Genomic DNA, 72089 nt, shown 5'->3' with positions numbered 1-72089 from the left:
GTTGTTGGTTCTCTGGATGTGGTCCAGTTCTGTGGTAAAATTAGGCTTTTCTTGGTCTGCTCTTGTTCTTGAAGACTTGAATGGTAATTTTTGGCCATTTTGAATTTAGTGGGCAAAAGTAGCATTTTCTGAAGGGTGGGTAGGAAGGCAGTTTACTTGGTATAAAATTTGGTTTTGTTAAGAGAATATTTAAATTGAATTGTTTTTCCAGCAGAATATAAAAGCCTTGCCTTTATTTTAACATTTTTGGAGTTGGAAATTTGCTTTATAGCTCATGCTGGTCTTACTTGTTTGATTCTCCACTTCAGCCCTGGGTCCTAGTTATGTACCATCATGCCCAGCTTATTTTGACAACCCTGCCCCTTTTTCTTTTGTAGTGCTGGGAATCAGACTCATGGTTTCACTCACCATAGGCAAGTGCTTTCCCTCTCACTGAGTCATATCCTCAGTCCTAATTTTATTAGTTAACATTTTTATTTTTGATTCTTTTTTTTTTTTGAGGCAGGATTTTATAACTTAAACTCTTCATCCTCCTGACTTTACCTCCCAAATACTTGCTTGTTTGTTTAAGGCACAGGGACAGTCCCATTGGGCTGTTTCAGGTCAATCACTTGCCAGACTCCTGGATGGAGTACTATATTATTTGAACTTAAGTAGACTAGCCCTTTTTTATTTTATTTTTGAGACAGGGTTTCTCTGTAGCTTTTGGTTTCTGTCCTGGAACTAGCTCTTATAGACCAGGCTGGCCTCGAACTCAGAGATCCGCCTGCCTCCGTCTGCCTTCCGAGTGCTGGGGTTAAAGGCATGCGCCACCACTGCCCGGCAGTAGACTAGCTTTTATGCTGTATATTTCATTGTTCTTAGCAACAGCTTGTCATTGCTCTTCAGTGGTCATTCTAGAGGCTTTGCTGAGCTCTAGTAGTTTATAGTCTTAAGTGTGTTTTAAAATTTTGTGGTTAGTTTTTCTTTTAAAGTCTCAGGGGATGGGGTGAGAAAAATGGTGTCCTGACTGATTGTGATGGGATATGCATATAATACCAGAGTTTGATTTGAGGCAGGGGGATCATGGATTCAAAGACCAACCTTAGCTATACTGGGAGAGACATTGTCTTAAAAAGAGATATGACTTCAATTGATGTTGCTTAAGCCAAATTGGAGTTTTGCAGTGTGTGCCTGCTTGTTTACTTCTTTACTGTTGAATTTGAGGACCAGAGGAGTCCGTGGGGTGTTTTATCTCTCTTCACCTTACTTTCTGAGATAAGGTCTCTTGGTGAACCTGAATCACACCATTTTGGCTAGCCAGTAAGCTTCTAGGATACTCTTATCTCTGCCTGCAATGGTGGGCTTACAGTGACTGTGTCTGGCTCTCATATAGGTTCCAGGGATTTAAACTCCAGTCTTACTTTTACAGAAAATGCTCTTAACCATATATTCAGTTGAGCAATTGTGATTTAGTGCTTTGGTGAGTAAATAGATATGAAGTGTGGATGAATAACTGAAATTGCTGCTTCAGTATATACAAATGTAAGTGCCATGAAGGTCTGTGTGGGAATCTTCATCAATCTTGGATAGATGAGGTTGTTGGGACATTGCTATTCAGTTATGTCTAGATGTGTACCTATTTTACCCCTAAAGCAATTATAGTGTAACTATATTGATACATTTCAAAATTTTAAAACAAAAAGGTTTTGTGAAAAAATTCTGAAGTTTGGTCTTATAAAGATGGTATATATGTGCAGCGTGTATAAAATGCATATGAATATTAAAGCATCTAAAAGCATCTAGCAATGTTTATGTGCCAGATGGTTTTCTAGATACTATATGTGCTAATTCATTTGCTCTTTATATTCGGTGTGTCATCTTTATTTTATCTAAAAGCTAGCTGGTGCCACCTTGAAAGCCTGACCAGTAAATGAAAGAGGTGGCAGAAACTGGATTTCATCCATCAGTTCCTGTGTATTGGCACTCAAAAGTACTCATTAAAATTACAATTTAAGGATTTGCTGTAGATGTATTGATATTTATGTTTTAGTTGGTTTAAATAGCACAAATATAATTTGTTAGTGTAAGCACAGTATCATTTTAAATGACTCACTAGGTAATATGTTAAAACAGAAAACTGTAGTTTGAATTGACCATATTCTTCATCTTTTTTTTTTTTTTTTAATTATGAATACAATGTTCTGTCTGCATGTATACCTGCAGGGCAGAAGAGGGCACCAGATCTCATTATGGATGGTTATGAGCCACCATGTGGTTGCTGGGAATTAAACTCAGGACCTCTGGAAGAACAGTCAGTGCTCTTAGCCGCTGAGCCATCTCTTTCCAGGCGTGCCCCCCCCCCCGCCCCGCGCGCATCTTTTTTTTTAAATTAAGTTTATTTTATGCATGTCAGAAGATAGCTGGCAGGAGTTGATTCTCCCACTTTGTGGGTCCTGGGGATTAAACTTGAGTCTTTAGGCTTGGTGACAAATCATCTGCTCTGTAACTTTTTGTGTTCTTGGAGAAGGCATCACTGAAGTCACCATCCTCAGCCTGTGTGCTGAGGTCACCATACTTAGTCTCCAGATAGGGGTTACTTCTCTGCTTGCTTTTTTCAGTATGTGGGATCACAGCCAGGGCAAGTCCCTAGCCCCTGAGATACAGTCTTAAATGCAGATTGAAGATGAAGTTGTTCCTCTTAGTGGCTATCATTGGTCTTTAAATGGAGTGATTACTTGTAACTAGTGGACAGTGTCTTTAAAGAATTAAAGGATCGTAAAAAAGATGGGTATGGTGGCTTACACTTTGAGTCTCAGCACATGGGAGATAAAGGCAGGAAGATCAGCCAAGACCATCCTTGGTCATGTACTGAGTTCAAGGCCAGCCTGGGCTACCTGAGACCCTGCCTCATAAAATCAAGTTAAAAGGGAGGTCAAAAAATTTGCCTTGGATTCTGAATATGATTTAGTTTAATTAACATACACACGCCCTCAAACAAAAAGTCCCAGACAGAACACTAAGCCAGATAAGCCAGAAGAAATTTGTCTTAACACCTAGGACATAGCTTGCTTTAATTGAAATATTCTTTTGGGGACCCAGCAGTATGGCTCATTGGATAAAAGTGCTTGCTATTAAAGCTGATGACTTTGGTTTGCAGCTCCAGAACCTACATGCTTGAAAGAACTGATTCTCAAAAGTTGTGCTTGGACTATACAACTGCAAACACCTTTTTCCCCTAATAAGTTTAGCTGGGCATGTGGTGCACAACTTAAGTCCCAGCAGAGGGTGGCAGAGACAGGCAGATCTCTGACATCTAAGTTGGCCTTGTCTACCTACATATCTGGTTCCATACTGGTCAGGGCTGTACCATGTGACCATATTTCAGAAAGAAATGTTCTTTTTTTTTTTTCTTTTTTTTTTTTTTTGGTTTTTCGAGACAGGGTTTCTCTGTGGTTTTGGAGCCTGTCCTGGAACTAGCTCTGTAGACCAGGCTGGTCTCGAACTCACAGAGATCCACCTGCCTCTGCCTCCCAAGTGCTGGGATTAAAGGCGTGCGCCACCACCGCCCGGCTTTTTTTTCTTTTTTAATTAGAAAGAAATGTTCTTTTGTTAATGCTTCATGTGGTGGTACATTCATTCATCTGGTACTTGGGAAGTTATAAATGTACTTGTTTTTCAATAGTGAAAAGGAAGATGATGATAATGAAAAGAGAGAAGATCCAGGAGATAACTGGGAAGAAGGTGGAGGTGGTAGTGGAGTAGAAAAATCTTCAGGTCCCTGGAATAAAACAGCTCCAGTACAAGCACCTCCTGCTCCAGTAATAGGTAATCCTGTTTTCCTTCTGAAAGGCTAATTTAATGTGGTATATGTTCCTGTTGTGGGGTGGGGTGGGAACCTTACCATTCCTGGGAGAGGGGGATCTGGATGTATATGTTCCTAATAAGACCCAAATGGAAGGACTGTAAAAATTACACCACATAAGTTTTGTTCAGCAGACTGTCAAGCTAGGTAGTTCACCTGATCAGCAAGCATTCGACCTCTAAAGTACATCCTCGGTGCTACTCTTAGGAAGGTCTTGAAACCTGAATTATCAGCAGGAATTTATTTTATGAAGAGAATAAAAGGTCTTTGAAACTAAAAAAAAAATCTTAAGGATCACTGGGCGGTGGTGGTGGCGCAGGCCTTGAATTCCAGCACTGGGGAGGCAGAGGCAGGTGGATCTCTTGAGTTCGAGGCCAGCCTAGGGTACATACAGTAGAATGAGTTCCAGACAGCCAGGACTGTTTGACAGGGAAACCCTGTGTTGTAAAAAAAAAAAAAAAAAAAAAAAAAAAATTCCTAGGGATATATTTGTGTGTTGTGCCTGAGTGTGTGCATGTTTGTACAGGTGCTTGTGAATGGGCAGAAGCTTGTTGTCATTGTCCACTCAATTTGTTGAGGTTAGGGCCTCCCAAGGAACCAGGAATTCAAACCAATTGCAGTTAGCCTAGCTAGCCAGCTTGTTTTTTGTGATCCTATTTCTACCTCTATGAGGGATTATAGGTGACTGCTGTGCCTGCCTAGCTTTTATATGGGTCTGATCTCTGGGCCTTATTTGCTCAACAAACATAACCACTGAGCCATCTCTGTAGCCTGAAGTTGTTGCTTATTTTTGATGTGCTAGAAATTGAACTAAGGGCCTTACACATGCTAAACGTATTACTGAACTGCATTTCCAGCTGGCAAATCTTCGGCATTATTTTTTATTTTGAAACACCTTTTTATGTGTAGCTCATGTGGCCTTGAGTCCTTGGTATAGCAGTGATGACCTCAAGTCACAGCCACTACCTCCCCCTTTCCTGGGATTACACAGGAGTAAGCTTTCCTGACAACTTTTCTAATTTAAAATGTTTTTAAATTGTTTTGATTCCTTGAGAATGTCATAGAATATGTTTTGGTAATATCCTAACTCCTCAAGAGACCTTCCAACCACTTGCTTTTTGGCACAGGTTCTCACTATGCAGCCTTAGATTGTTTGTGCACGCGTGAGTGTTGTGTGTGTTGTGTATTCATGTGGGTGTGGCCGTTGAGGCCAGAGGCTGACTTCTTGTCTCTTCCTATGTCACTCTACACTTCACATTTTGATTCAAGTTCTCACTGAGTCTAGAGCGCACTAAAGACTATACTAGCTGGCCAGCTCTCCCCGGGATCTTGTTTTTCTGTCACCACTCACCCAAGCCTGCGCTGATTACAGGCAGCACATGCTGTCGCCGAGCCTGTTTCTTTCCATAGGCTTGGATTATACCAGAAGGAAAGCTTACGTCCTTATTTACTGAGTATCAACACTGCACTTGGGATAGGCATATGTTGCTACCATGTTATTTTCACGAGTTCTGGTTGGTGTAAATTTTAACTTCTCAATGCTTTTATGGCAAGCGCTTTACATCTGAACCATCCCCCCAGCCTCTGAGTGCTGAAGTTAAATACCATGATAGTGATGCTTGATTTTTCTCTCTTGAAATTGATAATCTTTCAGGCCACTCCAGGACTGTACCAGACACACAGCTTTTATAGATGCATTGTTCTTATGCTTTGGGGCTGGTATCTTTCCTCTTTGTGTCAGGTTTCTGAAGCAATTTCTGTGACGACCAGATGGTAAATAATGTGGAGGAGAGGACCTGGTGGTGTCTGCTGCTGTGGCATGGAAGCTGATATGGACATAACAGTGATGGGTGTAGCCTTGTTCCAGTTGTTGGGCCAGATATAGCTTGTTTGCTAACTCTTAGTTTTATGTGTTTGTTTTTTTCTTTTTTCTGATTTTTATTATTTCTGTGGTGAGTTCGTGGAGCTGAATCTAGCCACCAGGTTTATACACAGAGAGTGTCTTTACCTGCCAAGCCATCTCGCTGGCCTCCAGTTCTTTTCAAGTCTGCTTAATCACTGAAACCCTCTGTAAACCTATAAAAATGCAGCTCCTTTGGAACTGGAGAGATAGCTCATTAGTTATGTGTTCTACTGCTTTACTGAAGAACCAGAACTCCTATCCGGGGCTCACAAACACCTTCAAGGAATCCAGCTCTTCTGTCCAATACGGAGGTCTCTGCACACACACAGACACACATTTTTCTTGTTTTTGTTTTTTGTTTTGGTCTTTTCTAGAACATGCTGCCCAGTAGACTTTTGGGAGGTGATGGAAAGGTGCAGTGGTATAGTGGCCACTAGTCACATGTGACTGAGAAACTGAAACCTAGATTTCATTTTACTCATCTAAAATAACTACATGTGTTGCTTTGAATCCCCACACTCAGAACACAGGCAAACAGAGTCTTTCAGTTGAGGCAGCCAGGGCTACAAAGTGGAGACTGTTTGAAAAACAAATGAGTGAGCAAACAGGCCAGCTTTGCACTGTGTGCAGATAACTCCGCTAGAGTTTAAATGGCCAGAATCCACTGTTAAAGAGAACTAATTCCTAAAACTTGTCTTCTGATTGCCGCACCTGAATACTTGGGGATGTCAGCCCACAATTACACCACCCACAGACACAAAAAATTTTTTATTTTAAAGCCTCATGTGCCTAATGTGCTGGAACATAATTTAAGGTTTGATTTGGTTTCTCTTTGAGTTGCTCAGGCTGGCTTTGAACTCTAATCCTTTCTCAGCCTCCCAAGTACTGATGTTGTGAGCATGTTCCACTACTCCCAAAAATTTGTTTATCCTAAGTGCAATTTAGATTCTCATTAAAGCATGTAAACTTTCCCTTCTAAGCCTATAGAAAACAGTCTTTTAAACTATAAAGACATTGTGTTTCAGCTAGTAGCTGACACAGGAATGTTTATTGTGTTTTCATGGGGTAGGCTAGCAAATTTCTGAAAAGAAAGTTTTTGAAAAGTGAAAAATAACACTGCTTGAAACCATATCAAGGATCAGTTGGAATACAGAAAAATAAGCCTTCGTAAAAGATTTTAAGCTGTTCGGGGCCTTTTCCTGTTTTCTGATCGAACAGAAAAATTGAACATCCAGTGATCTTAGAGAATGAAATAAAGATAAGGATTGCCTATTTTTTAAATCATCTTTAGAAATTAAAATACTACATGTGCATCTTATTAAATAAATTCTTTAGGTAAGACAACTTGTATAGACTACCTTCTGAGTAAAGAAAGTGAATACCACATTTACTGATAGAAACACCAGGAACTCTGGTGTTGTATTCCAAAAGGTAATCTCTTTGAGGACTCCTCATTTCCCCTCCCTCAAGCTTGTAACCTCACTCAGAATGCATGTATGGCATGTTAGATTTATTCTCAGGGAAGTTAGAGCGCTCGCTGCCTTAGAGATGAGCAGCTTTCTACTTTGAGTTGTTTTTCACAGAACTTTGCTTTTGTTGTCCTGTCCAAATCCCTTCTGAATCAGTGTTTGCTTCTCTCATAATTGTTTTTTTTTTTTAAATATTTATTTATTTATTATGTATACAATATTCTGTCTGTATGTATGCCTGCAGGCCAGAAGAGGGCACCAGACCCCATTATAGATGGTTGTCAGCCACCATGTGGTTGCTGGGAATTGAACTCAGGACCTTTGGAAGAGCAGGCAATGCTCTTAACCGCTGAGCCATCTCTCCAGCCCCCTTCTCTCATAATTGTTAAATGATCAGGAGTGTGAGAAGATGTTATTAGAAGGCCACACATTTGAATAAATGCCTTATCTATTAGTTACAGAAACCTCGGAGCCGGCAATGCCTAGTGGTGTATATAGGCCTCCTGGGGCCAGGCTAACCACAACAAGAAAAACGCCTCAAGGACCACCAGAAATATACAGTGACACACAGTTCCCATCCCTGCAGTCCACTGCCAAGCACGTAGAGAGCCGGAAGTAAGTATGTGAGGTTATGAGTAGGTTCTCTGACCAGGCACTTGGGAACCAGCTGGGACTTGGGTACCCAAGAGGGAAGGAAGACAGAGGGTGTGGGAAGAGTCCTTGGAAAGAGCAAGAAAAAGGATGCTAAAGACGGGCTTTGCTGTCTGCTTTGTTTCTGTCACAGCTGCATTTAGTTAGTTCTTATAAGTACATTATTACTGGCTTGTCCCTTTTAAATATGGAAGCTAGAAATGTAAAAGCATTTATCATTGCATTCCCAATAAATGGGAGTAGAAGACAGATGTTGGCATTTATAAATCTAATACTAAAAATGATCTTATTTCAGCAGGTACTTAAAATGAATGCTACCTGAAGTTAAATGACCACATATGGCACATCTACATCTTATTTAGGGACATGAATTTTCAAAAGTAAATAAAATGGGAAGAAATGTAAATGGCATCAGATGGAAAATTTTTTTGGGTGGCTTTAAAGTAAATCCCAGCCTTTTCGCCTAATTGAGAGCACAGCTGGCTTGAATTTAGACCTCCAGTCGGACTTGCTTCTCTGCTCTGTCCTCAAATGTGTGGGGGGACTGAGAGGGCAGTGACTTGCCACACACCTTTCTTTACCTGATCTAATCAGATCACTCCCCCAAAGCAAAGGGGAGGAGAAATCGTTGAATGATGAGAACATTACTTGACTGAGTAAACAGGCACCCTTAAGCATAAAGATGTATTATCTACTAACTGCTAAAACTTAGAAGTGAGTCTTAGGAGAAATGTCGTTACACAGCTTCTTTCCACTTGTCTTCAAGTTGGTCCCAAAATAGTCTGTTCAGAAGATGGGACCTCAGAGCTTCAGTACAGTATTACATGTTTTCTGTTCAATTGAAGCCTTAAAGTGGTTTGATATGGATCTTGTATTTCCTTCCTGTCCAGGATGATTCTTAGGTTTGTTTTTTTCTTTTTTTTTTTTTTTAATTCAAGGAAGAATACTTTCAAAATTCCCCAGTGAAGAAGAAATATTTACTGATTACATTTCTTTTCCCTTAGGGATAAAGAAATGGAGAAGAGCTTTGAAGTAGTAAAACACAAAAATAGAGGTAGGGAGGAGGTTTCAAAAAACCAGGCCCTTAAACTTCAGCTAGACAACCAGTATGCTGTGCTTGAAAATCAGAAGTACAGCCACACACAGTACAGTTAAGCAATGGTTTTTGCTAAGCCTCCCAAGATAACTAGACCACAGCTAACCACCACGAACAGCCATTCAGCGTCTCATATCTGGATCTACAGTGACTGATTGATGAAGACCTTGATTCCAGTGACTGTCCCTGTTGCACTATGGAAGATCAAGAGTCACAACTGATCTTGATGTGTGTTGGATTTAGGGGTGTTTTCATTGTCTTAAATATTTGTGAATTAGATTCAGCTGTGTTTCCATAGTTGCTCTGCATATAAAACCAAACCTGCAGCCAGTGGTCATTTCAAACATCTTTATGTTCAGATACTGAGCCTTCGCAAGGTTGACTACCTCAGATTTGCTGCACTTAATTGTGGATTTCATGTGGATCACAACTTCTGCATAAGTTACAGCTATTAGTATCAGTGTGAACCTTGAAACCAACTCTACTGGATTCCTTTCGGGAAGCCTTCAGAAGTCAGCCATCTGGGTTCTGATCTGCTGTAAAAGATGAAGAGTTAAGTGACCTTAAATAACCTGTTCTGTGCCCACTCTAAGGAACACTCTGTAGGCTGTGGCTACATTAGACTTCTTGGAACAAGCCGCTGTCAGAACTGTTGTGTTTGGATCATCTGTGTGGGGCTATGATTTATAATTTAAGTTTTTAGTTGTAGTATGAGGTGGCTATAGATTCAATTCAACCAAACTTGGATCCACCAAATGGGGAAAGGGTGGGGGATAGTCTTGTTTCTTTGAATACCTTTTTATTCAGATAGTGCTTGTTACGTTCCACATTAAGGCCTTGCTTTGACTTGGAGTAAGTTCTTGGACAGCGTATTGTGTGGTAAAATAACCTGAATGAGGCATTGGAATTGTGAAATGACCTGTGAATTTGCCAATCCCTAGGTGGAACCAGATAGCCTTTCTTTGATACAAAGGGCAGCGGATGCCAGAGGCTCCACTCCGGTGCTGCTCAATCCTCCTCTAATCAGGTTTAAATTGAACTGCTGTGGACAGAGTGGTGTCTGCTCAGGTGGGGAGGGGTTCACTGGCCTGTCTTAACATTTCAAAGCAACAGGTGCAAAACCTCACCAACACCCTGAAGTTTCATGAATCTTGCATGGTGTCTGATAAAAAAAAATCTTGTGTGTGCCCCAAATTTGAAGATATTGGCTATTTTGTAGATACATTCCTTGTTCTAGACAGCTCTGTTGTTCACCTAGGGAATATTTTGTGATGTTCACTTGGAAAGGCAGGGGAATTGCCAGTGATGTATCACTTCTGTTCTCAGTAATGAGATGTAACTGCAGTAGTACTTGGCCCTTCAAGAGGGCACTGCTGTATTCCTTTCCATCTAATGGAGTAGCGTGGCGGTTACCTACTTCCGTGTCCCCAGAAATGCTTCAGTACAAATACTCTTTATCAGTAACTAAGTACATGATGTCAGTGCCTGAGTTCCTCTAATGAATCCCTTTGCAAAATGCAGTTCAGACTTGTTCAGTACTGACAGGAGTGAAAACAGGTAACGGAGGAAGCTCTCCCAGCTTGAGACTGTGTCTTGTAGTTTGGTGAATGAATGCAGCAGTTAGTGTGGGAAGCAGGAGGTGTTGGCCAGTGTTTGCTGACCCAAACTGCATGCCATTCTGGGCAGTAATGTTGGCATGATCTGAGCCAGCCAGGAGGAAGTTGGGTGATTAGACATTTGAGATCTTCATTGAACTGGAGACTTATTTGGGCACTAGAAACCTTAAAAAGTAATCTCACACCTTGAGACACCTACTTACCTTAAAGTAGGCTCCCCCATCCCCAAGCCCCATTCTGTTTGGGGTTAAGGTTTGAGAATTGAACGAAGACAGATGTGAAGAGGTTCATTTAATGGCATACTGTACTGGAACACTGAAGACCTGCAGCAGATGTAAATTCCAAGTCTTGTTATAATTTTTTTAAGATTGTGAAATTATCGAAATGCACACGAATCAAGTTTTAATACACTGTCTGGGTGGATGAGGCTGTCCATTGCACCATTTCTTTCTTTGGGTTCTCAGGCATGGTTCGACAGTGTAAGAACTCTGTAACATTAACATTGAATAAAAAGAAAATCTATGAGTGGTAGACGTGATGTTTTCTGTTGACACTCCTTAGCTTAAACTCTGAGAATGGAGAGCAGTGTCGGGGTCACTTCTCGGGATGACGACTGCACTCTGTCAGGAGTGCACTAGTTTGCCGACTTCTATAGGAGCTAAATGGGGTGAGAATGGATGCAAGCCTGAAACACTCCTAATGGAAAGATGTTGACTCATTCTCTAGCGGCTTCAGTAGAGCTGAACTTTGTTATGGCAAGGGGGATCTAAAGCCTTTTATCCTGTACACTGCGAGTTTTCATGCCAAAGCCCCCACCTTTTTTCGGGGGTGGGGTGGGGGCAGAAGATGGAGTGTTTGGGAGCCAAGGGACATTTTTTTTTAATATTTATTTATTATGTATACAATATTCTGTCTGTATGTCTGCAGGCCAGAAGACATCAAACCTCATTACAGATGGTTGTGAGCCACCATGTGGTTGCTGGGAATTGAACTCAGGACCTTTGGAAGAGCAGGCAATGCTCTTAACCACTGAGCCATTTCTCCAGCCTGCCAAGGGACATTTTCTTTAGAATGTGATTCTCTTTCCATAGTTGGTTCCCAGGGCTTGAACTCAGTTGTCAGGCTGGAAGCAGGGCTTTCTACCAACTCCAGAATCTGCTGGGGATTGGAATCAGATCCCTGAACTACTTATACAAAAGTTTAAACAATTCTTTTTCATAAACTGTTTTCTGTGGTATTGGAGGAGGCCAAAGAAGTTACTGGATTCCCTAGAACAGATGGTTGTTAGCTTTTCCATATGGGTTTGGGGAACTCAACCAGGTCCAGAGCAGCCAGTGCTCACTTTTGATGCTCTGTTTCTCCAGTCTTACCATATCTTTCAAGGCAGCAGCAGTTTTAAATTTAAATTATAGTCCTAAATATCTTAGTTGAGGTATATTTGAAGTCATTTTTGGTAATGGAATCTATATATTTACTTGGTACTGGATTGTGACTTTTTAAAGAAATTATTCTTATATGCCTGTGTGCTTATATGCCGCTTGTGTACAGGTTCCTGTGGAGACCAGAAGGTGTTAGAGCTGGAGTTGCAGGCATGAGTCTCCCTTTGCAGGTGCTGGGAACTGAAATCTTGTCCTTGACAAGAACATCAAGTGCTGTTCACCACAGATGTCTCCAGTTCTGAGACTTTTCTTCCTTAAATGCTGCTCCAAACATGCCAGACAAAGTACTCTCGGGCTACACAACATTCTCAGCCCTTTTTATCTTTTAATAGTGTTTATAGCTGAGGTGGGCTTTCCTGCCTTAAGCCTTGTGAGGGTAGCTAGGATTTATATGTATCAGGTCAGGCCTTAACTTTTTTACAGACAGGGTCTGATGAATACATACTCCCCTTCAAGCTTGCTCAGTAGCCAAGGCTGGCCTTGAGGTCTTAATCTTGTATATATTACCTTAGTATAAAGACTCAACTCTGTAATCTCAACTGTTGACTTACAGGGTAAAGTTCTGTGGCCAGTCTAATCTACATAGCATGTTGCAAACTAGCCAGGGGTATATAAGAAGACTATCCCCAGTGATCTTGGTCTTCCCAAAGGCATGTGCCCACCACAGCTCTTTATTCCCAAACTTTTCAACACCAAAAAGAAATGCCCTCCCTACAAGTTGTCATTTTCCTGCCTCAATTGCTCACTGCCGTAGGCAATCTAGGGTTTTCCCTTCTGAGCATTCCAATGAATAAGGCTATTTAATAGATGGTCTTTTGCGATTGGCATTTTACTAATGTGCTTTTGAGGCCCATGAATGTCCTTTCAGTCTCCTTGATAAGCAAGCCAGTTGTATGAATTTAACATGTATGTTCCTTAGTGGGCATTTGGCTTGTTCGCATTCTGCTTCATTGTTGCTGTGAATTGCCATGTTCAAGTTTTAGTGTCAGCATGCTCTTTTTTTCTTTTTTTGGTGTATACCTAAAAATAAAATTACTAGGTTCACATGGAAACCCCAGAACTATGGAACCATTTTTAAATGGCTGTTCATTCCTGCCAGCAGTGTGTGAGGGTTCTGCTTCTCACCCCTATTGTTTTGGAACGTGTTTCTAACTCTCCTGGGCAGCATGAAATATCTCTCTCCTTAGTGGCTTTTACATCGCCTGTATTGCCCTTGCAATTTTTACAAGGTGCCTTGTCTGTTTAAATTGGGCTATTATTGAGTTCTATATATTCTACCTTATGAGATGTGATTTACAAAATGCTTTGTCTCATCTTTTATTGTGGTTTTAAGACTGGCTTCATACTTGCTGTAGCTGATGACCCTGAGCCTTCTGATCCTGTTACAGGCCTGAGTCACCACGCCTGGTTTTATGCAGTGCTGCAGACTGAACCTAGGCTTCCTGTCTGCAAGAACTCTATCAACTAAAATACATCCTCAGCTGTTTTTTAAATACATAATCTGTGTGAGCATATGGAAGCCAGAGAAGGGTGGGATGGTCAGGTGTCTTCTATCACTCTCCACCTTGTTTTTAAGATTTCTTTTTTAAAAATATTTACTGTGGGTGTCACATGTGAGGTCTAAAGACAACTTGGAGTTAATTCTGTTATGTAGAGTCTGGAGAATCAAATATTGTCAAGGCTTTATCTGCAGAACCTGGCCATTTCCCTGCCCCTCCTCCCGTATTTTTCAGAATTTTTTCATTTTATTAAAAAAATACCAATCCAAATTCCCACTCCCTCCCCTCTCCCTCCACAGACCCTCCCATCCCATCCCCCTCCAATCCTAAGGGAAGGCAATGCACACTGCCCTATGGAAAGTCCAAGGCCCTCCCTACTACATCTAGGTTGAGCAAGGTTTACATCCAAAGAGAATAGGACCCCAAGAAGCCGGTATCTGCAGTAGAGACACATCCCAGTGTCACTATCAGTGGCCCTCAGTCTGCCCCAGCTGTCAACCACCTTCTGAGGGGCTTGTTTGTTCCCATGCTCATTCCCTCCCAGTCCAGGTGGAATTGGTGAGCTACCATTAGCTTAGGCAAACTGTCTCAGTGGATGAGCTCCTCATGGTCTTCAATTCCTTGCTCATACTCTCACTCCTTCCACTCTTCAACTGGATTTTGAGAGCTCAGTCCAGTGCTCCGATGTGGGTCATTGCCTGTTTCCATCTGTTCTCGGACGAAGGTTCTATGGTGATATTTAAGATAATCAGTCTGACTGGGACTACAAGCTAAGGCCAGTTCAGACACCCTCTCCTGTATTGCTTAGGGTCTTAGCTGGGGTCATCTTAGGATTCCTGGGCATTTTTCTAGAGCCAGGTCTCTTGCTGTTTTTCATTTATTTTTAATGTATATATTGTTTTGCCTTTGTATTTGGGTGCTGCCTGGTCCCCCTGGAAGCAAGAGGAAATTGGAGCTCCTGGGACTAAAGATGACTGTAGGCACTATGTAGGTGCTGAGCAGCGTGTTTAACTTATACTCTCTCCACCTTAGGTTTTCAGATAAGGTCTCAAAATGAATAACTGCCTAGATTCTGGAACCCTACACCTGAAGATCCAAACTCAGGTCTTTATGGTGGCTTAGCAAGTACTTTATGCACTGAGCCAAGCCATGCATCTCCCTAGGTTTTGATATTTTGAAGCATATATTTTGTTACCTTTTAGATTTAGTTATATGTTGTTGGAGAGGAGGCTGCTTGTTTATTCCCGGCTGCTCAGCGCCGAAACTGTATTAAATCACTGCCACTGTTTGGCCCACTAGCTCTAGCTTCTTATTGACATTAACCCATTTCTATTAATCTATATATCACCACATGACAGTGGCTTACGGGCTAAAGTTCCCAGTGCCTGTCTCCAGCAGCTCCATGACTTCTGACTCCACCCTTCTTTCTCCCAGCATACAGCCTAGTTTTCCTCGTCTAGTTCTGTTCTTCCCTGCCATAGGCTCAAAACAGTTCTTTATTCATTAAGCAATAAAAGCAATACATAGAAGAACCTCCCACACCGGTATATGTCTGGCTGGTGCCCCATGGAGCCCAGAGATCAGATGCTTCTGAAGTTGAAGCCATAGGCAATTGTGAGCCACCTGATAAGGTTGGTGGGCAGTTCTCCAGAAGAGATACATATATGCTCTTAACCTAACCTCTGACATCCCTCTTGCTAGATGTGGAACTCTGCAGCCTAGGCTGGACTCAAACTCACTGACCTTCCGGCCCCATTCTGAATGCTAGGATTACAGGTGTAAGCCATCACACCCAGCACATACTTTTTTTTTTTTAATGAAGTTCGATATATTGCTAGGATTGAGATAAAAGAACATTGGCTGAGTATAAATCCCAACATGCAGAGTTGGGTTAGACAGGGCTACATAGTTAAGACCCTGTCTCAAAACAAATTTATGTTTTTTTCTTAACCACAAATGTAATTAGCAATTCAGTTCTTAAAGTTTGGCAATCTCTTATTGCTTCAGCAGAGCTACATGAACAGATAATACCAGTGTGAGTTGAGTTGCTGTTTTTTATTTTTTTATGTTTTGGTGCTCACATTTGGCAAGCATGGAAATTTATATATATACATTTACATATATACACATTTATGTTTAAAGCCCCAGCTTCATTAAACCCCATGCTTAGGCTGTTAAAAATAGGTAAAATGGCAAGAATATATATATATAAAAGAAATCAGGGAAAATATGAAATAACCCCAATTGGTAACTTTTGTTGCTTTTATGAACTAAGACATTTTGAAACAAAATCTATCTCCTTGTTAAACTATTACAGCTTCAGATATTTACAAGAAAAACAATTATGCATTCTGTGGCCTGACAAACTAGTGAAGTTCCTTTTTATTACAACAGTCAATATTCGGTGATTCAAATTCAGCTGTTAAAAGCATCAAGTTCCCAGGATCATTATGTTTTGAAGCAAAGTCCTTCAGATGTATGTCTTCAACTACACAAACCCATCACAACAATGTTCATGCTGTAACAAATTTTTCTCATTTTGTGTTGCTGGGGATTAAACCTAAGGCCTCATGCATTCTAGGCAAGAACACTACCACCAGCCTATAACCGTTCCTAAGACTAGAGAACATTCACTGATGGCTAAAGTAGCGCGCTAGTGCACTCGAGGTCGTTTGATGACGTTCTCTGCAGGAGTTCTCCTCTTCTGGGATAGTCCTGGCCCACATTCTTTATTTTGGAGTAAAGCAGCTTCTGAGAGACGGTAATTACCTGCACAAGGAGGTGATTCCTAGGATGGGAAGAAAAAATTTCCACATTTCAAATTTGTAGGCAATGAAGCAACAGATTTTATTCCTTTGCTTTTTTATTACAAAAAGAAAAAAAAAAAACCACAACCCCTCCCCCCCAAAAAACAAACAAACAAACAAAAAAAGGCATTCCCAGTTTCAAGGTTTGCCTGTCCCTGGTGGAATAAAGCTCAGGTGATGTGTGGTTATCTTAATGGTTTCAAGTTAAAATATGGATTGACGGGGGTGTGTGTCCTATACCCCCAGATAGGTGTTTCCACCTCCATTTACAGAAAAAAAGTGTAAAGGACTTAATGAGAAGCACTGTCACATAACTAGCTGGTAACATGGACAGCATTAAAGCCTTTTTAACCTGACTCCAAACCCCTGCATCTTTCACCAGAAAATTCCAAACCCTTCCACCACAATCTTTTTAAAAACAAAACAGGGGCTGGAGAGATGGCTCAGAGGTTAAGAGCGTTGCCTGCTCTTCCAAAGGTCCTGAGTTCAATTCCCAGCAACCATATGGTAGCTCACAACCATCTGTTATGAGATCTGGTGCCCTCTTCTGGTCTGCAGGCAGACATGCAGGTAGAGTACTGAGAATACTGTATGCATAATAAATAAATACATCTTAAAAAAAAAATAAAACCAAAAAGTCTCTGTAGGCCAAACTGTCTTGGAATGCATTTTGTGTCCCAGAATGTTTCAGATTTGCAGTGGTCCTCCTGTTTGGATGCTCAGATGGAAGGCCTGAACCATCACACTAATACCATTTTTTGAGAAGGTCACTTACTGACCTGGAACTGAGTCTGTGTCCACCTTCCCAGTACTAAGATTACAAGCACGAGCCACTATATTTGCCTTTTTGGATTCTGGGAACTGAACTCAAATCCTTGAGACGGCTACAAGTCAAATGACTGTAAAACCAAATGGAGGGGCAGAGTAGCACCAAATTTCTTCTAGAAAAGGCCCATAATGAATACCATGTAATCCTAGTACTAGGAGGCAGAAGCAGGATGCCCTGCAAATTTATGGCCAGCCTGATCACATAACTTAAATGTATACTTAGTCTATAACCCAGGACTTGCACTACTACCCATTGGAAAAGTACACCCTACAGGGACCCGTACATATTCAGTGGTTTCATCAACAACCAGAAGGAAAGTTAATCCAGGTGCTCTATTCAGACAGATGTTATGTAATAAAGAGGGATAAGCTACCAACATCACTTGGACCATGGACACTATGCCACATGAAGCCTGCCACCAAACAGTAAATGTTCTCTAGTGGCAGGTAGATGAAGCTCTCAAACAGGTTAAGATTAATATATTCTGGGGACAAATAAAACAAGCGTAGCTCTGTGGGGGCTGGGATAGTTTATTGAAAAGGGTCTAAGGATGCTCTCTGGTATGGTCATGGTCTTGATACTGACTGCAAGGTCATCTATCGGGAAACTGACTCATAAAATGGAACTGTGATCTACAAATTTCACTGTACAATAGCTCTTCTAAGAGAACAGTAAATACTGGATCAAAGTTAATGATATACATGCTAAGTAAGGAAATGCATGCTATGATTTATGTGAATGCATAAAAAAATGGGAAAAAGGAACTGATAAAGCAGATTATTAAAATGTTAACTGTGCAAATAAATGTTAACTTTATTTAACTTTAGACCTAGGAAGCAAGTAAACGGCTTAAAATTCACTCATTTGGGGCTGGAGAAATGGCTTAGCAGTTAAGAGCACATAGTATTCTTGCAGACCCCTGAGTTTGGTTCTCAGCACCCACATTGGGCAGCTCACAGCTGCCTATAAACTCCAGCTCTGGGAGATTAAACTCTCTTGTGAACTGTGTGGATATCTGCACAGATAATACACGTGTACACACACACACACACACACACGTTAAAAAAACCTTAAAAATATTTAATTTTATCATTAAAAGCAAACTGTACTAGCAGATTCTTTTCATTCATAAAACTAAACAGATGGCATATGAACAGATGATGTCTCAAGAGGGCAGGGTGGGTCTCAGTTACTGCTGGGAACCAAGTTTGAGTCCCACAACAGCCATTTCTCTTACCCCTGAGCTATCTCTCTAGTCCCTCTACTTGCTTTATTTACAGTTTTTTAAAAATGTGTGTGAGTGTTTCATTTGCATGCATGTCTGTGCTAGACCAGAGGGAGGAGCATTAGGTCTCCTGGAACTGGAGTTACAGATGGTTAGGAGCTGCCACGTGGGTGCTGGGAACCAAACCCGGATCCTCTGTAACAGCAGCCAGTGCTCTAACCACTGAGCCTTCATTTTAGCTTTGCTTTTCTGCTTTCTTTATAATAAGCCAAATATTTTAAAGGACTTGTAAAACTTTTTAAAGCTACTCAGATTTCTATAAACCTGTCATATTTAAATTTTATGCTAATAATGTTTAGAGATGTCAAATACAGAAATTAAACTAAAACTGAAAGGGTCGACAAGAGAACATACTATTAATTAGTAGCAAGGTTTGATGTGTGGCTATTTATCTACAGATATAAGCCTATTTCTGGAAATAAGCAAGTGTGGGGCCAACAAAATGACTTGGTCAAGTACAGGCACTTGTCATCAGCCTGATGACCTGAGTTTAATCCTCTGAACACACATGGTAGAAGAGAAGCAATTCCTACACGTTATCTTCATATTGGCACACATGTGCCACCCCCCAACACAAATAAAACAATAATGATAAGAAATGGAAGTGAGAAGAGAATGAGACAAACCAGCATGAGATAATCGGCGATGTACTCTGTTTTCAAGCAGGCCATGTTCTGGGCAGCAGCCTCCTCTATGAAAACTCTGCTCTCATCAGGTTTCAGTTTATTGAAGTCACAAAAAAGATGTGTAGCCTCATTAAATAAAGGTACGGGATGACCAGGTAACACCTAATGAAAACGAGAAGTATCTCAATCCCCTCCTGCTGCACAGTGGTTCAGCTGTGTAGTATGCACTCAAGAACAGCCTCCAACTGCCTTCCCCACAAAAAGCAGAGGGAATGGAGACACCACAGAAACCTTGCTGGACATGTTCTGTGCAAACCTGCCCCCAGAACAGCAGGAAACTACTCCAGGACAAACCTCTGCTCCTCCTGCCTGAAGAAGACGCTTAAACCCAGCTTCTCGGGGCCGATCAACACATAAAATAACCTTCCAGCCACTAAATGCTCCCTATTTAGAAAAAAAAAAAAAGTACATGCAATTTTAATATACTAAACATTGAAAATTTAAAGGTAATTCATACATTTATTTTTACTTGTTTAATGTCCATAAGTAACTTTTTGTCAGGTTTTTTTTTTAAAAAAAAAACAAAAAAACAAAACGTGTATGGGTATTTTATCTACACACACTCACACCATATCACTTGCATGCAGAGGCTGCAGAGGCCAGAAGAGGGTGTTGGATTCTCTGACTAGATTTCTCAGACACACACACACACACAGCCGATCACTCACCCCTGTCCTCCACAGTCTATCACTTGCATACAGAGCTGGTAGAGGCCAGAAGAGGGTGTCGGATCCTCTGGATTTACAGATGATTGTGAGCCACCTTGCAAATGCTGGGAAGCAAACCTGAGTCCTCCGGAAAAACAGCAAGTGCTCTTACTCCAGTCATCTCTCTAGCCCATTAGCTTTTTTTTTTTTTACCCATACAGCTCAGGCTAATTTTCAGTCCCAATGTATTGAGGCTGGCTCTGAATTGATTCTTCTGTCCCCCAAGTGCTAGGATTACAGGAGTACCATACAATGGACTGAAATGTAATTAAAACAAAAACCACCTCAAATCGTTTGCAATTAGTCAACAAACAAACGAAGCAAACCAAAAATTCTCAAAAGAAATCCAAATGAAAGGCTAGAGAGATGATTTAGTGGTTAAACTGTTCTTGCAGAGGACCAGGGTTTGATTCCCAGCACCCACACAGGCAGCTCACAACAGCCTGTAACTAAGTCCATGGTGTCTGATATTCTTCTGATCTCCTCATACACATAAATAAAGAAAATATATGTGGACAATAAATACTTGAAAAATTGTTTGAGTTTTAGCCATCAGGAAAATAAAAATCAAACTAAGTTGAGATTACATTTCACCCTAGCCAAAATAGCTACCATCAGAAAATAACAAGAAATGCAAGCAAAGACGGTGGGGGGAGGAGGAATCCCATATATTGCTTAATGCTGTCATATAATATATAGTACATATAGTGGAGTATTACTTAGCCATAAAAAAGAATGGAATCATGTCATCCACTGGGAAATGGATAGAACTGGAGATCATTGTTTGAGTAAGCCAGACCAAGAAGGACAAATAATATGTTTTCTCTGTATGTGGAACCAAAATTTTAAAAATTGAAGGTTAAGGAAATAATATTCTTACTCAAAGGATACAGACTTTGGGTCTCAGACTCCTTTGGGAGAAATCTGTGGACTCAGTTTAGGATTATTCCAGATGCTACACCCTGAAGAGACAAATTACATTTAGAAGACCCATATCTCACTGTGCAACATAATAAATACTCTTGTTTTTTGAGACAGGATCTCTGTACAGAGCCCAGGAACTCACAGACATCCTCCTGCCTCTGTCTCCCAAGTGCTGGAATTAAAAGCATGTGGCACCTGCACAGCTACAACACAAATTTTAGCTCAACATAGAATGCACAACAAAATATCAATTAAGGAATAAAAGATAATTAGAATTACTTGGTCAAGCATATTCTTCAAAACAAAAGTCCTAACACTGAATCCTATTTGTAGTATCTATATAGTCATCACGTAAGTATATATGTCCGTACCTCAACAATGCCTAATTCTTGTCTTTGTTGGATTCTTTTCCTCCACCTCATTGCTGCAAGTGCCAGTTTTTGCTGGTGTTCAGTGACATCAGTGAGAGCATCAAGTATGGAGCTACTGCCCCATTCATAGTCTTCTTCCTAGAAAATCAGGCCAGTGAACTTCTGGTTCCTCTAACAGAGAACACTGTGCTCTGTACAGGTTTCTGGCTCTAAGAAGCCTTCGGTCTATTAAGATCAAAGCTGGATGTTCAATTGTTACATATAGAGAACGCTAAACATTTTGTGAACAAATACAGATTCATTCAGTTTTATGTTAAGAATCGAGTACAGATGGCTTTTAATTAAAACCAGAAATTCATTTCCCAGAATCAAACCCCTTGGCCAGAGAGCTGTATTTTGGCAACTTATTAATATTCAGGATATTTGGCTTCATGGGAACACAATCAGAGAAGGTATGAACTTCAAACAATTCTCAAGGAACTCAGATTGGAAACTTCAGAATCTACAAGGTAGATACTACTGTGGCCTGTTTGTGACAATTAGTTTAGTATATAATGAGCTAACAGTAAAAAAAAAAAAGGCTTACAATGAGATATCGTGATATGTCATGTTAATATAAGTTCAATAAAAAACACTGACAAATTAGATAACAAAAAGTTAGCAGGCCACAATGAAACTCATTTTTGAATGCCAAGCAAAACATTTAAGAAAAAGGAACGTGACTAAAGCAACCTGAGCCTGTAAACTCTTGTTTTGTTGCTGAGATTCTTATACATGGTGGCTACATGTGGTCGTTTCAATTAACTGCATAACTGTATGATCAGGGATCTTGTATGACGACCCTTCCTAAGCATGTGAATACACACCTGCACAAAGCACCCCGCTGTCCTGCAAGCTTCCAAATAGGTACGATGAAGTATCCACTTGCCAGCTGCCATGGAGGCTAGGTACTTCTCATTGCGCAATGGGTACCCCACAACCATGTGTGTGCACCTGGGGTCTGAGCACTGCTTCTCAATCACCAGCCCACCTTGTGTAGAGAAAACAACTGATGAATACACAAGAAAACCCTCTACTAGGTTTCTTACCATCTTTCTAGAAGATCATTGTCATCTCAACTGTGCTTAAAAATTACTTATATAAAATAAACAACCTAATAAAAAACGTTGACATATATATATGTAAAAGTAACATTCACTTCATATTATCACCCCCTCATTCCTGCCTTTAGCATACCATGACACAGTGATCTGAAATGCAGATTAAGGTTTTGTAATAATCAAAATTCCAATGCTGACTCATGCACACTTGAAATTCAGGTCCTTGTAAGCATGCAGCAAGTACTCTACACTGTGTGTTCTGCCTGCATGTGTATCTCTGTAGCAGAGAAGCATAGTACCTATGGAGGCCAGAAGAGGGCACTGGATCCCCAAGACTGGCATTATGAGATGTTGCAAGCCACCATGGGGGTGCTGGAACTAGAACCCTGGTCTTCTAACAGTGCTCTTAACCCCTCCCACCCCTTTTTTTTCAAACAGGGTCTCACTGTGCAACCCCGTCTGACCTCAATGAGATCCTCTTGCTTTAGCCTCTCAGCTGCTGGGATCACCAATGCTTGGCCCTGTCATTTCTGAACGATTTCTTTTGCTATGTCTAGCTATGAGATCAATGTCTCTTAGAGTGACTATATTGACTCTATAGAGCTATCAAACAACTAAAAAAAAGCCAGTGTAGATTCAGATGGCTACGTCAAAGGAATAAAAAACAAAACAAAAATCCCGCAGAACATTTCACTGATGTTTTATGCTAAATGCTGAGTGATAGTTTTCATATACTAAATTAAATAAAAAGGATTTTTAAAGGTAATTTCACCTATTTCTTCTGACTTCCCAACATGTGGTTACTAGACAGTGCGGTGTGACTCAGGAGGCCCACATCCTGTCCCTACTGCAGTCCAGCTACAATACATCAGGCCTTCCAGCTTGCCTCTCCCAGGTGCCAGGGGGAGTCTGACGGTTAGGGATCAGGGTGATGTTATTGAGGAGGAATCCCCTCTGAGTGCTGGGAGCCTCATGTCACCAGACCCAGCTAAATCTTTATATTCTTAGGTCCCATGACCTAGTAATTTTAGATGTAGATTAGATCTGTATAAAATCAAAACCCTAATGCTGACTCAATGTGTGGGCTTAAATAAGTTACCATGTTCTTTTCTCAATGTCTCCCCATTACACACATGATAGAAATGCTGCATTTGTATTCCAGTATGTTGTAATAATGACATGTTTCAAAGGAAACTACCAGAAGAAAAAGTTTTAAACGAATATAAAATACTGGTACCTAGTTTTTTAATCAGGTGGCAGTACTCAGTCCGCTCTTGAGCATTAAGAGACGACATCTGGAACACATACTGCTTTTTAAGTTTTGTAAGATTCTCCTCCATTTTTTCAATCTAGAATGCAATAAGTTTATTTTAGAAAAAATTAATATGAAAACTATTTCCAGGTACAGCTATTTTATAGTAACATTTTAGTCATTCTTTTAAGATACCATTATATATATATATATATATATATATATATATATATATACTGTAATTCAATCAGAGAAATTCAATTTTTAGTAATGATGAGTCTAATGCAGAGAACAATCCCACTCGAGTGTAAGAACCACACTGAAAGTCAACATCACCATAGCAAGGATCAACGAACCTTGTCGATAGGGTGTGGAGTCACAGGTGGCTTGTTTGGGGGGAAAGCAGTGCTGGGGGCTTGAGGCACAGGCATTAGATGCCTATCTGTTGTTGGAGTTTCTGGGTCTTCAGAGATTGGATGTTCTGGAGCTTCGGTCACACATAAGACTAAGGGTAAGGGGAAAAATACAGTGTGATAGTGTACAAATATAATTTAGAGCAGATTCTAGAGAATATTCTCATTTGTTTTGGTCAAAATAAAATGACCCATGAATTCTGCAATGCAAAAGTATACAAAGGGCGAGGGGGGATAGGATGGTGATATCTGCCTGTGACACCGGCAGCTTGGGAGGCTGAGACATGAGGATCTCAGGTTGGAGACCTGCATGGGCACAACCTTGCCTCAAAAATAAGCAATACATGTAGAAGAGAGAAGTCAACTTCTCTAAGTTAAAAATAAATGCAACTAATGAACTCTGAAAGGGCACGTGTGTCATCTGGGTTTCGCGAGTCTTTTCTTTCATCCAGCACAGGAAGATAACCAACCACCCAGTATGAAGAACGGGAAAAAGTGAACCCAGGAAAAGCTCACACAAGTCAAAGAACAAACACAGTATAAGCTTGGTGGGATTCAGAGAGTTAAATAAAAATGAGTTATAGGGAGAAAAAGCAAACACCACCTAACAAACAAGAAAAGAGGCTAGAAAGAAAGAATTGCTGTGTGAGTCATGTTTGTAAAATGGCTAACCCTAAGTTTCTACATGTGAGGATCAGAAAACATTTTTCAATTGATTGGTACAGTAGTAAAGTCAATTTTTCATTTGTATGTGCAATACAGGGAATCCCAGTGTCTTTATGAGGTCAACATGCATATAGTTCAACCCAACAAGTGTTCCTTATTACCCTGCTCAGCAATTTCTGAACGGCATACAGGCTCTCGAGAAGGAGAATCATCCAGTTTTTTAAGGTCAACCTGAAGCTCAGAATACTGTGTGAGGTAGCTAGGCCACTGCAAGTTGCTGGCGAGCCTTGCTCTCTCCTCCCTTGCTGTTGGGTCATCCCAAATGATCTGCTCATTCTGGGAGGGCTCTGTGTTGATATCAGGCACTATCTGTCTAGACTGCCTAAGAAATAAAAAGAGACAATTTTAAATAAGTCACTACTGAATCAAAGTCATAACATCAGTGCGTAGTAGAGATACATAGTTTTATTGAATAAATCACTCTAAGACATTTTTATTTTTTGATATAGGGTCTCTTTATGGAGAATATAACTTTAAACTTGAGGTAACCCTCCTGCTTCTATCTCCCAAGTGCTAAGATTTTAGGCATGCATCCTAGTTTGCTTTCCACTGCTGTGATAAGACAACATGACCAAAAGCAACTTGGCAAGGAAAGGGTTTATTTCAGCTACAGTTGTAACCCATTGAGAAGAGAAGTCAGGATAGGAACTCAAACAAAAGCCCGGGGGCAGGAACTGAAACAGAGACCAGAGAGGAGTGCTGCTTACTGGCTGGCTTTTCACATCTTGCTCAGTGTGCCTTCTTACACAACCCAAGACCACCTGCCCAGGGGAGGTACTACCCACAGTGGCTCGGCTGTCTCACATCCATCATTACTCAAGATGTTCCACAGATTTACCCACATGCCAATGTGATGGAGGCATTTTCTCAAATGAGGTTCCCTCTTCCTAGATGACCCTACCTTGTGTGAAGTTGATAAAAACTAAGACAGCATAATACGCACCAACACAGCCAACTAATTTATTTTTAAATTTCCCACTGGAAATTTTTAAAACGATTTGTTATTTTTACTTTTATTTATTTTTGGTTTTTCATGACAGGGTTTCTCTGTATAGCCTTATTGTCCTGGAACTCGGTCTGTAGACCAGGCTGTCCTCAAATTCAGAGATCCGCCTGCCTCTGGGATTAAGGCCTGTGTCACCACTCTGTGGTTCTATTTTTATTTTATGTGCATTGGTATTTTGCCTGTATGTATATCTGTATGTCAGATCCCCTGGAGATGGAGTTACAGGCAATCTTGAGCTGCCATGTGGGTGATGGGAACTGAACCCAGGTCCTCTGGAAAAACAGCCAGTGTTAACCAAGCATCTTTCCAGCCTATTGGAAATTTAAAGTGACCGTCTATTTATATTTCAAAAAAAAAAAAAAATCAAATTTTTTAAATTCTAAAAACTGCTACATATAAAAATGGGATCTTCCTTAATTCAAGTTAGGGAAACATGATAAAACGGTAGTTACTGGATTTAATAAAAGCACTTTAAATTTTCTTTTAAAGTTAGGTATGTATTCCAGGTTGGCCCCCATCTGCTCTGTAGTGAAAGATGATCCTGAAATCCTAATCTTCCTCCCTCTAGCTTCCACGTGCTGGGATTACAGGTATGCACCACCATGTACATACATCACACACTCATACACAGAATACTAATACATTTTAAAAAACTGTTCTAAGTACTACGTACACCCTTAGTGTTTAGTGCTAACGCTAAGGAACAGAGTGGACTGACTGCCCACTGAGTATACTTCATATGGAAAAGTGGATCCTAGAAAATTTAAGCCTCAAAGTCAGAATTGTACAACTGCTTAAGCAAGAAGGGAGAGGAGCACCCAGCCAGCAGAGGATGAAACCATGATGACAATGGGATATTAACACATACTGTTTGAGTTAAAGCCCCAACATAAACCCCTTCATAGGTCTTTATTTCTGCTTTATTTTAAAAATTTACAACAACAAATGGTGTAGCCTAGTCCACCAATCCAAGTGACAGGTGCCTCACTCAGGAGCTTTCGTCCTCTGAACCCATGCCCGACAAGCACAAACCTGAGTGCCTCCAGGACTCGACTTCGTCCACTCCGAGCAGAGCGAGTACTGTCAGGAGTTGAAGAAGCACTATTACAACTGCTTCTTGACAGGCAAGTCCTCTGCGCAGGCGTCTTCACGATGCAGGTTGCTGACATGATCTCTTGCAATTGCTTCTGGAAGTTTTCTCTCATCTCCAAGGTCTGTGTCAGAGCTTGAAACAAATAAAAGAGTAAATATCAATAAAGAGACATCTGTGTCCGTCCCCCCTCTTCTGCACCCCTTTGCTAGTTTTTGAAGTGAGGCTCCAGTGTGTAGTCAGGGTGACCTCCCATTTGCGCTCCTCCTGTTGCAATTTCTAGAGTGGCAGGGTTATATGCATCACCAAACTCCGTTAACACTTCTCTTATGAATCATATCTTACACTATTTCGTCTAGATCTGGTTGAACAAACTTTGTTGACATATACTGAATGCTTACATAGGAATGTAAGGCTAGCAATGTCACAGAACAAGACGCAGTCATGAGAACTGTTTCTAAAATGAGGACTCCTTCATTAGTCCCTTTCGAGAGCTCCTTGCTTGCTTCTGAGCCTTTCTCGTTGTGCAAACTACACTGAGATTCATATAGTCATACCTGATTGTCTTCAATAGCTCTACTTGTTTGCTTGCTTTGGGGGATGGGGTCTTGCCACATACCTCAAGCTGGCCTTGAACTCCTCTCCTGCCTCAGCTTCAAGTCCTGGGATTACTGCTATAAAGCACTATCCAAGCTTTCACTAATCTTTGAAAATGCAGAGCAAAACATATTTATCTTTTATTTCTATTATAGACTAGACACTGAATTAGATACCTAATTAGATACATTGGAATGAACAGAATGGAATAGGTAAGTCAGAAAGAAAGCTCTAGTAGGACAGGATGGATATAAGGAGAAGCTAGAGAGTAATATGCTAAGAGAGAATATTCACATCTAAATAATCAGTGTAGCACCATCTGCAATACCAAAATATTCAAAATAACCTGTCAATGCCGATTAACAAGAGACAGCAAGATAAAGCAGGGTAGTAGTATGTGCCACATACTACATTACCAATTAAAACTAAGATACACAAGCAGTTTATGTGCACAGACACATCTTGCTTTATCAGACTTTACAAACACTATCCTATGGCTTGCGTGCACACCCTAACATGTGTGGGTTGAAGCTCGGTGGATGGTGTGGTGTAGTGGGTAGAATCCTTCAAAGATGAGGCCTAGTGTAAGGTGGCTGGATCATTAGGAACCCTGCCCAAGAATCAATGTAGTTTTCAAGGAACTCAGGCTAGTTCTGCTGTGAGGTGATATGACAAGACTAAACCTTGTCTAACTTACTCCAGTCTTTCCATGCAATGACACTCACCTACTTGCATTCTTTCCATTTCTGATAAATACTCCTGCCATGATGGGATATAGCCTTGTCTTCACCAGAGTCCAAATAGGTCAAGCTTAGACTTCATTCTCTAAAGCTTTTTCAGCTAAAAATGTCTCCTTTCCTTATATATTACTCAGTTACAGGCATTGTTTTATAACAACAGAAAACAAAACATTAAAACAATGCTTTTTATTAGCAAACTGAAGGCTGTAGCAATCACATATTAATCACTGTCCAACTCTTCCTAATGATTATATCTGTGGTCACCTGTGATCAGTGACCACAGGTGTTGCTACTATGTGAACCACATCTGTACAAACAGCAAACTTAAATGCTATGTGTGTGCTCTGTCGGATTATCCCCATCTCTCTCCTTCCTGGGATCTCGTCAATCCCCAATAAATATTAAAATTAGTTTAATTAATACCCTACAGTGACTTAAGTGTTCAAGTGAAAAAATAGTCACACATCTCTATCTACCTCTAAGCTAAAGCTAGCTATGACTGAGTGAGAAAGGCATGCAGGAAGCCAACTTAGGTAACAGGGCATGCCTCTTATGCAGTCAAGCTATGAACGCAAAGAGAAAATTCTTGGATGAAATTCAAAGTGCTAATCCAGGGGATGGAGAGATGGCTCAGAGGTTAAGAGCATTGCCTGCTCTTCCAAAGGTCCTGAGTTCAATTCCCAGCAACCACATAGTGGCTCACAACCATCTGTAATGAGGTTTGGTGCCCTCTTCTGGCTTGTAGGCATACACACAGACAGAATATTGTATACATAATAAATATTTAAAAAAAAAAAAAAGAAAAAAAATGATGCTGCAGGTTAACCTTTAAAAAAAAGAATAATTGTACATTGGACTTTCTCTTACACTCTGGTTTCTCTTCAGATTGTATAAATCAAAGTGCTAATCCAGTGAGCACACAGCTTATCACCAACATGAAGCTGCAGGATGAAGCTGCAGGTGACTGCACTTAGACTGGAAGGAGATGACTGCAGAGCTGCTTAGCTAGAAGTCGGTGTCTGGCTTCAAAGCTAGAGGATCACTCCAGCTTTCTTATTAGTGGCAAATACGGCTGGGGCTCTAAGTCAAAACAAATGTTCTCAAAAGTAAAAAGTGAAGCCAGGTGTGGTGGCACAGGCCTTTAATTCTAGCACTTGGAAAGCAGAGACCTCTGAATTCGAGGTCAATCTGGTCTATAGATCAAGTTCCAAGGCAGCCAGGGTTACAGAGAAAACCCTGGAGTGGGGTAGGGGTTGATGGGGCGGCGGCAGCAAAAAGGGTAAAAGTGTCTTACCTCCTTTACAGTCATTTCTTCCGTTCCCATTCTCTAGTGCTGAGTCTCTGTTAATTGTGACAGTGCTGTCCATCTCATTTTCTTCTCTAGACAAATGATCCGGCTATTCAAAGAGAAAAATTATAATTTCACAAAGTCACTGCATAATTTCTCAGAGGTCTAGAGGAGCATGCTGTCCACACTACCTACCTCAACATCCTTAGATGCAGAAACTGCTGAGGGCAGCCGGCTATTACAGAACCCGTCATCTTGCACTGTACTGATGTCCAGGCTCATTTTGGGATTGTAAGTGTGTGGATAAAGAGATTCAGGAAGATGCTTATACTCTTGAGCACACTGAAATACAAGCACAAGTTTTAGAAAGCAGGTTTACAGTGAGCAACTCTATCATGTAAATAACAAACTGGGGCCTGGGAGATGACTTAGCCAGTAAATGTCCTTGCCCTATTAATCTGGTGACCTAATTTCAATCCCTGGAACCATATAAAAGTGGAAGGAGTGAAATGAACTCCACATATACTCATGCACACATAGTAATAAATTAAACAAAAAAAATGTAACAAATCACCCTCACTTTTATAATGTAATGCCCACTTAAATATAAATATAATTCTGCCTCTTTATTTAGCAAAGTATGAATCACTCTGGGGAGAACCAAGAAAAAAAAAACCACAGCTATGAAGTATATCAGCATGCTAAATCAACTCTCCTCAAATATACATTTTTCATCTTTTGTTTTCATATAATTTTAAAATTATATTTCTATTTATTTTGTGGGGGAGGCAGGGGTAGTGCACATGAGGAGTGAGTGTGAAAGTTGGGATACCTTGTGGGAGTTGGTTCTCTCTTTCCACTGTGTGGGTCCCAGGAACCAAATTTAGGTAGTCAGGCTTGGTGGTTAGAGCCTTTACCTTCTACCATTTATTTTACTTACTCTTCATACAATTTTCAAAAAGAGAAAGGAATCAGAATTAAAATAATCACTTAAAATTTGGTAAATATTTAAGCAATAAAGATCTTAAGTTCTGAGGCTAAAGAAATAGAAAACTCAAAAGCATGACCTACATACAGCTCAGATCTTGGGGGTCCCCAAATGCCCTCATGTTCTAAGCACAGTCCACATCCTGTCCACAGCCCTGTGGGTTGTGTCCTGGAGGGGAGCAGTAGAGTCTGAACTTTTCTGTCATCTCTCTTTCATTTCCCAGCCATCAAGTGGGCAGTTACAGCCATGTCACCACACAGTTAAAAAAAATTAGCAAGCCGGGCGGTGGTGGCGCACACTCGGGAGGCAGAGGCAGGAGGATCTCTGGGAGTTCGAGGCCAGCCTGGTCTACAAGAGCTAGTTCCAGGACGGGCACCAAAGCTACAGAGAAACCCTGTCTCGAAAAACCAAAAAAAAAAAAAAAAAAAAAAAAAAAAAAATTAGCAAATGTTATTTGCATTCACTGAAACTCGTTTGGGCTGTGAAATATTTGTACATTTCCAATCAACCAGGAAGGGAGGGAAAAAGTTCTGCTTACCTCTAAAAGCCAATGCTCAGAAACAATATGTACCCCTCTTTCTTTTGCAGATTTATATTCTCGATTACTATCGTGTGCCCGACCCTGATAAATGAAATGAGTCACCGACTCATCAAAACTCCACCTGAAACAACCACATATGGCAAAAGGAATAACTAAGGGAAATATCAGTCCATTTTAAACAGAATATTCTGACACATAAAATTCAAAGAACTAGAGGATAGGCAAGAACAGTAAATCGGCAGGTTTTGCATCCTGACAAATGTTAATGACTCCATTCTTAGGTATACAATGTAGGAAGATGTTAGAAGAGTACTTTCAAAATATTATTATCTTCTTTATACTTTTAAAAATTCTTCTACTTTATGTGTTATCACTTTTTAGTTATAATAAGTGTTTTCAAATTAATAAAACTTAAGGCACTCAAATTCATTATCAGTCACTGGCCACCACTCCTTGTATTTGTTCTATCACAATCTGCCTCTGTGTCTCTGTGTTGAGAATTATTAAGTCCAGGTCTCTCTGTATGCTAGGCAAGAACTCTACCACAGCCTGAGACTATGTCTCTTAAGAAAACACTGGAGACAGGATCTCATTATGCAGCCCTGGCTACCCTAGAATCACAATACACACCCTCACAGAGACTGACCTGTCTTGCCTCTGAAAGTGCTAGGATTAATGGGAGTGTGTACCACCACACCCTGCCAAGATACATTTTTTAAAAATTTACAATAAACTACAACATTTTAAAGGGTCATCTTACGCTAGGAGGGTTTGCTACTGTACTACCTGACTGATAGTACAGTAGTCGGCACTACTCACAGAAAATCACTAAGACATAAATAAATTCAATCAGCCTCAGATGTACTGACTAAACTCTGATAGGAAGAACTCCTTTACACTATGCTGATCATTCATGGATCACAAGCTTCCAGAATACTAACACAAATAAGCTTCACAAATATGTGTTACTTCTGTAAAACGTAAGAATGAATTGTTACGTGGGGAGTATTTTCAAAGGCAATGCTAAAGTAAATTGGAGCTTTTTTTTTTTTTTTTTTCGAGACAGGGTTTCTCCGTAGCTTTTGATTCCTGTCCTGGAACTAGCTCTTATAGACCAGGCTGGCCTCGAACTCACAGAGATCCGCCTGCCTCTGCCTCCCGAGTGCTGGGATTAAAGGCGTGCGCCACCACTGCCCGGCTAATTGGAGCGGTTTTATTAGATAGTGTACACAAGCAGGCAAAACCAAGGCTTCCTTGTAAAGCAGCAGAAAGCTTCTGGTTCCCTCTGAGCTGCAGCATAAATGAGCACCAGCATAAACGTCGTACCTACCTGTACTCTGCTCCCAGGGAGGCTGCAACCCCATTTAGTTCACTCTGCTTCTTACTGAGCTTTTTACTCACACATACCACAACTTTGTCAAGGGGTTTTGGGGCCTCTTCCTGTATATGAAGAATAAAGAAGATCGGCCATGATTCTTTGACATGGATTAGTGACATCTTCCACTTAATAAGAAAATCAAATCTACCTCTTCCAAATGGGCACCCTTTGGCTCAGGGCTGGCAGAAAGAGTGTTGGTGTTTCGGGAACTATTTGCCAAAGCAATTTTCAGGTTTCTGACAATGACTTCAGAGAGTGGTGAGCTCAGTTTCCTTTTCTGGGTGGCAGTTCTTGGGGTTTCCAAGGCTGCAAGGGCATCCTATATTTAAGGATAGGAAAAAGGAAGAAACAACAAAAAAGGAAGAAGGTGACATAAGAGGGAAAGAGGGAAACAAGAAAAAGATTATGTCTCTGACCTCTTTTCCTTCCAAATAATTAAAGGACTGAACTGTAATTTAAAATTTTATATTATAAAGAAAAAAATTCCGTGGTGCACATTTTTAATACCAGCATTTGGGAGGCAGAGGTAGGCGGATCTCTATGAGTTTGAGGTCAGTCTTGTCTACAGAGGTCCAGGACAGCCAGGGCTACACAATGAAACCCTATCTGGGGGGTAGGAGAGAGAAGGTCAGAATGAGACAAGAACAAGACACGGGGAGAGCTCTATGCAGGGACTGGTTCCTTCCCCCAAACAGCCAAAAGAGATGGAAGTTAACCAGGACTGCACTGGAGGCTAAAGTATTTACAGACTGGTGTAGGAGCTTGAGCACCACTGAGGAAGGTTCTAACATGACAATGGGTGATGAGAGCTCTAAAACAGATGCCTCTCATCTGGGATTTCTGCAGATTAAATGGAGGAAGACACTCTTTTATCAAGCCTCACGCTAATATCAAGCACTGCCTGACTGAACACAAAAGACACACATGTTCAAAACAAAGTTCGTGAGAGCAGTCCTTCTACTGTAATATGTGGTTAACAAAAAGTGACACCCCTCAAAAAGGAAAGATCACGGGGGCTGGAGAGAAGGCTCAGTGGTTAAGAGCACTGGCTGCTCTTCCAGAGGTCCTGAGTTCAATTCCCAGCAACCACATGGTGGCTTCACAACCATCTGTAATAAGATCTGGCGCCCTCCTCTGGTGTGTGGGCATACATGGAGGCAGAATGTTGTATACATAATACGTAAATAAATCTTTAAAAAAAAGGAAAGGAAAGACCACAAAAGATGTGAATGAAGTGTTCAAGAATGTGAGTTCAAGCCGGGCGGTGGTGGCGCACGCCTTTAATCCCGGCACTCGGGAGGCAGAGGCAGGCGGATCTCTGTGAGTTCGAGGCCAGCCTGGTCTACAAGAGCTAGTTCCGGGACAGTAACCAAAAGCTACGGAGAAACCCTGTCTCAAAAAATCCAAAAAAAAAAAAAAAAAAAAGAATAAAAGAATGTGAGTTCAAAAGCTTTCTAGCACCCAGACCAAGCAAAAGATGCCTTCTGGAGAAGAGTCCATTCAATGGAGAGGACTTACTATACCTGCAAACATCAATTCTAGGCTTTGACCTCTGAAACTATCTTCAGAAACTCAGAAGTGCTAGAGAAGGAAATTAGTGGAAAAGCCTCAGGTACAGATGGAACTAAGTAAGCTAAAAGCTACATCTGCTAGTTTCACAATGGCAGCTGATCAGCAAATGTTTATGCTTTGTGCTGGGATACAGCTCAGGTGGAGAGTGCTCCTAGCATGCAGAGCCCTGGACACATTCTCCAGCATCACACACAGCAAGCATAATGACCAACACCAATGATCACAGCACTTGGGAGACGGAGGCAGAAAGACTAGAAATTCCATGCATCCTTGACCACATACTGACACTGAGGCTAGTCTGAGCTACATGAGACCCTGACTCAAACAAACAAACAAACAAACAAACAAACGAAAAGGAAAGTTACAGTTCACACAATGCTTTATCAACACAGTTATGATGTTCAATGAAGCTCATTGATGCTGGGTTAGCGAGGTGTTAATCAGAACCTGAAAATGATGTTAAAGAAAGAAAAAGATCAGATTTTAAGGTATTAAAATAGCCTTGTTTTGTGGGCCATGCAGAGTGCCTCATGCTCTGTATGATGTCTGTATACACTGCATATTACAATTTATTACTGTCAAAGCTGCATGCTACTCTTATATTTCCAATAAGCATTTGGGTTAATTAGTGTATCTTTTTTCTTTTCTTTTCTTTTCTTTTTTTTTTTTTTGGATTTTCAAGACAGGGTTTCTCTGTAGTTTTTGGTGCCTGTCCTGGAACTAGCTCTGTAGACCAGGCTGGCCTTGAACTCACAAAGATCCTCCTGCCTCTGCCTCCCAAGTGCTGGGATTAAAGGCGTGCGCGTGTTTCTTTTTTAATAGAACATAACAAAAACAAACAAACAAACAAACAAAAACATAAAATACTTCCTGTTCCCAAGGCCCTCATAGTCCTCTTGAGAGAATGCTACCGCCATTCAGGTGGCTTGCTCATTTTCTTTTGCATCTGCATAGTAATTTATACATACAACAAAATTTATTTGAACTATGGCAATAAATAAATCATTTTGGTTAACAATCTTCAGTACAATGATACAACTAACTCTGTATGCCATTTGGAACATAAAAGAATAAAAGGAGCCTTAAGTGTTCAAGATACTAAAGTTAGCAACAGACTATAAAAACACAACACTACATGCTATTGCTGTTGCCCTGGGCTGCCTCTGAGAGGTTGAAGTTAAAGTCCCTATTGATGAAGACACCACACAATTCACAGCACTCAGAAGATTTGCACTGGATCTGACATCAAAGCCTCCCCTTTGAGGTCTAGCATTCATAGTACTAGAAGGTGTTATGCAAGTTGTCAAGGGAGGGAAGCAATCAGTCCTACCCAGCTATGATGCCTGAGAACCACAACAATGACCAGCACAGCAAGATATCCCTTGTACTTGTATCTTGGCAGCACCCAACTGTCTAGCTGGACTTAAGGCCCACCCAACAGGAGAGAAATGTCTCATACTAGAAATCTAGTCAACTACTTAGGGCTAGTGAGGCCACGGATCTGAGAGAAGAACCTGCTACATCAGCACAATTCCTAACCACCTTCTAAATATTTAACCTTATACCCATAGAAACCCTCATCAAAGAAATTTCTCTTGCAACAGACGGAGGCTTGGTAATTCTGGTGTAGCAAGTCCCAAGGCTCAGGGACCCTCATGGAAAAGAGGAAAGAAAGATTTTAAGAGTCAGAGGACAAAGAAAGAAGTCTGATGTGAGAGTGAGTCTCCTAGCAACAAGAGTACAAGAAATATTGTACTCACACCTACTCCAATATTGAAGCTACACCCATGATACTTCAGCAACTTGACTACCTAACATTACAAGACCTAAAAACTGCAACACAAATAGATAAGCTAATGTCCGAAGGGCTCTCACGGGGCCCCACTCTTAAGACAGCTATAGGCAACTGATGGCTGAGAGAGGGAGATTTAATTTTTCCCAGAGATGAATCTCCTAACTGATAATCCAACACCAAGTGGTCAGTCCTGATATTATTATATACACACAAGCAACACTAAGGGACTCAGCAGGTTCTTTTTAAATGTAAAATATCTCTCTGTGTGTAAAATAATAAAAGGCCATCAATGTGAGAGGGAATGAGGGGGAAACATGGGAGAAGTTGGAAGGAAGAAAAAAAGGGAAGGATTTTAATTAAAATTAACTTTAAAAATTTAAATTAAAATTAATTTTAAAAAAATTGGAAAATACAGACACATACACTCATACACCCAAACAGACATACATGGCATAGCATGCTCAGGAAACTCCAGGGAAAACTGCAGACTAGAAAAGTTGATTCAAGCAGTATGCTAAAGAATCAACGCCACAAAAGTTCTCAAGGTTCAAACCCAAGAAATATTGTACTCACACCTACTCCAAGGAATCTACGGAAAAATGATCCCACCAAAGATGCGGGAAACTTAAAAAATGACAGTGAACATTTCAAACACACAAAGCAGAGTAAAAGACTGTGAAATCCATCACTATATGATAACTTAAAATGAAAAACAAGAATATTCCCCAACAAGGGTATGGTCATGGACTGGGAAGAACAGTTGCTTTAGTGAAAACCAGCACGATTTAAAATTAACTAACAATAAAAGATTAAGAAGAGAATTAAAAACACACTGACAGTATTAATGCAGTAGGAATGGTGGTACATACTACTGTGCTAATCCCAGGAGGATTATATATATGAGGAGCACTTCCAAGTACAAGACTCTACATACTCTACATACTAAGGCAGCCAGCGCTATCTAGACAGTAAAACTGTCTTTTTTTTTTTTTTTTTTGGTTTTTCGAGACAGGGTTTCTCTGTGGCTTTGGAGCCTGTCCTGGAACTAGCTCTTGTAGACCAGGCTGGTCTCGAACTCACAGAGATCCGCCTGCCTCTCCTCCCAAGTGCTGGGATTAAAGGCATGCGCCACCGCCCGACAGTAAAACTGTCTTTAAAAACAAAAAACAAAAAACAAACAAAACAAGCCAGGCATGATGGGTATATGCCTTTAATCAGGGGTCAGCAGGCAGAAGCTGCTGGATCTCTGAATTCAAAGCCAGTGTTGGTTATATTCTGAGCCCTTGTCTTAGAAGGGGGTAGGGGAATCTATACCACATACTAAAATGGAAGGAGGGGAGAGGACATCAAGCAAACACATAATATAAATATATATAAAATGCAAGTATAAATTATTAGAAAATAATATATGACAGAACTTAGATAGAGATAAGAGATCAGAGATTGAAATCCTAGAACCAGAGCAGCTAGGCCTCAAGCCAAAAAGCAGTAAACAGGAAAGGGTAGTTTGTAATATTAAAAGCCACATTCTACATTTTGACCAATTGAACTTATACATACAAACGTGCCAACTAACACAGCAACTACCTACTAAAAACAAAAACCATGTGAGATTTTGAAAGAAAAAGAATTACCAAACAAGAAACTTACAAACATCACTTAATATACAGGATAGGTAAATAAACATCTATTAGAAAAGGGTATAAAAGACTTAGGTCATCAAGAAGTTAGCTCTTTTATATTAGATATGAATCAAATACTACACCTTAGATAAAATACCACCTTATCATAAATGAATTAACAACAGTTACGTAGAACATGAGCAAATCTACACAACAGAGGCTAAACAAATCAAACTAAACAGATGCAAAACAAAAACAAACCAACAAAAAAAACCCTAAAAGCTCCCAAAGAAAGGTGGAAAAAAATATCTTGGGAAGTTGAAAGGAGACTATTTTAAAATGTTTTATTAGTCTTGGATTTGTAAATAAATTTCCAAGGGTGACAGACCATACTGTTTAGATCAAACAGAAACACCACTCATCTCCTCTAAGAGAAGGACTGAAGAGTTAAGGTTACACTAGGGACATCCAGAAAAGGAAGCAACACGGCTGATATTTTAAAGCTTACAAAAACATTTCATCATATTATTTCGTTTCAAAGTGATGCTCGGAGATGAAAAGATCTACCTAAAGATGTGTTCATGCAGCAATCTGGGACTTGAACCCAGAGCCCTAACTTCACATTATATGTAGCCACAGCTATTATCTCAGCTCTGAGCACCTTTTTCTCAACATCTTTGGAAGACTTTCTATTACAAATTTTGGTGGTGCTGCACAATGTGGGGCTCTACCTTTATAAACTGTAAAACCATAGCACTAACACCATTTCCTTCAAGCCTTACCGTTACATCAAAAGATGGCTTGAAGAGTTTGTCCCTGGACAGAAACTTTGATGGTGTGTCCAGATGTAAGGAGGGCTCCTTCTTAAGTGGCTGTCCTACTGCCGAAGAGACCGAGTCCTGCTTACAGTGCTGAGACATGACAGCATGGAAAGCTTTACTCTGAAAGTGGTTCATGTCCAAAGGTGTAACAGCCACTTTTCTGTGCATTTCCAGATGTATGTCAGGATTTGCTGGAGAGTCTGGATTTGGATCCACTCCATTTGGTAGCTTAGTTTCTAATACTTGTTCTGCAGATTGAAAATAAAAAGAAACAAGCCACTAATGTCAGCTTTTTTTTCAAATGAGGCAAAGTGACATTTTAATATTTTGTTAGGTTCCACATCTTGTCTCCGTATACTTTAAACCATAAAGCTATACACTTCTACTTTCCAAGAAGCAAACCTAATGTACTTTTTTTTTGAGAAAGGTCTCATATACTCTTGCAGATATACCTAACCTGTTGATACTGCAACAAAACATTGTCATCTTCAAAGACAACCCCACAATCAGGGTTAAGGAAAAAAAAAAACCAGCCCCTGATGTGGGAGTCCCCTTTGTGTGCTGTGATTACCCCTTGGCCTGTTGATAGGGCAGAACTTAGGTAGGCAGGGAGGACTGGACTGAATGCTGGGAGAAAGAAAGGCAGAGTCAGGAGATGCCATGGATCCACACCTGGACGTAGACATGCTGAAACTTTGCTGGTAGGCCACGACCTTGTGATGATACACAGATTAATGGAAGTGGGTTAAATTAAGATGTAAGAGTTAGCCAATAAGAAGCTAGAGCTAATGGGCCAAGCAGTGATTTAAATAATATGGTTTCTGTGTGGTTATTTCAATTCTGGGCGGCCAGGACGAACAAGCAGCTCACCCCAACAAGCCCCATGGTAGTGGTGTATGCCTTTAATCTCAGCACTTGGGATTTTCTGTGAATTCAAGGCCGGCCTGGTCTACAAAGAAAGTTCCAGGATAGCCAAAGCTGTTACATAGAGAAATCTTGTCTCAAAAAAAAAAACCAAAAAAACAAAAACAAATTAAAGCAAACCAACCAACCAAACACACACCCAGTTAGTTTTTGTTTTGGGCTGCACTTGAAGTCATCTTTGTATGAACGCAGAGCACAGGATACAGCTTGAACCCACCTGTTAAGTGACCCTCCTGCCTCAGCCTCACAAGTATTGGGCTTTAGGTGTGCACTATAAGTCCCTGCTTCCAGATGATACATTAAAATATATGTTGAGGACTGAACAGATGGGTCAGTGGGTAAAGTGCTTACTTTTAAGAACGAAGACCTGAGTTCAGTTTCCCAGCACTCACATGAAAGCTGGATGCAGAGGTGTGTACCTCTAATACTGCTGCTGGAGGCAGGCAGATCCCTGGAGCTCACCTAATCAGTTAAGAGACTCTATCCCTAAAACCAAGGTGGAGCAGGACAGAGGAAAACACACAATGTTGACCTCTGATCACAGATATGCACATGCATACATCACATACACAATACAAATAAACACACACATATATACATGTGTATGCATGAATGTATGTATTTGATGTGGGAGGTGATGTATGTTGTGAATATGTTTCACTGCCATTGGTTAAGGAATAAACCTTGGCCTGGGATAGGGTAGAGTAGAGCTAGGTGGGGAAAACTAAACTGAATGTTGGGAGAAAGAAGGCGGAGTCAGGGAGATGCCATGTAGTTCCCGCTTACTAAGATATAAAAAGTTAGCCAATAAGAAGCTAGAGATAATGGACCAAGCAGTGATTTAATTAATACAATTTCTTGTGGTTATTTTGGGGCTGAGCAGCCTGAACAGCCTGAACAAACAAGCAGCCTCCTACTACCTGTACTGAACTGGAACACACACTAACTGAAACAAATAATTATAAACCCATTCTCTCTCTCTCTCTCTCTCTCTCTCTCTCTCTCTCTCACTCTCTCTCTCTCTCTCTCTCTCTCTCTCACACACACACGCACAGTTTATTAACCTAGTCAAGACACAGTAAGAAGAAAATTCCAATTACTGTACCAATCAACAGTTCTAGTCTGTCTAGGTTAGTAGGTGTTCCCCAGATGGTGACTGGCCTCTGCAGTCTGCCCAGCAACACTATCACTTAGAGGCTACTTGTGTTCTCCCACCTCTGCCTTCACTTTTGCTCAATATTAAACAAAACACTTTTGGCTACTTTATGCCCAGCCCATTGCTAGACAATGAAAATGAAGAACTCAGTAGACTTTACAGAGTTTATACCTTGGAGGAGAAAGGAAAGCAAATTAGTTTCTCCAGGCGAAGGAAATCCTGAAAGGGACAAAGAGTAAAAAAATGAGACAAGACTGTAACTGCTGAGTCAAAGAAGGTGCCTGTCCTGGAGGAATGGCCATTCTAACTGAAGACAAAAGGAAGCTAGCTGTGCTGGCTGGTTTTATGTCAACCAGACACATGCTAGAGTCCCTAGGAAGAGGGAACCTCAATTGAGACTATGCCTACTAGAATGGCTTGTGGGAAGCCTATGGTGCGTTTTCTTGATTGATGACTGATGTTGGAGGGCCCAGTACACTGTGGGTGGTGTCACCCCTGGGCAGGTGGTCCCTGATTGATATAAGAAAACAGACTGAGGGCTGGAGAGATGGCTCAGTGGTTAAGAGCATTGCCTGTTCTTCAAAAGGTCCTGAGTTCAATTCCCAGCAACCACATGGTGGCTCACAACCATCTGTAAAGAGGTCTGGCGCCCTCTTCTGGCCTTCAGGCATACACACAGATAGAATATTGTATACATAATAAATAAATATTTTAAAAAAAAAAAGAAAACAGACTGAGCAGGACTGTAATAGACTGAGGAGAAAGCCAGTAAGAAGCACTCCATGGTCTCTTCATCAATTCCTGCCTTCAGGTTCCTGCCCCTACTTCCCTGGATAGCGGACTACAAGTTGTAAAATGAAATGCAAGCTTTCCTCCCCAAGCTGCTTTTGGCCATGGTGTCTTATTACAGCAATAAACAGTAGTCAAGTACTAAGTCATCTTGTGGGAACATGCAGAAGCACGGATAAGCAACAAGCACATTAGCTACACACCATGCTAGTATAAGCCACAGCAGGAATCAACACTAAGTGGGATGGATGCTCACATCTTTCACCTTCAACACTGATACCCTGAGGGTGCACTTTACTAGCTTTCAGGCTATAGTGACTACACACTAAGCATCTGTGCTAAGAGCACACATCCATCTGGCTATCACCAATAAACACCCAACAAAGACTCACAGGATTCACCATAAACAGCAAAAATAAATGAACCTTTGAAAGCAAGTCCTGGAACATTCATATTTCAGAAACCATCAAGTTGTAAAATACATAAAAACAAAGAGAGTTCTGACCTTGTTTAGGTGCACTGTCAACCAGAAAATGGCTTTCATCTGCTCTCTTTCCCATTCTAGCAGTTTCTAAGAGCCATGGAATAGTGACTGCTGGCAAACTCCACTTCTTTGCAGCTTCATATTTAGAACCAGTCGGTTCTTTCACTATAAGATGTGTACTGGCGAGCATGCCTTTCTTTGCATTGGATTTACGAACAAAGAATTCTTGAACACTAAAATTTACATGGAAAGGAAAGCAAATGATCATATACAAATTAGCTTACAAACTAAGAACAAAGCTTCTTTTACCACAGAGTGATTAGTTAACTTCAAGAAAACATACTCCATAAGCTGTGGTGGCACATGCTTTTAATCCCAGGGGAGGCAGAGACAGGTGAATCTCTGAGTTTGATTGAGGCCAGCCTGGGCTACAAGAGAAAACTTGTCTTGAAACTGCCCCCCCCACACACACACAAAAAAAAAAAAAAAAAATACATGGATTAAAAAGTGACAGATTTTTTTAAAAAAGATTTTTCATTATGCGTATGTGTGCATGCACATATGTGTGCATGTGCCTGTGGAGTCCAGAAGAAGATATCAGATCACCTAGAACTAGAGTTACAGGGGTTTGGTAAGCAGCTCAACATGGGTGCTGGAGAGGGAACTTGGGGTCCTCTCCAAGAGGACATACTCTTAACCACCAAGTCATCTCTCCAACCCCAGTAAAGTCTACCTTAAATTAAGTTAATCCTTTGTAATTGCTTACTCTAGGATAAAAAAAAAAAAGCTACCATAATTGAACTTTTTATAAGACGTAGAATAAAATACCCTCTAAATTACTAATTACATCCACTTGTCCTTTTCTACCAAAATGGAACAATTTTAGGAGCACAGTAATGGTATAAATACATTATCTTTTTACCACTATAGCTTCCCAAAGCATTTTCATACATAATCTGAACAATTTTCTCACTTTTTATAAATCTCAGTATTGTATAGGCAAGGGGAAAAAGGAAACTGAGCGACTTAGTCAAGAGTGAAGGGCACTAAGGGAATACGGGGCGGAAACTGAGCCCAACGCTTGAAACTGCAACAGTCAGTCTTTCCTGATTCTAGGTCTGAAGGCCTATTTCCTGTCTTTCAAGATCGTTTGACTCTCTCAGTATTTCCTCCCGGAATGTTCTGAGTATGTTGTCTGAAAGCATATGCTCTTAATCTGAAAATATTTCCCATTAAATAAGAAGCTAGTGAATTGATATGTATTGATACACCTGATTTCTACTCTTTTTCAAATGCTACTATGTAATGACCAATTAGGGAGGTTGAGCTACTGAAAGATTTTGCAGGTAACTTTTAAATTCCTTTATTTCCCAAAGTGCTTCTTGAATTCCTTGCAAAGTACTCCATTTGTATTTCTGGTAGAAAACAAGAGAAGCAATGGATACATATTAAAAAGAAAGGAAGAGGAGGAAGGAGGGGGAAGAAGAAAAAAGAAAGAAGAGGAGGAGGTGGGGCGGGAGAGATGGCTCAGAGGTTAAGAGCATTAACTGCTCTTCCAGAGGTCTTGAGTTCAATTCCCAGCAACCACATGGTGACTCACAACCATATGTAATGAGATCTGGTGCCCTCTTCTGGCCTGTAGGCATACATGGAGGCTGAACACTGTGTACATAATAAACAAATCTTAAAAAAAAAAAAAAAAAAAGAGGAAGAGGAGGAAGAGAAAATATCCTTATAACACATTGAAAGGCACAATGCTCAAGCACAATTCAGTAACAGCCCATATACTACCATAAACTACCATATACTACACCCTTAAAAGTTTGCCAGACATCCATCTAGAGGTAGACATCCCTCTGCTGTCTGAAGCTGTTCAGACACAGCATCTACCCATCAACCACACATACAAACAAAACCCTGGTCAAATGTAATTATAACACTTTACAGTAAGTTAAAAACAAACAAAACATCACATGGTTGGGGATGCCATAGTAGAGCCCTTGCTTAGCATGAGCAAAGCACCGTGTGTGTGTGTGTGTGTGTGTGTGTGTGCGCGCGCGCGCGTGCGTGCGCGTATAGAGTTAATATACTGAAAATTACATACCTTGCTCCAAGGTGATTTGCTAAAAATACCAAGGAATCTCTCTCTGCTCCAACACACTGACTGAAAGAAATCACACAGTCCTTTAAAGGAGTCATTCCTGACATTACCGACACTGGTGTGAAGAGGGGATTTGACTTGGGATCAACTAGTGTCTGGTAATCTATACACGTAACCTTTGAAAAACAAAAGCAATAAAGCTACTATAAGTAAGAAATAAGTGGTTAAGACAGGCTCAGATTACAATCTTAGTAAATTGTGTTAAAGGAAAAGAAAATTCACATTCACTGACTTGAGCATGTTCATTCTCAGCACATTCCAAATGAGATTCAAAGAATATGCAGACATCAACTCCTTATATTTGCATATTAGATCAGTAAGATGGAAGTTACTCTGCATTTCACCTGTATCACTACTTTAGTTTAACATTCTCTCTTCATGCTGAGCCACTGGAAAGTGAGTGTTGTGCACTGGCTGAGGAAGGATGAGAATGTGAGGTGAGAAGGGCTACCTTGACCTCCTGATAATGAGTACTGCCCACAGAGCCCCATGACAGCAGCTTCTGCGTATCAGTGCTAGAACCAAGAAGTATAAAAGATATTTTATTTTTAATGTGTATATGTATGCATGGGAGTGTTTGTGCATGTGAGTGCAATGCCTGTGGAGGTCAAAAGCAAGTGTCAGATCACCAGAGTTGGAATTAAAGGATGAGGACCAAGAAGCTGAAAATTTTTAAATTCTTTTAAAATATGACTTATTGTGTGTGCATGCACAAATACACACATGACAAATACAGGTGGATGTGAAAGGCCACATATGTGAGAAGGGGGAGAGGAAGAGTATGTGCACAGAAGCCAGAGGACATCTTTTGCAAGTTTTCTCCTTCCACCTTGGGTTCTGAGGCTCAACTCAGTCTGCCAGGCTTCCACAACAAATGCCTTTGCCCACTGGGCCATCATGCTAGATAAAATGAATTACTTCAAAAGTAAACATTAAGACCTTGGCAGCTAAAAATTGAAATATTGGATTCTGGCTGTCAAGTGTTTCTTACCAGCCACGTATTTGTAACAACTTCTCCCACAGTTGCTTCTACTTCACACCCCAGCAGCGGAACCACAGCATAGTCGGCAACAATTCTGCTGGGAAGGGACACGATCTTTCCAGCATGTTCTCTTATGATGTTTATAATATTATATTCATTTTCAACACTAAAACCCAAAATAAGGAAGCTCTTTTGGCTAAATAAGCCTTCCTCAGGAACTGCAGAGCCATCAAGGAGGCAATGGCTGACTGAAGAATGGTCTTCCTCGTGCACAGAAATGTGAGTGGAGTCATCACAGGGCTCAACTTGAGTAGAATCACTGCAAGGCCCAACTTCAGGCTCTGTAGCCTCAGATGGCTTAGCTTCAACTAGAAAAGAGAAAGGCAGGTTCTCTATTTGACAATTACTAGACAGAAGAGTTTATATTCACAGGGCTTGGTAATGCACAGCTTTAATTCTGACACTGGGGAAACAGAAGCAGGTGGATCTCAATGAGTTCAAGGCCAAAGTGATTTACACAGCAGTTCCCAAACCAACCAAAGCTACACAGCGATTTCCCAGCAAAGACACTAATGTAACATTAATGTGGGATAATACTCTTGTATACTGTACAGATCTGTTACTCGTATTGGATTACTAAAACACTGATTGGCCAGTAGCCAGGCAGGAAGTATAGGTGGAGCAACCAGACTAAAAGAATTCTGTGAAGAAGAAAGACAGAAACGGAATCACCAGTCAGACACAGAGGAATCAACACCTCATTGAGAAAGGGTACCAAGCCATGTGGTTAAACAGACAGGAATTATGGGTTAATTTAAGTTGTAAGAGCTAGTAAATAATAAGTCTTAGCTCAGCTAGGTGGTGGTGGCACATGCTTTTAATCCTAGCACTTGGGGGGCAGAGGTACACTGATCTCTGTGAGTTTGAGGTCAGCCTGGTCTACAAGAGCTAGTTCCAGGACAGGCTCCAAAGCTAAAGAGAAACCCTGACTCAAAAAAAAAAAAAAAAAAAAAAAACAACAACAACAAAAAACAAAAAGTCTGACTGTTTATAATTAATATAAGCCTCTGTGTGTTTCTTTGGGACTGAATGGCTGCAGAACCAGGTGGTACAGAGACTTCGGTCTACATAACATAGTCTGATAATTTTAATACTTATAAAACTTAGACTTAAATATATTTATTTTTTTTTTTGTAAGTAAAAGGAGGATCTTTAGTCATCCCATCTTCAGGAGTACCATGAATGTTACAAGTAACAACATCTTCAATTGAAAACACAACTGTCATGTCTGTTCTAAGTATGAAACTAGAGCAGAGCTGGGCAGTGGTGGCACACGCCTTTAATACCAGCACTCGGGAGGCAGAGGCAGGTGGATCTGTGAGTTTGAGGCCTATGGTCTACAAGGGCTAGTTCCAGGACAGACTCCAAAGTTACAGAAAAACCCTGTCTCGAAAAACCAAAACACAAAACAAAAACCAAAAAAACAAAACAAAACAAAAAGAAACTAGAGTAGAAACCCAATTTTTGCCTGAAAAGTATGTTCTAATAAACATGTCTTTTTGGCTTTGTTTTCTTTCTTTCTTTCTTTTTTTTTTTTTAATTAGTTGGGTTTGTTTTTGAGACACAACTCTCTATCTAGTACTAGCTATCCTGGAGCTTGCTATTTAGACCAGACTGGTGTTAAGATCCTCTTGCCTCTGCCTCCTGAATGCCAGAAGTAAAGGTGACTGTCACTGAATAAAATTAGGAAAATATAAAAATCTTTGGTACCCACAATTAAACAATTATGATTCTCTAAGAACTGAAAACTTTATGTTACAGGAACAACAGAGAATTTCAAAGTATGTAGAACAAGGCCTGCCCACAAGGAAGTCCAAGGCCAGACTAGGCCTTAAAACTAAAAATAAAAGCCGGGCGGTGGTGGCGCATGCCTTTAATCCCAGCACTTGGGAGGCAGAGACAGGCGGATCTCTGTGAGTTCGAGACCAGCCTGGTCTACAAGAGCTAGTTCCAGGACAGGCTCCAAAACCACAGAGAAACCCTGTCTCAAAAAAAAAAAAAACCAAAAAAAAAAAAAAAATAATAAATAAAAAAAAAAATAAAAATAAATTAAAAAGAGGGCAACAGCTCAATGATTGAGTCTATGTCTGGGTCACACCTCAGCATTGCAAGTAAGATCAAATAAATAAGCTAGATACAAAACTCAAAGGATCATATATATAGACACTCACACATGACACAAACTATAAAGAAACCAGGATAAATTTCACAGGAGACTCTTGGCACAGTGGTAACACTCTACTTTCTTTGTTGGTAATCTACCTTACCACACTGACAAAGCCATATGCTGAGGCAGCATGAAAGACTTCCCATACCCCAGTCAGAGGGCATTTGTTAGAAGTTTATGCTATTAGAATTAACACACAGATAACAGAGAAATGGCTCAGTGTTTAAGAGCATGTACAGTTCTTACAAAGGACCTGAGTTCTAGTTTCAGTATTCATGTTAGACACAAATGTCTATAAGTATAGACAGATCCACAAGGATCTCGTCTCAGGCCTACGAAGGCAGTAGTGCGCACACTCAGGCGCGCATGCTCGCACACAGAAGCCAAGTGGTGCTGGCACACACCTTTAACCCCAGCACTCAGGAGGCGGGGGGGGGGGGGGGGGGGGGTGTCTCTCTGAGTTCAAGGCCACTTTGGTCTACAAAGTTCTAGGACAGCCAAGACCACACAGAGAAACCCTGTCTCAAAAAAAAAAAAGAAGTTCATAGAAAACTTGACAGATAACATGCATGCAGACATTGCTTCTTAACTATAAACACTAATCAACTATTTCTTACCTATTGTGGAGTCATTATTTACATACTGAGCAAGCAGTTCCTCATCAGCTTCCTGGAGCTTCTCATTAGGAGCAAAATCTTTCTTAGAGAATGTGCTATTCTTTTCTAAGATAATTGTCTGGTCCTCAGACTGATCTGAGACTGGAATTCCAACCGGTTTGTAGTTACTGTGGATATAAGGCTCTTCAGGAAGCATATATCCTTTACTAAAACACTCCAGCAACCACTTTGCTCCTACTACGTGAGGCCTACAAAAAGAGGACACAGTTAAGCTCCAGTGTAAGTGAAGATCATTATCCCTCCTGCCATGCATTCCCACAGCTTCAGACATGCAAACTGAACCCAATCACTCTGGTACAAAGTGGTCTGAATTAAAGACTGACAGGACCTGTGGGATGATTTGCTCCAAAACTGCCTCAAGTCATCATCATAATCTCCCACAATTACATGAGTTACATCTTCATTAAGTTGATTAAACCGAACTCCACCGCCACTGTTAATAAGTCTTCTCAGTTTATCTAGCTTTCTGCCACTAAAACCACAAAGATAAATCTGTAAACAAAGAAAAGATTTGCTTTGGATTAACATGTTCAACAGAAACAAATTTAAAAGAAATCCATATCCACTATGTATAAATAAGATACTTTACATACATTTTGGGATACGTAAGGAATGAAATGCATTCTGAAATTAATGCATGTACACTCATACTGGCAGCTAGCAACCCCCTGGGATCTACTTGTCACCCCACCACACACACACACACAGTGCTGGACATCATCACTCACGGCTTTTACTGGGGTGCTGGGGATTCAAATTCCAGCCCCATCTCCCCACTTTCACAGCAAGTACCTGACCCATTTAGCCACCTCCTCAGCCTGAAACTGGCATTTTTAAATATCTGTTTATAGCCCCACAGCACTGTCACCTTTCAGGAGAAACCTGAAGGAGGGTTGAGGCCTCAAATGTATTAGAAGACCAGACTTCAACATCTTCTAAATTTTGGTGCACATCTTGCTAAAAGATTTTCACTTTGTGTGTATACGCATGTGTATATGCACACACGTCATACAACACATGTGGAGGTCAGAGGACATTATGACAGATTCAGTTCTCTTCCACCGTATGGGTGCCAGGACTGGAATTCAGGTCATCAGGCTGGGTGGGTGGCAGAGGTATTTCTAACATGCAGATAGCTTCTCAAGTTCTAAAGGGATGACTTCTTGTAAACGTGAATAATTACAAAGATACACTGTGGTTCACTATAAGCCCAGAACATCCAGGCTTGTATTCATTCATATTTTCAACTAGTGTATCAACCACATGACCTGAGCAAACATAAGGCTCTAAGCCACTTGTTCCTATATATTTATCTTTCCTACAATTTATTTTCTAGTTGATTTAAACAAAAAAAGCAAGTCAAAGAGCTAAGCACAATGCTTTGAAGAAACATGCACACAGGGATTTTAATTATAAAAGTATGTTTAAGTCAATTTAACATAGAATTTTTTTACTTCCATCTTTTAAAAACTTCAAAAATGACATTCTATTTCCTTATATCCCAAACCATCACCATTACTAGAATAAATCCTACCAAAAATTAAGAATCAAATGCTTCTAATTATTGAACTCCTGGAAAAGAAAAAAAAAAAAAAAAAAAAAAAAAAGAATCAAATGCTTCCTACATGGAAAAAAAATTCAGTATTACTTCTATAATTAGTATGTTCTAAGATCTTAGAAAAGAGATTACAGAGTACACTTCCGTTCCACTAGTAAGGCAATAAATCTTATTAAGATAATTGGCCTTTAATAACAAAACACAATTTAATTTTGCCTGCTCTGAGAATGAATGCATGGCCTAATCACTCTACTAAGAGCAGCACTGTATGAAGTCTGTGGGTCTAGGAGATAGGATGTTTTTCACAGATCTTCTACGTACACACTAAAAAGAATCTTAAAATCCCAGGAGTAACTGAGCAAAAGAAATACCTTATAAATCTAATCTTCTTTTTATTACTGAGGACAACTCAAGGTCTTGTACACAATTAAGAAGTAATTAAGGCAGCAGTAATGCATGTCTAGGACTCTGGGAAATCATTTTATTATATTTTAAGTTTCTTAAATTCATTTCTTGTGTGTATATGTGTGTGGACATACCACAAGTACATGTCAGGACAATTTGTGGGACTGGGTTCGCTCCCTTCCACCACATAGGGTACTGAGGACTGAGCTCAGGTTCTCAGGCTTAGCAACAAGCACTTTATCCACATGGCCCAGAAAAAAAGATTTGAATCTCATAAGCGTCACCCTCTAGAGAATAACCATTTTAGTTATTTATGGGAATTAAGTGGTATTTTAAATAACGTAATGTACATGAAATAATTAGTGGTATTAATGTATCGTAAGTAACAAATGGTAGCTAAAAATTAAATATATTTTTAAAGATGTATTTATTTATTATGAATACAATGTAAAAATGCCTGCACACCAGATTTCATTGTAGATGGTTGTGAACCACCATGTGACTTGTGGGGAATTGAACTCAGGACCTGTGGAAGAGCAGCCACTGCTTTTGACCACTGAGCCATCTCTTCAGCCCCACAAATGAAATATTTTAACATAACTGTTAAGATTTCAGAGCAGAGTTGAGGAGTAAAATGGAGTATCAGAGATGAAGCAGACACACACTCACAGCCACAGTGTGAGCATGGTGAATGTTAGCTTCCTAATTCAGTGAAGAGTTTGTTTACACAGATAAGGAGCAAGCTCAACTAAGAGGGGTCTTCAAAGTCAGGCTGAGGGATGTGCGTAGCCCACGCAGGCCTTAAACTCAAGGCTGACAATCATTAGCATTTACTGAGTTTGATGCATAATAAAGACATACCCGACAGCCATCTAGCAAATCTTCAGGGGCTTGAAATACACTGATGTCCAGATTTTCTAGGTTTTCAAGTGTACATTCAAGTTTGTTAGAAGCTGAACTGAACATTGTTTCATTTATACAACTGCTGTTTATGTTGGATATATGGCTGACATCTGCAAGAGTGCGACCTACATATACAAAAAGAAATTATAAATTCAGGAGGTAAACAGGTCATTACATGCTTCCTTACAAATTGTCTTTTCCTACAGTCAAAGGTGTCTGAACAAATTACAAAGATTCAGTTTTTACTGAAATCTTGGTGACAAAGTATGAAAAGTGAAATTAAGTTTCTTTCATTTATTAAAGTGAAAATATACTTAACGTTTCTTTAAAAAAAACGCAGTTGCTAGCCTTAAGGTTCAAGAAGCTTACATTTAGAACAAAAAATTATTGACAATTTTGCTAAATAGCACTTCTAAAATTAAAAAAGAGATTAGTACTAACTGAATATGGTACCTTAGTTGACACATCAAAAAGACTATCACAAAGGGGGAAGACCTTTCATTTTTAAGTTTTCAAGAGTTGTATCTATTATTGTGTGTATGGCGCGTGAGTGTAGGTGCATGGCTGTCACAGAATTCCTAGGGAGGTCAAAGAACAAGGCTGTGGAGTTGGTTCTCCTTCCACCTGTTCATGGGTTCTAGGGATTGAGTATGTTCAGTTGACACATCAAAACTCGGTGCTCTTAACTGCTTAACTTTACCTGCTATACCATGAAATTTTTATTTTTAATTTTATTTTTGAGACAAGGTCTTTCTATGATCTATACCAATGGTTCTCAACCTGGAACTCATGACAATCCTCCTGCTTAAACCTCCCACGACCTAGGAATAAGTGAGTGCTACCATGCTAAAACAAAACAAACACACACTGAATTTTTATGTAATGATAATCTATAACTATCACAGTAAACCAATAAAGAAAATACAGGCTGGTCGTGATGGAATTTGCCTTTAATCCCAGAATTTAGGAGGCAGAGCCAAGTAGATCTCTGAATTCAAGGCCAGTCTGGTCTACTGAGTGAATACCAGGACAGTCAGGACTACACAGAGAAAACCTGTCTTGAAAAATATAAAAAGCCGGGCAGTGGTGGCACACGCCTTTAATCTCAGCATTTGGGAGGCAGATCTCTGTGAATTCAAGGCCACCCTGGATTACGGAGTGAGTTCCAAGACAAGCTCCAAAGCTACAGCAAAACCGCGTCTCAAAGCGTCGACAAAAAAAAAAAAAAAAAAAAAAAGGAAGGAAGGAGGGAAGGCAGGCAGGCAGGCAGGCAAGCAAGCAAGCAAGCATATGATAGTATATGAGTAAGCAAAGTTATAAAACTAATGTCAGGGGCTGTCAAGATGGCTTAGGGGATGGGGATAAAGTACTTGCTCCATGAAAGCCTGATGACCTGAGGTCAATCCCCAACCCATAAAAAGGTAGAGAGTGCCAACCTCACATTTTTTTGTTTCTGATTTTTGTTTTTTGCCCCCAAGACAGGGTTTCTCTGTGTAACAGCCCTGGCTGTCCTGGAACTTGCTCTGTAGACCACACTGGTCTTGAACTCACAAAGATCAGTCTGCTTCTCTGCCTCCCAAGTGCTGAGATTAAAGGTGAGTACCACCACTGACTGGCCACAGATGTTCTTTAATCTCCACACGTGTGACATACCACATACATAATAATACATAGAATCTTTTCTAAAAAACTATTTTTGCCAGGTGTGGTGGCACATGCCTTTAATATCAACACTCTGTAGGCACAGGCAAGAGGCTCTCTGAGGTCGAGGTCAACTTGGTATAAAGAGGGAGTTCCAGTACAGTCAGGGTTACACAGAGAAACCCTTTCTTGAAAAATCAAATAAACAAACAAAAGCTTTCTCTTAAAGCTATTCACTAGTGTTCTTGTTTGTTTGTTTTTTGAGATAGGGTGTCTCTGTGTAACAGTGCTAGCTGTCCTAGAACTCACTTTGTAGACCAGGCTGGCCTCAAACTCAGAGATCTAACTGCCTCTGCCTCCTGAGTGCTGGAATTAAAGGTGTACGCTACCACTGCACAGCTTCACTAGTGTTCTTAATTCTCCTCTTATGTGAATTAGGATGTAGAAGAAAGCAATCCCTCATTCTAAAGGGAATACAAAAGAAGTTCTGGACAGCTTTCTATATAACCTGGCTATTTTGTTACTTAGTTCTACAAGAAGGAAATAGAAAGTCCTACTACATTTCAATGGTCCTGTTACCAAAGCAACTCCTTTACTTTTTAAAATGTTGGTGTTTAGGACTGAGATCCCAGGCTTGCATTCAGAAGACAAAAGCTTTTCCACTAAGTTACATTCCCAATCCAAAACATCAATTATTTTGTGGACAAATATTCTGTATTTAATCTTAAGGAGACTTACTTTCAGCTGCTGCATTGCTCTGACCAGTGGGAGTTGAAGTATCAGGCACCGTCTTTACTTCTGCTCTGGGTTCAGCCTTGTATATAGATTCATCCTGACAAAAGCCTTTCTCAATACTGTCATGAAACCACTGCAGGGTCACACAATGCACATTCCATCTCTTGGCACATTCATATTTTTGTCCTGTTATGTCCATTACGAGAAATACATATATGTTAGCTCATAGTCAATTATTTTTGAAAACATACCTGAAACAAAAGTAATGATTAAAGATTACCAGTAATTATTTTTACCTTAAAAAAAATATTGGCGGGCAGTGGCAGATGCCTTTAATCCCAGCATGCGGAGGGAGGTAGGCAGAGTTTGAAGCCTGACGTGGGATGTCCCTCTGTATGCTATAAATATGTTTTATTACCACTGGTTAATAAAGAAGCTGCTTTGGCCTATGGCAGAGTAGAATATAGCTAGGCGGGAAAACTAAACTGAAAGCAGGGAGAAAGAAGGTGGAATCAGGCAGATGCCCAAAAAACAAGATATGAGGTAACAAACCACGAGCTTCATGGTAAAATATAAAATAATAGGTTAATTCAAGATGCAAGAGATAGCTAGGACTATGCCTGAGCCATTGGCCAAACAGTGTTGTAATTAATATCTTTTTTTTTTTTTTTTTTTTTTTTTTGGTTTTTCGAGACAAAGGTTTCTCTGTAGCTTTGGTGCCTGTCCCGGAACTAGCTCTTGTAGAGCAGGCTGGCCTCAAACTCCCAGAGATCCGCCTGCCTCTCAAGTGCTGGGATTAAAGGTGTGCGCCACCACCGCCCGGCAATTAATACCATTTTTGTGTGATTATTTGGGTCTGGGTGGCCGGGAAACAAAAGCACAGTTCTATTTATTAACAGAGGCCAGCATGGTCTACAGAGCAAGTTCCGGGACAGTCACGGCTACACAAAGAAATCTTGTCTCGAAAACAAACCAACCATATGCTTGTTTTTTAATCTGTCTGGGTGTTTTGTCTGCAATACTTGTATGAATGATGCCCAAGAAGGTTATAAGGTGTTAGATGCCCTGGGACTGAAATTACAGCCAACTATGAACCACCATGTGAATGTTGGCAGCCAGAAAACAGTCCTCTGAAAGAGTAGCCAGTGTTCTTAACCACTGAGCCATCTTTCCAGCCAACCCTCTTTGGAGACAGAGCCTTACTATGTACGCTTGGCTGGCCTGAAAAGCACTGAGTAGACGACATTGGCCTCAAACTCAGAGATCCCTCTGAGACTAAAGATGTACACCACCATACTTGACATTATAAGAACATATAATATAAATGCAGACATTATACATGTATGCAATATAATAAATACTATTTTTGACAAGACTGTATAAGCACCAAAGTAAAGGACAGGGAGATTTGAATTTTTCCTTTCCAGTAAAGAACTTTAGCAAATTTTTTTTTTTTCGAGACAGGGTTTCTCTGTGGCTTTGGAGCCTGTCCTGGAACTAGCTCTGTAGACCAGGCTGGTCTGGTCTCGAACTCACAGAGATCCGCCTGCCTTTGCCTCCCGAGTGCTGGGATTAAAGGCGTGCGCCACCATCGCCCGGCTTTAGCAAAATATTTTTAAGTAGTATCACAGAAATATTGAACTCAATAAGTAATGCCAAAAGATATTTCAGCAATGTTTTTGTTTTTCCTTTTTTTGGTTTTTCAAGACAGGGTTTCTCTGTGTAACATCCCTAGCTGTCCTGAAACTAACACTGCCTGCCTCTGCCTCCCGAGTGCCTGGATATTTTTCCTTTTTCTTTTTTTGCTTTTTATTTTTTTGTGGCTGCCACCACCACCCAGCATGTTTTTACTTTTTTGTTGTGTTTTTCTGTTTATATTTTTGTTTTGTTTTTATTTTTATTTTTTGAGACCATGCAGCCCAAGCTAGCCTTAAACTTTTGATTTTCCTACCTATACCGCCTATGAAACCCAGCTCTATTTTGGTATTCCAGAATCAATGGAGAAACGCCTGGTGGTATAAATCTATATCCCAGCTATTTGGGACTATAAAACAGGAAGATCATAAATCTAAGACCATCCTGATGAAATCCTGTCTCCAGCAGAAATTAACAGGACTAGGGATGTAGCTCATTGAAAGATTACTTGCTTAGCATAAAAAAGGCCCTAGGCTCAATGTCTCCTACCTCAAGAAACAGTCAACAGATAATTCAGATTAATAAAAGTCACAGCTACCATACAGTCATAATTTTTGTATCAATCTCCTGATGAAATAACTAACATTATTCTCAAATATTATTTCTTATCAAGGTAGCTTAGTAAAAATATAAATACAATAGGAGCGAATAAAATCCATTCATTTTTATAGATTTTAGACCTGAGAATACGGTTTTTGTTTTTTTGTTTTTGGTTGTTGTTGTTGTTTGTTAATACAGGGTTTCTCTGTAGCTTTAGAGTATGACCTGGAACTAGCTCTTGTAGTCCAGGCTGGCCTCAAACTCACAGAGATCTACCTACCTCTGCCTCCCAAATGCTGGGATTAAAGGTGTGCGCCATTACCACCCAGCAAAATAAAGTTCTTGAAATATCAAAAACAAAAATAATTTAAAGAATTCTCAACAGTAATGCACTTTATCCTTTTACTTACCTCATAACCTGCACATTATATTTTTAAGTTAGGAATTGCAATTCATAGTTGAGCTGGGAAATGCAGCACAGTGGTAAAGCACTTGCCTAACATGCACAAAGCCCTGGGTTCCATCCTTACCACAGCCCCACTCACACCCCGATCCTAAATCACTAAGTCAAACCAATTCATCCCACTAAGTTAAATAGATATTTAGCCAAGCCCCTTAAGAGGAGGTTTAAGTTAGTCACGAGAAAGAAATAACAAGAAAGCTAATATATATATATATATATATATATATATATATATATATATATATAGTTATTTACGATTTGGTTAATTGTGGAGAGTTGTTTTTCAGTCAAGGTCTAATCGTCAGATGATAAAAACATCACTAAAGGCTTTTGATATTTAGTACTTATTCCATGGGTAAATACAAGGAGAGTTGCTTAACTTTTCTAGACTGTGACTGAAACTATCTTTTTGCAAGAATTTAGGGGGTTAAAAACAGATAAACTAGGGCACTGACATGTCTGAAGCACAAGATGGTCTACAGAGATTTAAAGTGCTAAAACAGGAATTCCACACTCACTATTTCTAAAGCAGTTTTACCTTTTGGTTCTTGAACAATGAGATGTGTACATTCATTCATCTTCAGCTGCCCCATGTACTGGCCTCCATGCTTAGATGTCAGTTGCTGAACTGTCTTTCTGTGTATACCATTTAAGCCAGTCACACAGATAATGCAACCAAGAAAAATAGGACACTTAAAGTCTTCCATGTTTATGTCAGTGTATCTGGTTATTTTACTGGAGAAAATAAACGGCAAAAAGGAAAAATTAAAATTAATGAATATTCAAATAGTTTTAAATATCACTGCTTTCCTTCTTTGTTCATTTTTTTATTTTTAGGATTTATAAACACTTTTGAGAAAAGAAAACTGACATTGAGTATTACACTAATTGCTCATCTAGCTTAGTTCCATGTCTCCAGTAAGAATTTGTATTTCAGTAATAGTCTAAAGACCATCTTAAAGAGAGCACTACTAACTCTAAGTTCTTGCTAATAAATAGGGAGCATATAGCATGTTTAAATATTTGTATTCAGTATGCAATGAAATAAGAAAAAAACTAATTTATGTAAGTTATTAAGAGTCCATTTACATGCAACTTTTGTGTTTAAAGTAAGAATTTAAGTATTTCAGTTCCAGTATCAGGCTACTGTCATTAAATAATATGCACCAGGGAATTTGTATTACCTCCTTAAACATCACCTCTTTTTCATAACAGTGGTAATAATACCTATATGTGCAATTAATTGTGAGACCTATATAATAAAAGTAATAAAACACACACACAAAAATAAATAAATAAATGGGGAACACTTGGCAGAATTATAAGACTGAATCTCTATTTAAAAACCTAGTATTCATTGAATGCCTGCTATAAAATAGACTTAAATTCTTCCATTATTCTTTTTGGAGGGGAGGGAGGGGAATGCTCGAGACTAGGTTTCTCTGTGCATCCTTGGCTGTCCTGGAACTTGCTCTGTAGACCAGGCTGGCTTCAGACTCACAGATATCCATCTGCCTCTGCCTCCCAAGTGCTGGAATTAAAGGCGTGCACAACCACTGTCTGACTCTTGGAAGAGCACCAACAAAACTATCACAGCTATTTTGTTGCCAAAGTAGATAGATTTGCTTATTTCAGCAGGCTAGTACTAACTAAGAAACATATTGAATATATACTGAATGGTGTTGAAACAAGTGCAGAAATGCCACATAATAGCCGGGCGGTGGTGGCGCACGCCTTTAATCCCAGTACTTGGGAGGCAGAGGCAGGCGGATCTCTGTGAGTTCCAGGACAGGAACCAAAAGCTACGGAGAAACCCTGTCTCGAAAATCAAAAAAAAAAAAAAAAAAAAAAAAAAAGAAAAAAAAAGCCACATAATACTAATATAATTCAGACACCTGGACTTATGACCATAAGCCAAATTTTAGGGAAAACATAATTATACCGACAAACTCCATGTAGGAAACTCCTGTCCTGTTCTGATCCCTATATACATCTAATGTCCAGGCCAGGGCATAAAATAGGTTCAATTTACACTGAATGATCACATCTCAGCTAATGGTTTACATATATGTATATTCAATCTTATCTCTACCCCGTCCACCCCATGGGAGGGAACAGGGCTGCCAAAGTAGCTAATTAAGTCTCCATCTTAACACAGGGACATAGTACTGCACAGTGCAATACAAAAGCCAAACTGACTTTCTCAATTATTTTAGACACGTTTCTTGCAGAAAACAATTTCATTGTCAAAGCATTTGCTCTCCAGCTAGTGCTGAAGCTACAGTTCACCTTTCCTGACAGTGGCATCCTGGGATAGTAAGCACTTACGACCTCTGCTCTTCTACTGTCACTAGAGAAATGAACAATGTCCCCATTTTGGTCTCTCAGTAATGAACCCAGAGATAATATCACAAAGCTTACCCATTAAAACCCAAGAGAGTTCCAAATTAACCAAATGTATCATTTTCTCCAATATACAAAGCATACAAATATGTCTTACTTCTCTTGTGACTTCTCCCAAAGCGTTTTTATCCAAGAAGGAAGCAAAATAGGTTTCTTCAGATTAGCAGCAACTAAGTATTTTTTGCTCCCAACTTCTCCTGCAATAAGGTGAGTGACTGATACATTAAGGTCTCGGTATACTCGTCCACCCATCATTTGTACATATTTATGAACTTCTTCCTATGGACCGAAAATATATTAATGAGGAAGAAAATAATTTGCCTGAATGTGTCTATGCACTATATGCATGCCTGGTGCCCTTGGAGGTCAGAAGAGGGAATCAGATCTCCCAGAACTAAAGTTACAGATGGTTGTGAGCCACCATGTGGTTGCTGAGAATTCAACTCAGGACCTCTGGAAAAGCAGCCAGTGCTCTTAACCTCTGAGCCATCTCTCCAGCGCCCCCATAAGTATCTTTTACTGTTGCTAGTCTAAATATACAAATGTTTATACCATTATAAAAATTTAACTAACCAAATTTCTTTTGGAAAGATGTGTATTAATTTTAAATTTAACATTTGGAGGCTGGTGATGTAGCTCAGTAGTAAAATGCTTGCCTACCATGCACAAGACTCTGGGCTTAATCCATAGCCTTCCCCCTAAAAGAAAAACCAAACAAACCCGAAAATAACTGTTTTCTTGAACAGTCACATACTACTTAATAATACTTCAACAAACCAACAATGTGGCCTTGTGGATTATATTGTTAATAACATCATAGCCTTTGTAAGTTCAGGTATACTTAATGACAGTGAGAAACATTTTCAGATAGAATTATCATCATTAGTAAGTGACTGTATTTATTCTTTTAAAGTTCATAAATAAAAGCTATGTTGCTTCTGATTACATTTTTACATGCTATATTCACTTTTACATATTATACAAAAATATGCTTTGTGTAGCTTTTTCTCTCAGTTTTCAATGTAGCCCAGGCCTGAAGAAGGCCTCTTGCCTGAGGCTCAAAGTCCTGCAATTATAGACATGAGTCACTATGCTTAGTGATCTTTTCTTCTTTTTTTTTTTTGTTTTGTTTTGGAGGCAGGGTCTTACTATATGTAGCTAATCTGCCTTTTTCTGCCTTCCAAATGTTGAGATTAAAGGCACGAACCACTACACCCAGATCAGAATCCTTTCTTTTCTTTTTTTTTTTTTTTTTTGAGACAGGGCTTCTCTGTAGCTTTGGAGCCTGTCCTGGAACTAGCTCTTGTAGACCAGGCTGGTCTTGAACTCACAGAGATCTGCCTGCCTCTGCCTCCCAAGTGCTGGGATTAAAGGTATGCGCCACCATCTCCCAGCTATCCTTTCTTAAAGATTTTCTGGAAATCTGTGCTAGAAAAATTGATTCAAAACCAAGCTTGTTAACTATAGAAGAAAAAGTAAATTTTCTGTTAAATCAAAACAAAAACTTCACTTAACCAGTTTTTCTATAAAACACATTCCATTTTCCCCAGGCAAGGGCATACCAACTGGTCAAATGGTCAGTTCTAAAACTATACGTGTATGTAACATTTAGGGTTGCATATGTGTATATCCACGCACATAAGTCATAAAAACTATGTATGTGGTCTTTACGTTACCACCCATCCAGGGAAAACCAGGTGCAGAGCCAGCACCGCTCCTTTCAGTACTTACCCTTTTGTCTTTATCCAGGCTTGTACAAGATATAGTTACACTGGACAAAAGCATATTGTAAACTGGATGCTCAGCTCTTGGGACACACTGCTGGTGGCGCATACAAAATGTGACTACTTGAGGACCAACAATTCTGCAGCCAAGCTATAAAAAGTTAGGGAAAAGATCACCAAAAGCACAAAATTAAATTTGGAACATTTAGTAGTTGTGCACAGAAGTCGACACTGCAGAAAGTCACCAATTTTTAGAAGAAAAAAGACCACCACAAAATTTTTCAGGCACACTGAGCATTAAACACATACACTCAACAGCAAAACTACAAGAGCCCTTCATTCAAATGTTGTCAAAATTTCTTCTTTTTCTTATATATGTATGGTGGGGGGTGGTTTGAGACTGAGTTTCTCTGTGTAACCCTGGCTGTCCTAGAACTTGCTGTTGACCAGGCTGTCCTCGAACTCACAGAGATCCACCTGTCTCTACCTCCTGTATGCCAGGATTAAAGGTGTCCACCACCAATGTCTAAAATTTCAGTCTCTAAAACAAACTTAATCCTTTTTTTCCTTAATTATATTTTAGGGATGGAAATGGCTTACCAGTTAAGAGCAATAACTGCTCTTCTAGAGGACCTGGGTTCGATTCTCAGAACCAACATTGTGCGTTATAGCCCATCTGTAATTCCAGTTCCATGGGATTCAATGCCTTCTACTGACATCCAAGGGCATCAAGAATGCAAGTGATACACCAACAAGCATGCAGGTAAAAACCCTTACACATAAAATAATATTTTAAAGATTTAATTTTATTATTCTTAATTAATGTATATGTGTTTGTATGTAGGTATCAGCACATTTTGTGCAGGCACACTTGGAGGTTGGAGGTATCGGATCACCCTGGAATTGGCATTACAAGCATTTGTGAACCACCTGACGTGGGTGCTTGGAATCCAATTCAGGTCCCTTGAAAAGCAATATGTGCTCTTAACCACTAGGTCATCCCTCCAGCCCCAAGAAATACGATCTTAATACAATACTCTAATGCTGTAACAACTGATGAACATTCAAGCATGCTTTTCATACAAAGCATCAGCCAATAAAGGAGCTTAGAAGTCTAAGAAACCCACATCCAAAGAATCCCAATGCACTCATAGTACTCATGATCAGTAAAGAATTCATGAAGCAATGAAACCAGGTGAATTCCAGCACTACACCCACATACACACAAAATACAAATAAAAAAGAGAGAGTTAGAAGCAAAGCCACCACCAAATAAGTATCTTAGGAACAGCAAACCTGTTTAAGGTGATCAAAAACAGCACCACTGAAACGGTCACAGATATAAAGTGATCTGTCATTCTCCTTTATCTTCAATGCTTCTTCTTCTGTAATAATCTGAAGATAATCTTCTGATTGTAACTCCTTTATTGACTGAAAGAGAAAACAAAGATGTATTAGGAATTAGTTCCCCACATTAAATCCTACCAACTCTTAAGAACCCATTTCAAATTCGGCCCTTTCCTTATTACAACATTATTTATTACCTAAACCACTGTAGACATCTCTGGATTGGTCTCCTCTCTTAAATCTATTCTTCACACAGGGGCTGGGAAGATGGCTCAGAGGGTAAAACACTTGCTGTGCAAGCATGGGTAGCTGAGTTTGGATCTGGGAGGAGATTCCAGGAGGTCCCTGGCCAGCCAGTCTAGCAATCAGTGAGCTCCACAACAGTGAGAAACCCTGTCTTAAAAAATAAGGAGACCCAGCCGGGCGGTGGTGGCGCACGCCTTTAATCCCAGCACACGGGAGGCAGAGGCAGGCGGATCTCTGTGAGTTCGAGACCAGTCTGGTCTACAGAGCTAGTTCCAGGACAGGCTCCAAAGCCACAGAGAAACCCTGTCTCGAAAAAACCAAAAAAAAAAAAAAAAAAAAAAAGGAGACCCACAACTAGCACACCAGACAGAAACCTCTAACATCCACATGTGCACACATGGGCAGGCACTTAACACATGCACTCGTAGACTGTGCCCCCAACACAAAAAATTCAGACCATACTACTCTGTTTAAAACTCTCTAATGACTTTCCATCACACTCAGAATAAAGTCTACATTTTTTAATAGTTTAGGTCTTTTACTTCTTTTTGCCATGAAGTCACAGGGAACTGTTCTAGCAGTACTGGCTTCTTCCCATTTGTTCTCAGTGTTTTCTCTGAGTGGAACAGGCTGGAACATCCTTTTTTGGCTGACTGGTTTCCTTCACTGATCCCAGGAAGCTGTCTCAGCTCTTAAGAGTGCTTAATGTGGGCTGGAGAGATGGCTCAGAGGTTAAGAGCACTGACTGCTCTTTCAGAGATCCTGTGTTCAAGCCCCAGCAACCACATGGTGACTCACAATTATCTATAAGATCTGGTCCCCTCTTCTGGCCTGCAGGTGTACATGCAGTCAGAACATTGTATGCATAATAACATCTTTTTTAAAAAAAAATAAATAAATAAAAGAGTGCTTAATGTGTTCTCTTCAAGAATTAATCCTCTTAAGAATCTCACCCTTAACTTGCTTGTTTACAAGGCCAATAGCATGGTGAGCAATGCTGTAGATTGACTCCTCTAAATTTGCTATAGTAACATTGTGAGGCATGCACAAAACCCAGATTCAATCCAATCCATGACAAAGAAACAATTCCATGTTTTCTTTCTTTTCATTTTAAAACAAACTCGAGTGCGCATGTCTACTACATACATGCAGGTGCCCTCAGAGGCTAGGCAGGAGCTTCGGATCACTGGAGCATGTGCTCCCTGACATGAGGGCTGGGACCTCAGCATTATCTCCCGTCCCCAACTCTGTTTCTGGAAAAACCCCAAAGAACATATACCAACCAGGTGCCTCTCCTCTCTCCCTTTGTGTCTGCCATGTTGGCAAACTGTTCTGACCAAAAGAAAAGTCTCAAGATCAGGACCAAATCTTCATTTCTTATCAGTCTTCAAAACCATGAAACTCAGCCCTCACCTGTCTCCCCAGACTTATCTTTTTTGTCTAGCCCCCTGGCTAATTCCAGTCAGCCCCATACGCTTGCCTGGAGCAGGTTAAGGCCCTCCTCAGAGGTTGTGTGGGCCCTGCTGCAGGGAATACTCTCCTTTTGGGTTTTCACCTGAAGTGATTCTTCACTTCAATCAGGTCTGCTTAAATGCCACCTCCTCAAAGATACCCTTTATGACCATGGTTGGTTTGTTTTGCAGCACTGGGGACTGAAACCAGGATTCTATACATATCATACAAATGCCATATCACTAAGCAACACACCCACGTTTTCAAAAATGCTTTCCTGCTTTCCAAAATGCACTTCCTCTAGCCCCTGAATCGGTCTATGACGGAAAAGAACATTGGCATTTTATAAATATGCATATTTTTATTTCTTCCCTGTAAGAATGAATGTTTTGAGTCTGTTAGCTGGCTCAGCAGCTACTTGCAGTGCTTGCCATTCAGCCTGAGGACTGGAGTTCAATCCTCGGGACCTCACATTATAAGGTGGGATCCTGACTGGAAACCTCCTCAGCTGCAGTCACTAAGAGCACCCACTGTGCACATTCACTGCCTTCTCTTTTAAATGGGCCCTGCCCCCCTCCCTGCCTGGCTCTCCTCTCTGCCTCTCTTCTTTTCTGCTGTGTGGTCCCCAGAGGCCGGTCTCCCTGCCCCCCCCCACTTTATGTTCCCTTTCCCCTAATAAAACCCCTCTACGATAACTCTGTCGCACATCTTTCTCCCTCTGCATTTTAAATAAACATTGGGTCCATCACCCGTTCCCCCCAACCCAGGCAGTTTGAGGCATGCCAGGATCCTGGAAATGGGTCCACAAAACACAGCTTCACTTTTCTGGATCTCTGGGTCCCTCCATCCAGAACTGGCACAGAACTGGCACTATTTCCCAAGAGTGGATAACTCGTCTTTCTCTGGTTTCTTGCCTTTTAGCTTAAGTCCTGATTCTAGGCAACCATGGCTCTTAGGGTTCAGAGTCCTTGAGCTCAGAGCCCTCGGGCCCCACCCTTTGCATAACGACTCACTGGGTGTCCTGTGCCTTCTCAGATCCTTGAGTACTTCGGGCTTTGCAGGCACTCTATATCCTATTTTACGAGGCCTTTGCAACATTCTGCCAGTGATCCTGACAGATGGAAGGAGGTATCATCCTTTCACCCATCCGCTTTCCCTCTTCCTCAATAAACCTCTTACACTAACTCTGCTGCATGCGGCAGCCATGTTTGCTCAGTGACAGAGCTCATGAAAACGTAGTCACTTCATGCTGGGACCCTACCCACCTGCTCCACCCTCAACAGATCCACTCTCTTCCACCTACAACAAATCTGCTTTCTCGTTCACTGATGGCTTCACCTTCCATTCATTATTAGCAACTGGGGCTCTGGCAGGGCTACCCGCCTCTGACAATTCCCCTGGGTGTGAGGCTTCATTTCTCGAGCACAGTTCTCTCCTCACCTTCTGGCTTTTCTTGAAGTCCTGGTACAAGGCGACTGTGTCTTTCGGGTTCAGAGGCCTTGGCCCCTGATCTGTAAGTCTGATGAAACACAAAGTAGCCTATGCCATCTTGAATTCAGACCCCCTCTGAATTCCTGGGACGCTAGGAATTGCAGTCCCTTGGGTCTTACTTCTCTGCCTCATTCATGGGAACTGTGTCATCATCTGTACCTCCTTGCTCCCTCCCATTGGGATATTTTTTGGAGACCCACTAACCATTCCTAATCAGTTAGTGTGGCAGGACTACCAGCTGTTGGCCATAGCGCTGCAGGCGTAAGACCATTAAACACGTCCAGGTGATATTGTGGCGATGGAAAAGGATCAGGTGCTGTAGGCCCTAGGGAGTCGACCTGGATTCACCTCCAACAGCATTTTGCCAGGTCTAGGAGGTGCTTGATGATTCCACAGAGCATGGACAGTGAAGTGAAACAGCCAGAAACCCAAGGAGGCCAACACCCCAGCTTTCCCAAGCCCCCCAAAATAAACAATGCCCCCCCACGTTAGCAGGAAGTAGTCTTTTGTTTTGTTTTGTTTTTGTTTTTCGAGACAGGGTTTCTCTTTGGTTTTGGAGCCTGTCCTGGAACTAGCTCTTGTAGACCAGGCTGGCCTCGAACTCACAGAGATCCGCCTGCCTCTGCCTCCCGAGTGCTGGGATTAAAGGCGTGCGCCACCACCGCCTGGCACAGGAAGTAGTCTTGAGAATATGGCATCCTCATCCCAGCCTTATATTTTTATAATAAAAAGGAGGAATGTTAACATCAGGCTACTGCCCTGCCCTTGGGGTCCTGACTGGATACCTCCTCAGCTGCAGCCACTAAGAGCACACACTGTGCACATTCACTGAGTCCCCTTTAAAAAGGGCTCTGCCTATCCCCAATCTCTTTCTGTTCCCTTTTCTCTGCCTGTCTCCCCCCCCCCCCCCGCCCCTTCTCTTCTCTGTCTTGTCCCCAGAGGCAGGCCTCCCCACGCCCAGTCCCTCTTTTTATGTTCCCTTTCCCCTAATAAAACCTTTCCGCGTGAACTCTGTAGCGCGGCGTCTTTCTCCTGCAGCGTTTTTAAGTAAACTACACCTCTGATATCCACACATGCACTGTGATAAGCAGGTACACAGATATACACACACACACACCAATGAATGTTTAATGATGTATTTTTGTCTACCAGCATGAACTGATAAACCTAATGCAAGGCCATCCTCACTCCCATTTCATCTATGCTGTGAATAATGAACCGCATTTTCAGCAATGAACCAGAACTTCTGCACTGTGATGCAAAGTTTCTCACTGCTCAAAGAATCAATGGGGTTAGTAGACAAAACAGCTGTCAAGAACTCCAAGGCAGAAGAGGGTTGGGAGATGGCTCAGTCAGTAAGGCGCTTATTGTGCAAGCACAAGGACCTCTGCTTGGATTCCAAGTATCCACAGTAATCCTCTGCCTTTTAGTGCTCCTGTAATCCCAGTACTGGGGCGGATTAGAAGGATCCCAGTGATCTTTGTTGGGAATGTCTGCCCCCATTCCAAACACTGCCCCGATGTTCAGCTGGGAATCCAGTTTCACTTCTCCCTCTCCAGACCCCGCCTTCAGAAGCCCAGCAGGCGGCAGCTCCTCTCCCTGAGATGCTCAGGACCACGCCTATGGGGTATCTAAGACTTGGTCCCTGGACCTGCCAAGTGATTTCTCTCCTGCCTCCCCTGAGAGTCACCTGCAGTTGCTTTGCTCTGCTTATTAAACCTGATTTCATTAATTCTGCTGGATTTGGTTTTCTGCATCAGGGGAGGAACCTCCAATCCAGGGATTTTCAAATCAAGCTTCAAAAAATAAGGTAGAGATTGACATCAGAAGGCATTGACCTCTTGGCCGCCCCAACAAACCCACCCAGACCCACACACACAGAGAAAGAGGGAGGGAGGGAGAGAGAGAGCTGCAAGTCAACATTCAATTATCATAAAAGATTTCAATCCCCCAATACATAATTGTATGCTTACTTTAGTTAAAAATTAAGTAACAATGATAAACCTGTATTAAGCACATGCTGTAGCAAAATTCCATTAAAATATCCACTTCTAAGATAGAAAAATCCAATAAAAAATATTTAAAACATGAAAAATGAGCTCATAGCATCAAAAAAAGACATATCCAATTATTCTTACCTCAAGAGCTTTAAAAAAACATTCTGAATTGTCTGAAGACTTTAAAAACTTCACAAAAAACGGTTCTTGGTCATTTCTGGACATTGCTGAACTGTAAGAATAAGGCAGTCAAAAAGAACAAAAATAAGTTAGGTAGGGAATTAAATGTTCAAATCAACTATGTTATTTATTTGAGACAGGGTTTCTAAAAAGAACAAAAATAAGTTAGGTGGGGAATTAAATGTTCAATTCAAATCAACTATTTATTTATTTATTTTATTTGAGAGGGTTTCTCTGTGTGGCTCTGGCTGTCCCGGACAGGACAGCCTCGAATTCAGCCTCTGCCTGATGGAATTAAAGGCGTGAGCCACCACCGCCCAGCCTGCAAATCAACTATTTTCTTACGCAGGCAAAAGTGCCTGAGAAATAGACATCTGGTTCTGCCCACGGTTCCATTCACGATGTTTGCAAAAGATCCCAGAATGTGGGCAAAGTCGAAGAAGGGAGATGGGGGTGAGGGAGGCAACACGAATCCTTGCAAATCTATGAACAAAATTAGCGTCCCTGACTGAATACACTGAGGCCCTTGCTGTGGACCCCTCACTTAACAGACATTCACTTGCACCGGGCTACAAGACTGAGAGGGCGGCTGCCGGGACCCGCGGCCCGCAAGGCTTGCTCCTCAGTCAACTGACTTTAAACGCAAGCTGTCACTGTGGAAAGTCATGCACGATCCCCCGAAAGGCCCACGCGACTGTCCCCAGCTCCCAGGGAAAGGGCGGACTCGTGGGACGTCCAGGCCGCGGTTTCTCGGGTGTCTGAGGCCCACCCGCCGGTTACCAGGGCCGCGCAGGCCGCAAGAGACGCCGGGAGCCCAGTCGGCCCGGAGGAGCGAGCGCTCGCTCACCTCGGTGGAGCCTGAGGGCCCACAGGCACCAAGTCGGGGGGCGCGCGGCCAGCGGGACCGCTGCTGGAGTCGGGCGCCAGCCCGGCGCGCAGCCCCCGCCCCCGGGGACGCCCCCAGCCCCAAGAAAACGCAGCCGAACCCGGAAGCGCCGCGGCCAGGAACCGACTTTCGCGCCAACCAGGCGGACGCAACACCTCTTCCGGAGGAAGTGGCGTCATCAAGGCCTGCGAGGGGAAGTGGAGCTGTCGGAAGGGGGCGTGCCGCGTGTTTTCTGTCCGGAGAGGTTCCGAGAGCGTGTGCTTTGTTTCCTGCGTGGCCCGGCGGGACCCCACGGTTCGGAGCGAGGCGCTGCAGGCCGGCCGACCGATGAGCAGAAGTCCAGACATGTGCAGAAATAAGGCCCCGCATGGGATCCCGCGGCAAATGGCTGCCCGGTGTAATGGGTCCCGCGGCAAATGGCTGCCCGGTGTGCCGGGCTTTGCACGAAAAACACTCCTGAAGCTGATAGCGGCAGCTCCACTTTTGAAGTGTTCAAATTAAGGCCAAGGGAAGTGAAATGACACTCTCGTTATCACGAGGCTTGTAGGTGGGGGAATTAGGTCAAGGTCTTTCTGACCCTCCTGATCAGGTGGGTTTCTCTCCTCCATAAGAATACAGTCACTCCTTACCACGGCCAAAAATTGTAACGGAAAGAAGGCAGGGTGATGATAGACACGCTAATTTATTGCTTGGTTTGTTTGATTTCTTGTTCAGACATTTTTTTTAATTTGTATATTCTAGATATCCTCTGTCAGCTGTGTAGCTGGCAACGATTTTCTACCATTCTGTGGACTTAGCCCATTAACTGTTTTTGTTTTGTTGTTTTTTGTATAAAGCCTTTTAACTTCATGTGGTCCCATTTCATTTGTCGGTTGTTGGTATTATTTCCTGAGCAACTAGGGCCCTATTCATAAAGTACTTGCCTATTTTTGTTTCAGAGTTTCAGGTTTGACATTAGGGTCTTTGATCCATTTCGAGTTGATTTTTTTTTTCAGAGTGATAGAAGGATATAGTTTTTTGTGTTTTTCTTTTTTTTTAATTCTTCTACATACTAATATCTACTTTCCCTGGCACCATTTATATAAGAAGATGTGTTTTCTATAGCAACAAGTGTGACTACTGGGATTAAAGGTGTGTGTCTCTGCTGCCTGGTCTGTAAGGCTGACCAATGTGGCTGTTTTACTCTCTGATCTTCAGGCAAGTTTTATTTATTAAACTACACATGAAGTATCACTACAGCAGCTGGCAGCTGAGAACTCACACCTTGTACTATAAACACAAGACAGAACAAACTGCAAGTAGTCAAGTCTTTTTATTCCTAAAATCCAGCCTCCAGTGATGTCCTTTGCCCAAGAATGACTGCACTGACCTGGGCTAGCAGGTCCTTCCTCAGTGATAGAGTCCTAAGTGCCAGGTGGCCATTAGATGAGAAGATAAAGAAGATAGAAAATTGTGGGTCAGGAGGTCTCTCAAGCTGTGTCTCATGCCAAGAAAGCTTATTAAAAAGCGCAGCATCTTATATACTATTTCCAGGAGAGAAACGGGGTAAAGTCAACAGGAAGCTAATCAGTGTTACCCAAGGGGAACAGGGTATCTCAAGAACATAACAAACAGGTACACAGTGGCCTTGGACTGATAACCACAGTCCCTCAGATGGGAAGAGTTGGGTTCAGGAACTGAAGCCACAGATCCCTCATAGCCCTGGCCCCAGGGCATTACTGAGTCTGCCAAGCATGTTCCTTCTCTGTACATCAGGGTCTCAGGAAAAGCCTTGGTCACTACAGCCCTCAACTGTGCACCTCTTAAACCTCCTGCATCAGCACCAGTGTTTCAGGGTTCCTATTGCTGTGATAAAACACCATAACCAAAAGTAACTCAAAGAGTAAGAGTTTTATGTAATCATACAGCTTGTAACCCATCATTCAGGAAAGTCAGGCCAAGAATTCAAGGCAGGAACCTGGAGGCAGGAATTGATGCAGAGGCCATGGAAAGGTGCTGCTTACTGGCTTACAGCTGTGGCTTGCTTGGTCTGTTTTCATACAGCACTCAGGACCACCAGCCCACAGTGAGCTAGGCCCTCCACATCAATCAAGAACATGGGCCACAAGCAAATCTAGTGATGGCATTTCCTAACTAAAGTTTCTTTTTTCCCAAAGGACTCTGATTTGTCTCAACAAGACATAAAACTAGTCATCACAACGGCCAACTGGGGACCAATTGTTCAAATGCCCAAGACCATGGGAAGCGTTTCTCATTTGGACTCCCACATGCCTCTGACACACCTCAGGGAATTTCCACCAGCCAGCAAGTGTTTCTTTGCATGAAGGTGTTCCCTGGCATGAGGAGTCTGCTGTGCTGCCTGCACAACAAAGCAGATGCCGGGAAGATGTATGACCCATGGAAAATAGCAGGCAGGATGGTGTAGAAACCCTTCATTTGTGTGCCCCTTGAATGGGACTGCTTATTCTGGTCCCTAGACTTTCCCCAGTGGAATTAAGCCTCAGTCTTAGCAGTGGTAACTGACTTATTAACACATTGTTGGATGTCTTTCCTCTTCCTGTTTCGTTCCCCCCCCCCCCCCAAAAAAAAACCACTATGGTCGGGTTGGAGAGATGGCTCAGAGGTTAAGAGCACTGACTGCTCTTCCAGAGGTTCTGAGTTGAATTCTTAGCAACCACATGGTGGCTCACAACCATCTGTAATGAGATCTGGCGCCCTTTTCTGGCACGTGTATAATAAATACATAGATAGATAAATAAAATTTAAAAACCTATGGTCTTTTACTTATCAAATTAACCATTAGAAAGATCTCATGGTGGTGTACACATTTAATTCCAGCACTTAGGAAGCAAAGGAAGGCAGATCATTTGAGTTGGAGACCAGCCTAGTCTATGGAGTGACTGTACAGGACAGCCAGGGCTATGCAGGGAAATCCTGTATCAAAAACCAAAACAAACAACAAACAAATCTTGTGTAAAAAGTGTGTTTGGAGTCTAGGGGTATACCCAGTTGGTAGCCTAGCATGTGCAAAGCCCAGATTCAATTCAAAGCATTGCATATCCTCTGTGGTGGGATACACCCACAATCCCAGCATTTGGAGGTGGAGGAAGGAGGAGCAGAAATTCAGTATCATCCTGGCCCACATAGGCAGCCTGGGCTTAGTGAGACCATATCTTTAAAAAAAAAAAAAAAGTTACTGTTTTCTTTCTTTCTTTTTTTTTTTTTTAAAGATTTTTATTTATTATGTATATAGGTTTCTTCCTTCATGTATCCTGCAGTACAAAAGAGGACACCAGATCTTATTACAGATGGTTGTGAGCCACCATGTGGTTGCTGGGAATTGAACTCAGGACCTCTGTAAGAGCAGCCAGTGCTCTATTCCTCTGAGCCATCTCTCCAGCCACCTCTTTTTTTTTTTTTTTTAACATGTAGAGTGAACTAAAACTATTTTCTTTTATGTTACTATTCCCAGAGAAATGTGAAAAAGGAAAAGACTGTCCTAGAAAGCGGTAACCAAGGAAATAAATGCAGTTAGCCTGGTAAACTTGGGGTTATTTGCAGGATAACAGTCAACTCATAGGCAGTTGTACCACTGAAAGACCCACCCCCACCATTGTGATGACTGTCCAACTTGCAAGCAACTACAAAGAGTCTCTTCCTTCCTAGCAGTTGCTGGCTGCTTATTTTATCATGTGGAGGCTCCTTGTGAGTCGTCTACATTTTCTGAGTCTCCTAAGTTTTATGAACATCCTGTGTCTTACATGATGACTGTTTCAATGCAGAGGAAATCACTGCACAGCAGCCTTCATTACATAACATTGTACTGGGCTGGAAAGAGGTTGTCAGTCAGGGATTCCATTTCTAAGGAGTGCAGATGCGGCTGGAAAAGGGGACGGAGAACTCACTCCTAAGTGAGCTAGCAGGGGCTTTGGATGGTAATAAGCAATGAGTCCACTTTACATCCCAGTCGGTGGTCTCAACCTTCCTAATGCTGCGACCCTTTAATACAGTTCCTCATGCTGTGATGATCCCCCAACCATAACAGTATTTCCGTTGCTACTTCATAACTGTAATTTTGCTACTGTTATGAATCATATGTAAATATCTAATACGCAGACATGTCTGCTATGTGATCCCTGTGAAAGGATTGCTTGACCCCCAAAGGGGTCACAACATACAGGTTGAAAACCAATGATCTGAGTGAATGCCGTATGACTGAATTATGGCCAATAGAACATGTATAGGAATCGTGTATATCATTTCCAGCTCCGTGAAAACCTCTTGCACCGTCTCCCACATTTTCCTTACTCTAGATAACACACTGATACATGTTAAAATGGAAGAGCTGGGACTAGTGAGGTGGCTCAATAGATAAGGGCAAGTTGTCACCAAGCTTGATAATCTGAGTTCAATCCCCAGACCCATATGTTGGAGGGAGAGAACCAACTCTTACAAATTGGCTACATTCACACACACACACACACACACACACACACATTATTTTTTTAATGTCATACTTCTGGGTGTAGATCTCTGAGTGACTGAAAGGATACCACCCCCATGAATCACCACCATAGCTGCCAGCTGATCTATATGCAGTAAAAAGTCAATTGCTCCATTAAACCACTGAGGCTAAGGCAAGTCTTATGGCAGCTGGTGCCAACATAACCTATTCTGAATTAGTTACTGTTAGCTCTTAGGGAATCCATGTGTTCAAAAATGACAGTCTTGGTTTAAATCAAACTGAACGCTAGATTTGTGGAGATTGGATAAAAGCCAGTATTCCTCGGGAATTTGTGAAACAGGTTTCCTTTAGGCTTAGAGTTAGGGTTAGGGTGTAAAACTATTCCTGCGACAAATACCCAAGCCCAGGTGCAAATACATGAACTGTGGAAGCAGGTGCCTACTTTGATATACTACTCGTTGAACCTTGGACAAATCACTTAACCGCTCTGCTTCCCTTTCCTC

General features: G+C 41.0%; 2 protein-coding genes across 7 annotated transcripts in view; one reads left to right on the top strand and one right to left on the bottom strand.

Moving 5' to 3' along the window:
* Positions 1-11131, top strand: part of Cdv3 (CDV3 homolog) — a 14947-nt gene extending 3816 nt beyond the window's left edge. Inside the window, exons 3-5 of one of the 4 annotated variants that reach the window (XM_057768486.1) lie at positions 3665-3807; positions 7672-7831; positions 8872-11131. In XM_057768486.1, coding sequence (XP_057624469.1) covers positions 3665-3807; positions 7672-7831; positions 8872-9022 — 454 coding nt within the window. In that variant the 3' untranslated portion in view covers positions 9023-11131. The other 3 variants (XM_057768487.1, XM_057768489.1, XM_057768488.1) reach the window with 3 other exon arrangements.
* Positions 11132-15551: 4420 nt separating this feature from the next.
* On the bottom strand, positions 15552-67269 carry Topbp1 (DNA topoisomerase II binding protein 1). Of its 3 annotated transcripts, XM_057767815.1 has the most exons (28): positions 67083-67268; positions 66197-66287; positions 60819-60953; positions 59530-59673; positions 57896-58077; positions 55934-56130; positions 52701-52883; positions 50280-50446; positions 47784-47947; positions 47396-47643; positions 44561-44919; positions 43513-43685; positions 41430-41641; positions 38017-38303; positions 32394-32564; positions 32198-32307; positions 30865-30988; positions 29534-29680; positions 29345-29447; positions 26656-26848; positions 24719-24939; positions 23835-23983; positions 23464-23575; positions 21993-22156; positions 21127-21264; positions 19419-19508; positions 19065-19226; positions 15552-16305 (listed from the first exon to the last, which is right to left on the bottom strand). In XM_057767815.1, the coding sequence occupies exons 2-28, from the start codon at positions 66278-66280 to the stop codon at positions 16171-16173; spliced, it is 4554 nt and encodes a 1517-aa protein (XP_057623798.1). In that variant the 5' UTR covers positions 66281-66287; positions 67083-67268; the 3' UTR covers positions 15552-16170. The 3 variants fall into 3 exon arrangements, 2 of the variants coding, with proteins under 2 accessions (XP_057623798.1, XP_057623799.1); XM_057767816.1 differs by lacking the exon at positions 19419-19508; XR_009057010.1 differs by lacking the exon at positions 15552-16305 and having other exon boundaries at positions 19190-19226; positions 19793-21264; positions 67083-67269.
* Between the last annotated feature and the right edge of the window lie 4820 nt (positions 67270-72089).

This window comes from Chionomys nivalis, chromosome 4, assembly GCF_950005125.1.
Source record: "Chionomys nivalis chromosome 4, mChiNiv1.1, whole genome shotgun sequence".
NCBI classification, from domain to species: Eukaryota; Metazoa; Chordata; class Mammalia; order Rodentia; family Cricetidae; genus Chionomys; species Chionomys nivalis.
Note: the sequence above shows the minus strand (reverse complement) of the source record. Positions and strands in the feature narration are given on the sequence as shown.

Coding starts and splice junctions, on each gene's coding strand:
- Topbp1 (XM_057767815.1), bottom strand. CDS start 66,280: ATGTCCAGAAATGACCAAGAACCGTTTTTTGTGAAGTTTTTAAAGTCT. Junction 44,920..47,395: donor AAATAATGACTCCACAATAG/GTAAGAAATAGT, acceptor TCTCTTTTCTAG/TTGAAGCTAAGCCATCTGAG. Junction 38,304..41,429: donor TGACAGTGCACCTAAACAAG/GTCAGAACTCTC, acceptor TTCAATCTGCAG/AACAAGTATTAGAAACTAAG.